Source organism: Homo sapiens, chromosome 4, assembly GCF_000001405.40.
Source record: "Homo sapiens chromosome 4, GRCh38.p14 Primary Assembly".
Classification (NCBI taxonomy): domain Eukaryota; kingdom Metazoa; phylum Chordata; class Mammalia; order Primates; family Hominidae; genus Homo; species Homo sapiens.
In genome coordinates this window covers 77305910-77377998 of record NC_000004.12, presented here as the reverse complement: position 1 = coordinate 77377998, position 72089 = coordinate 77305910, and the positions used below count along the sequence as shown (strand labels likewise).

Sequence of the window (72089 nt, the reverse complement as noted above, 5' to 3'; positions counted from 1 at the left end):
ATTAGACTTTATTGCAATCAAAATATCAGTGACATTTTTAGAGATGGAATATAAGCATTAAGTTACCTTGTTTTTTAATGTTAAGCCAATATCATTAACTATGCCTCTAATAGTTAACCAGAAGTAAAATTATGAGTAGGTTTGTTAGACTACGCTAAATGTTTTTATGGGGAGAGAAGTAGCCTAGAATAATACCCATAATTTTAGTTATATTACCTTGACTTGGGCCTATAAGCTTTACAAGTAAAAGTTAGGCTTTGGAAATACAGACAAAATCGCCATGCTTCTCAAATTAGCTCAGCTCTACTAGCCCTGCCTAGGCCCAGAGGGTGTTGCAGGAAATAGTAAGTCCCTATCATTCTTGACTGCTTGCCTAATGAAGAGCTCCGGCCCCCACCATCATCTCATCTCAGAGGCTATGCCTCCTTTACCACTGGGACTCGGGCAGATCACCAACACCGTTAGGAATGAGAGCCGGCTTTTCCAGCAGCTGCTTGGAGGGGACAAGCAAACACCTCGAAGTGCAGGGGGTTTGATGCACACAGGAAAAGAAGGACAAGGACGCTGGCAGGTAGTTTATGTGGCTTCCCCATCCCTTAGATTGGCCACAGGGAGCCATCATACTCTGGAAGCAGAGCCACTGTGGTAGCCATGCAGGCGTTCCACCCACACCGTCCTCCAAGGAAGGGCTTGCTTCTCACTGTAGGAGTACTCAAGCAACCCCCAGGCCACAGCTGTTTGAGACTCAGTCTCAGCTGCAGAGAGCTGCTTTGCCCGAGATCCCCCCTCCCAGGGCAGCCTGCATCTGATGTGTAAGCAAGGTGGCCTGCAGAGGCCCGACCATCATGGCTCCATGTAGGATAGTGAGGCGCAATACTAGCTCTGGAACTCTATCAGGGTAGTGAAGGCTCTCTTGGGACTATGTCACAGTTGACCTCATCTCTGCCTAATCCTGCCTTCTTCCCCTCCCTTCACAGGCAGCCATTCCTTAGACAAACTCCATCTCAGCAAGGACTTCATGGAGCCTAAGCTGTGAGAGCGCCCCCATCTGATCAAAGAACACACCCAGTTTGGTAGCAGCGCTTCTGAGTTCCCTCTTTGTGACTCAGGATGAGCAGAGTTGAGGCATAAAAGCAGAATAAAGCAGAGAGACAGTAGGTTGACACTTGTGATTTCTAGTTAGAAAAACATTGCTGGGCTGGAATTTAGATGCTATTGAAACTTCTAATCCCTTAAGTGTGTCACTTTTAGAGTAAAAAGATAGCATAGACACTAGCAATATAACATAATTACAAAATCAAGATTACCTGAAAGTCATTATTGACGTTTAGTATCAGAAATAAGTTCCTACGAATCTAGTGACCTTAACATGTACCTGAAAGTTCAACTGCAAAGACATTCAGCAGTCCACACTGCCATGTTCTCCTCCAATTGTTTTTAAGTAGTGTTTCTTTGACCTGATGAAACAAGCAGCTTTAATATATGTGAAAGTATACAAGTATAAAGTTCAGCAGTCCATAAATACAACAGGAAGTTCTAAACACACCCCCTTTCACAAAATATTATGTTTTTGTTTTGTATAAGGCTAGCAGCTGCGTGTTTTCTAGTACAGCAATGAGTGGCTGAAGTCACCTAACTTTCTTGCTGCTTCTGCTTTTTATCCCCTCAGTCTTGCTGTTCTGGGGTTGGATACTTCTCCCCACAATAAACTAATACGCCCAAGTTTTCTCAGGATCTACTTTCTAAGAATCCCAAGTAAGTAATATCAAAAGCACCAAAGTTCTTCTCCTAAGCAATGACAAAAGTTGTACTTTCAGCAAAATTCCATGCAATTGACTGGCTGACAATTACATCCATGCAGTGTTAGGCAAGTATCCTAGGGCCAGAGGCTACTGCAGTAAATAGCAAGTTTCTACCCTTCTGCAGTTTGCATTCATATGCTGAGACAGTCAGGTAGGGAGTAGTACTGTGAAGGAAACAAAGCAGGATATGGAGTGGGTTTGTGATGAAGGAAGCAGTACTGTTTTCAATAACATTGCCAGTGAATACACTGGCACATCTTTGATGCACTCTCATCTGCCAATAACTAAGGTCATTACACAATCAACTCTCACATTTACTTCCATTTCACCTTGTTTTAGTTAGAACACTCAAGCTTTTGTGCACACATCTGACATTGTAGTCTGCATGTGTGGGTTATACTTCATATTAAAAAAGTCTCATACCACTAGTTTCAGTACAGAATGGCAGTTACGTAGAATACACATCAGTGTGTGTGACTGGACGCTAATGTTTTAGAGCCATTAAACAGTCAAAGAGCAAATTCTCCCAGATCCTGAGACAAAAAGTTAGGTTCCTAGGCTATCATAGTAGCATCTTTCCAGTATGTAATGAGGCCCTGTCTCACTTTGAGATTGTTTTCTACATATACAGGGCCAAGAGACTAACCCATGAGTTGAGGGAAGCCAGCATGTTTTGATCCACGAAAGTAAAGCTTCTCTGGCATTCTTCCTTCAAAAGCATATGGACTTTTGCAAAGAAGATACACTTGATCATATTCCAAGTGCTTTGTCCTACCATCCTCTTGCTCCTATCTTGAAGATGAGATTGGATGCCTGACAGATCAAAACACAGGTTCAAAGAAACCAACCCCCTGAAAGCAACAGGGCAGTTAACTAGAAGTGGAACTGGAACTCATTTACAGTCTAAGTCCAAATATTCACATCTGTGGTTTTAAACTGGTGTGACCAGTATAGAAGATTTGTTACTTCCTATAGCATTAGTTTATAATAGCAATACTGTTCTTACATAAAGAAACTCCAAGATTTCTATAAACTCCAAACACATCATTTGTATTATGTTACCTTATTTGGATAATTGCTTACCCAAGCTGTAACCTATTTGTGTGTATATGATAGGATTGCAAAGCTGGCAGTGTAAGTCTTTTGGACTTCAGGAAGATGCCCAAACAAGTCCTTAACTTCAAAGACATGTGAGCGAGTTTGTTTAAATAGAGCACCTGATTAACTAAAGGTTTTAATCTGGGCAGGTGCAACCAAGATTGACTCCTATAGAAGTCACTGACCCAGTGGGCTGTACTCATGTGACAGTGCTAATGCAAGAAGGGAAAACCTCCAGTTATACCAAGTATTTTTGTACAAACATGTGAGCTATAGCCAACAGGCTAGATATTCATGTAGACAAATGAGTGACAGGGCTTATCATTTTGTATCGCACACTAACACCAACCACAAAGATTCCACCATGAGAAACTTAATCAACCTCTAGGCTCAGGCTCTGCCTTGAGAGAATCCAAACTATCACAGGTAGTTCTGTGTGTAGTGAGAGAAAATATCTATGATATACTAAAAAATGTTTTCATTTGGTCTTAACGTGGTAAGTTAAGCATAACCATAGAGTCTTGAACCAGAGAGTTTCCTAAAAAAAAAGGGGGTTTGCTAGGAAAATGCATGCCTGAGCCTTTTTTCAGTAATTCATCAACAGGATGTACATTCAAAGATATAAGGGATATGTACAAATTAAGAGTTCCAGGAAAGCTGGTGAAGAAAAACGTAGTCAGAGTGAGTTCTCATTCTGTGTTCATAAACTTCCTGTCAATAAAATACTTAGAAGGCCAGCATGGGAACTTTATGAAAAACACAGTAGCCATGAACCATATAAACTTGAGCTCAACACATAAGAATTGTGAGAAAATAAGTATGCTCCCTCATGTTTCAACTTCAAGGATGGCAAGGATTGAACAATGCTACCTAGTATGTGCTAGGATCAATATGGTTGCAAGTTGTGATAGAAAGTGATTGGCACACAGGGTGAGAAGCAAGGCATGAAGTAGGGGCACTTAGGTTGAGGCAGCATGTGAAGCTGCCATCTAAGGGGTAAGGACAGCCTTCTTTGGGCAAGGTGGGGTAAGGAAATACCTGAATGGTCTAAGTGCCCAAGCTGGCCAACAGCAATGCAAGGAGTATAGAAACAGGGGTAGACAGAGGAAGTTAGGCAAAGCCCAGGAGCCTGGTAGGCATTAGGCAAAGGATGCCTCAGGAAGTACAGAATGTCTGTGAGAGGTCAAATGGAACAAGGCCGGTCGTCTTTCCTCGCCTGTGAGTTTTCCAATACACAGAGTTCTCCCCATCTCCCCAAATAAGATGGTAGTGAAGACTGGTGTATACCACAGGGATCCAAAATCTGAGATCCGGACTGAATAAACAAAGGGTATCGAGGAACCCCCCACCTCCAAACACACACACAGACACACAGTCCACATCCAGTTCTGTCCTTCATCCAGGTAGACTCTTGTCTCCCTCACAGTTGGGTCTAGGCCCCAGAGAAGACATTCAGACAGTCCTAAGCCTCACTGGCAGAGAGCACTAGGGAACACTCAGGGGCTAGGACTTGAAGCACTTCCTCCTCCTGCTGCCCTGGGACTACGCCATCCTGACATGATGCTACAAGGTCCAGCTGCCTTTAACAGAAGGAGCAAAAAACCCTGCTGTTGTCATGAGCTCTAGAGCAGCCAAAGCCAAAGTAGAATGTCACAGTCAAATGGGATTCAGGGTAAAAACTTCGGCTTCCAGGAGGTTCCCAATGCAGTCACCTCATATCTGTAGCTCACACCTGCCACAGAGGGAGGGAAGGAGGCACATGGATCAGTTACACTCTAGGACACAGTCATGGGCTTTGAGCTCTAGACTGGGACTCCTGACCTACATTCAATGCCAAAACCAGTTCTGAGGAAGTCTACATCCTTCAAGAAAAAGACCTCCCTGGATATGATCTGCACACACCCTGCCTGAGGTAGACGGGCACTTCATCATGGCAAGCATCAACCCTCATCCTCCACAGGCTGCCCAGCTTAAGTCTTCCCCTCAGAGAGGTGGACAGTCAAACTTGCCCTCCTTACTCTGGGGATTGAGTGCCCCCATGTCCATGACGGCTGCCCCAGTTCTGGCTGGGGTCCCTATTCTGACACCAGCTGCTGCCCCACCTCTGGAACACCCTGGAGAGACTTGTTCCCCCCACCAGGTGGTGTAAGAATCCGCAACTGTCCATTCTCCATCCTAGAAACAACTGTACCTTATAAGAGCCAAAAAAGTTAAGCCACATCAACTCCTGCACTTAGTTCATTTTGCCTTTACCATTTACCAGTTTCCCTAAGAACTGGAAGGCTTGAGGACAGCATGGATAGTTAATCCTCCAATGTCCAGCAAACCTACAGAGCAGATCCCTTACCAGTAGGAGGGGAATTACTATCTGGACTAGAAGATTATAAGGATCAGAGCTACAACTCACAAGTGGGAATAGTTGAGACTTGAACATACATTTAACCCAGCCCAAGAGCTTTAAGGGTGATCTCACCTGGTTCTTAGTTAGCAAAACATGGCTACTAGCCTGGTTAAAATATGTGGATCACGTGACTTCTATGTGACAGCACTGACCCCAGGCTACAAGTAGGTCATTCCCTATACTGAGAGGGAATCCAGGTCTCCGGATGGTCTCTAGGGTGATTCTAAGAGGGGCCATCTCAGAAGGTGGATCCTCACAAGGCCGTGGCATGCCTATCCCTGTTAACTCTTCATTGTGGTCTGAGCCTGGTAGGATCTCCAGTACTATTCCCACTCCCTTCCCCTACCTCCGATTTTCAGAAGACCATGTCAATGGTTCTTAACCAATTCAGGTCCCCATTGTATTTTGACCCAGGTACCTTCTCTCTCATCCTGTTAATAGGCTGAAAGGAGAGTAAGGTAAAAGTAGAAGATAGTGGAAAGAGATCCAGGATACCACTTTAGTTTCATTTACAGAGGAACCATAAAGCCTTCATGTTATCAAGCTAACCACGGTAGGAAGAAAAGGAATTAATGCAATAAAAATGCTGCATGGGTCAAACTAAACTTGCCTGAAGACTAGACTAAGCCTACCAGCACTGTATGACTTCTGTTTTACAACTCACATTTACATGGATTATCAGATGTCTGGCTTTTTAATTAAGCTATTTATCGGCCGAACAACTTACCATAAAAATGCCAACATAAGATAGACATTCACATCCCAGTTTACAGATAAGGATTGCTGGCAAAGCTTAGCTAGATGACGCTGTTTGGAAGTCTCATGACTCCAAGTCAACCTGAGGGCTGGGATGTATTCTTTAAGGCTCAACTAAGCAAGAAGAGATCTGTTCCCAAGGAGACTCATGTCACACCTTCAATGTCCACTTCCAAGCTCACTTCTTGTTGGTGAGCTTCAGCTCCTCAGCCTGTGAAACTGAAGGCTTCTCCCTTTTGCCATACAAGGCTGCTCCAAGGGGCAGTTTGTAACATTGCAGCCGGTTTCTCTTAAAACAACTTCTAAGACAAAGGTAAAGAATATGAGAAGCTGGTCATTACATCCAACCTCAAAGGGAAGGGGCTTACTACAGGCAGCAAGACCAGGAAGTGAGGAAGAGCTCAGAATTAGGGACCTCTGCTATTGAGGGCATGGAAGTATTCATCTCTGAGAAGATCAGAGTGCAAGAGAGGTCCTGTTTGGGACAGAGGGGTTGGACATGAGTCGGGGTATGGACCAAGAGTTGTTTCAACATTGCCTTAACATGCAGTTTCCCAAAACTCCAGTGCATTGCAGTGACAAACTGAAGAATGATTTTCATTGTTTGACAGGCTAGTTAGTACTACTAGGAATAGTATTTGTCATAGACAAGATCCCCCTGGATCATTCTGGTACCTACGTAGCTCACATTGCCCATCTGGCCTCGATGCTTATTCGAGTGCCTGTTCCAGGCAGTAGGTGCCCTTTTAGGTTTTTCCTCCTATTTTCTGCTGAAGGCTCAGGGTCAGAGCTGAGGACATTGGCACTGGACACATTCTGGCTGGGCTGTGCTTCCCTGGATAGGTTTTCAAAGAGGCAAAATACTGAGGGAAAAGATGGAGTGTGGCTTTATTACAACAGGTCCTAGAACCTGAACCTACCTATGACCAAGGCAAAGAAAGTCTTCCTAGTGGTCCAAACCATGTGGAGCATGGAAATGACCAACTACTGGGTCAATTTTGCAAACTCTTGAAGTGACATGTAGGAGGCATACGAGACCACCCCTGTTACATGGGCCATAAAATGGTTCTGAAAATTTAGATCCTACAAACAGGAACTTCCTTTGGTCTAGAGAATGGAAACTGATCATGTAGTGGTCTCATAACAGAAAACAGTAACCTCATGGCTTCTGTGTCAAATCGGTCATCTCGTACCTAAAGAGCTGATTCCATCTGAGACTTATTAGGAAAGGTAGGGCCCGAGCAAGAAAGCCATGATGAATATACACATATGTGAATTCAGGCCAACGACTTGAAAGGGTTGACATCACCAGATCACTGGATTTAGAGGGCATGAGAATACAGCAACTAGATCCCCCTTCAACAAGGACTCATTGCCCCAGCTGCCAGAAGCACTGCCAGCGGCTTCCAGCTATCACCTTCTACAGGGTTTGTTTCAGCTCCAAGGGCATGCTCTTCCCTTAACAGCCCTCATCCAATTACTGACCATAGTAGATGTCTGAAGGCCAGTGATCTCAGGCCACCGTGGAACAACTGATGGGCCACATGCATGTTGACACTTGCCAGGGCATTGCTGGGCCTGCAGTGCAGTTAAGTGCTCCTGCCACCCAATCATGCTTCCTTTCCCATTCCTTAGAAAAGATTTGATCTCTAAATGCCATATTTCATGTCAAACTCCATATCAACCTCTTTTCTGACAATCCAACCTGCAACACTAGTCAAAAGGGTCGCAAGGCATGCAATTCTTCTCTGTGCCTGGAATGCCTGCTCATCATATTAGCCAAGTCCTCCTCAACTCTCTGAACATTTGCAAGTAACACATTCTGCCCTGTGCTGGCAATTCTATGATCTGTCATGGTGTCTGGACTTTGGCAGTTTCTATAGTTACATCCAACAATTCCATGCATTATGACACTAGATTCCGGTGATTTTACCTCAACTATGGTTTCTTGCCTAGTGGATGGTTCCTCACCAAGAGCATTTCCCATGTGTCTGAATTACCCAACACATGTACATCCAACAAAATTGGTTGTACCTCCTGGAATTCATGGAAAGCACTGCCCACTATGGGCTCAATGGCCTAGGGTCCAAGAACGGGCTTTCCACATTTAAGTATGCCAGGGAGGACCCACACTCAGAGCTCCATCGGTTGTGGGCAATAATATACCAGATATTTGTCTTCCCCCATCAATAGTGTTTAGAGAGAAGTGATTGGAAAAAAAAAAAGCCAGTCCTACTGCATCTTCCATGAGACCTGAAAAGATGTAGATGGGTTTCATACTTAGTGTATTTAAACACACACTGGTCCAAGTCAGATCTCAGTGTTAAACCTAGGTGGAAGCCTGGGCTTTGTTAACTTGAAGTTGTTTGTATATAAGTTCCTCATTTGGTAACATTGCCCATAAACTCAAGGAAGTCATATCATACTGATCTCTAAGAACTACTTTGACCTGTATACAATACTACAGTTGTGTTGTTTCTTAAAGCACTCTTTCTTAAGAGCCAAAAGTCAACCAGGTTTATCATGAACCCAAGTTCCTTAGAGAAATTCTTTGCTATGTGAAGTCACCATCTGCACATTAGATATAATTGGCAAAAATTCTGCCCAGTCTGGGAAAAACCTAGGGAAAATCTTTTTATACTGGTCTTGGCAAGAATTTATGGCTAAGTCCTTAAAAGCAATTGCAACAAAAAATGGTAAGCGGGACCTAATTAAACCAAGTAGCTTCTGCAAAGCAAGAGAATTATCAAGCAAGAGAATAGACAGCCTACAGAAAGGTATCAAGTTTTGGGAAATGATGCATGCAATAGTCTGAGGAACTTAAATCAACAAGAACTCCATTAAATATTGGACAAAGGGCATCAATGGACACTTCACAAGAAGACGTAAGTGGCTCAACGGGAAGTCACTGATCAGAAATGCAGGTCAAAACCAAAATGAGATACTGTCTTGCACTAGTTGGAATAGCTTTTGTTAAGTAAAAACACATTAGCAAAGCTGCAGAGGAAAGGGGACACTGATACATTGTTGGTGGGAATGTTAACTAGTTCAGCCACTGGACAACAGTTTGGAGACTTCTAACATAACTAGGAGTTGAACTATCATTGGAAATAGCAAGCCCGTTACTGGATATATACTAAAGGAAAATAAGTTATTCTAACAAAAGGACACTTGCACCCTATGTTCATCACAGTACAATTCATAATAGCAAAAATATGGAATCAACCTAGGTACCCAAAAGTGGACTGAATCAAGATGTGGTACATATACACCATGGACTACTACACAGCCATTAAAGAAAATCATGTCCTTTGCAGCAACATGGATACAGCTGGAGACCATTATCCTAACCAAATAAGCAGCAAACCAAATGTCATGTGTTCTCACTTTTAAGTGGGAGCTAAACATGAAATACACAGTATCTGAAGACAGCAACAATACACACTGGGGACTACTAGAGGGAAGAGAGGGAGGGTGTAAGGGATGAAAAAGTACCTGTTAGGCACTATGCCCACTACCTGGGTGATGGGTTTAGTCCTACTCCAATCATGCAATATACCTTTGTAACAAAGCTGCACATGCACCCGATTCTAGAATAGGAGTTGAAGGAGAAAAAATTCTGCCCAAGAGACACTACACAGATGGAAAATAAACTGAGATGATTCTGGGCTCACCAGCAAATTCAGCTGCACACAAGTGCAGGGGAGATTGATGAACTGCCATGTGCTCTGCTGTGTCCCACAAGGCCCATGTCCCACACTCACATTGTTTACTGTGCTGTATCACCAATACTCCTCACATTAAGGGAAACACTAAATGAGCCTCAGAGGTCTAGGAAAACTTGTGTGCAGTAAAATACACACAAGTAAAACTTGTGTGCAGTAAAATACACGCATGGTGGAAATGTAACAGACACTAGGACATGAACTTACTCCTTCAAATGTAATGTTTTCTACACCCAAGAGAAAAAACAATGGACACGTTGCTTCTGGGAATGTACCATGCTGCTCCTGCACGGGTACATTCTGAAAGACATGACACCCGGACTACTGTGGCCCTCAGCCACTCAGGTGTTTGCCGTTGACACAGGAAGCAGCTGACTCTGGCACTTTGTTCTGCTCCAGCACTTCAGCATCTGTTCCCCACTGAGGTCCTCTAAGCACCTTCTACTTGGAGTCATCTGCTTTGAGACCATTCTTTGAGCTTAACCCATTATCTTCCCATACCCACATATCCCACCCACACCTCCATCCAGGGCTATATGCCCCACACAGCTGTTTTAAACAAAAAAGGTTCTTATCAATTGTATGTGACACGGGAGCCAGAGTGAAGGCCCAAAGGGAGAACTTGCTATTACCATTTTTCTGCTTAGATTTAATGAAGCATGGACAGCCGTGTCTAACTGTGATTGGACAAGGGCATGACCTAATGCCCCGACTGAGTGGGGAAACCCAGCAAGGCCTGTCTGTTTTATTTCCCTTGGTCTCTACAGCATTCCTTCTTTCTGGGTAGGGAGCAGGACCCCTCTGGAGTGAGCATTTGATGACCTGTTTATCAAGGCAAGTCAGAATTTCTTTACGGTCAGCTGTTACACAGAAAGGGAAGGGGAGAGTAATGTTCCTAGCTTTAGGGCTGGCTTGGGGAGGAGGGCTTCCAGTTTCTAAGAGCTGCCTTAAAGAGCAAGAAGGGCGGAGAACAGCAGCAGAAGACAGAGCTTGTTTCCGAGGCCCTCCAGTCTCCTATTTGGGAGTACTGGGCCCACCAAAGCCCCACTCCCTGCCAGTTCCTTCTCCACAGGACACCCTCTGGAGGCTGCCTGGCTGAGGCTCCAACCTCACCAAGGTTTCTCAGGACACAGAGCTCCACCTGTGATTCGGTGCTGCCCTCTCCTGGCCAACACTGCATTAGGTCCCAGAGCATCTGCCTCTGCAGTTCATTTTGGGGATTTGTCTTACTCCCTACACACCCACTGCACTGCCAGATACCAGGGGAGGGAAGCAAAGGAGGACCCACATCTCACAAGGCATGGAATTCAGGGTCAGTTACTAGCCATGTCCTCGGGCTCAGACACCTCATCCTGGACTCCAAAGGCTTCCCCCTCACAGGAAGATAAGCTCAAATGATCTAACCTACTTTGACCCATCAGATCAAATGAGTCACTGGGGGTCTACAGACTTCACATGGAATTCTCCTCTTTTTACCAATTGGGAGAATTTCAGGTTCTAATGCTTGGGAGGCACACCTCTGTTGGGCAAGTCCCTGATTCGAATGCAGAGATGACCTCTTAGTTCCCCATGGTTCCCCAAAAGACAAAGTATCAAGTGACAGGCAACCTTTACCAAGGCCACAGCTCTTTAACCCTTACATCTAGCCTGACCCACAATATAAAAGGTGACCAGTTTAAAAGGAAAATATAGAATATATAGCTATGCCACAGAAAAATACACCATTTCATAACCTGTACCATTACAAAAAACTCACCAGCCACTTACCTGGGAACATCTAGGTGACTACCATAGTTCGTGGGCCAGGCCCCCTCCACTCAATTATAGCCTGTATGCTAGGAATCTTGTGACAGTTCCCAACTTTGGATGCAAATTGACACACTGAGACAAGGGGCTAAAAGGCAGGACTCCTGTATGTCCTCAGAGCCCAGTTGTGTTTGGACACACTGCCTGCTGTTCTCTGCTATTCTTAGCCTGAGACCTCTTCCTTCTTGGGCAACTGAAGGATAAGCCATCATGCTCAGTCAATGTAAGGAGGCTTAGAAAACTAAGGTCTAAAGTCACTAGAGATTTCAATCCCATCCTAAAAACTAGAACAGTGTGATGTTAATATTGAGTGTTGGCCGGGCATGGTGGCTCACACCTGTAATCCCAGCACTTTGGGAGGCCAAGGCAGGTGGATCACCTGAGGTCAGGAATTCCAGACCAGCCTGACCAACGTGGAGAAACCCCATCTGTACTAAAAAAAAAAAAAAAAAAGTACAAAATTAGCCAGGCATTTTGGTGCATGCCTGTAATCCCAGCTACTCAGGAGGCTGAGTCAGAAGAATCGCTTGAACCCTGGAGGCAGAGGTTGTGGTTAGCGGAGATCACATCATTGCACTCTAGCCTGGACAACAAGAGCAAAACTCTGTCTCAAAAAAAAAAATTGATTGTCAACTTGATTGGATTGAAGGATGCAAAGTATTTTTCCTGGGTGGGTCTGTGAGGGTGTTGCCAAAGGAGATTAATGTTTGAGGCAGTGGACTGGAAGAAGCCGACCCACCCTCAATCTGGGTGGGCACCATCCAATCAGCTGCCAGCCCAGCTAGAATAAATTAGGCAGAAGACATGAAAGGACTTAATTTGCTGAGTCTTCCGATCTTCATCTTTCTCCCATGCTAGATGCTTCCCCATCCTTAAACATCAGACTCCAAGTTCTTCAGCTTTTGGAGTCTTGGACTTACACCAGTGGTTTGCCAGGGGCTCTTGGGCCTTCAGCCACAGACTGAAGGCTGAACTGTCAGCTTTCCTTCTTTTGAGATTTTGGGACTCAGACTGGCTTCTCTGCTTCTCAGCTTGCAGACAGCCTATCGTGGGACTTCACCTTGTGATTGTGTGAGTCAATTCTCCTTAATAAACTCCCCTTCATATATACATCTATCTTATTAGTTCTGTCCCTCTAGAGAACCCTGACTAATACAGATTTTGGTACCAGGAGTGGTTCTAGAGGAACAGAATTTTAAGGATGGATTTCTCTAGTTGGTTTTTGGGTTTCTGGAGTTGGCTGTTTAATCTTATTAGACCCCAAAATGCTAAGGACTCTATTTTTAATAGTATGGAGAACACTGATAGTCCTTGGAGAGAACTGTTTAGAGAGTTATGCAAAATAAATGCATTTGATACTCCTGATTCACAGCTCCTGAGGGACTAGGAGTTTAGCGACTCTGTACATGACACCTTTGACCATATGTGGAGAACCAAGGAATATAATGAAGTTGGTTGCTCCCAAGTTTGCTGGACAAAGTGAAGGAAAAAAAGGATGAGCTCAGGGATGCTAACTCTCTGCTCCAGAAGCACATACAGAGTCTCAAATCTTCTAAGATCACCCTGAATGAGAGTCTTATCTCCTCTAGACAAAAGGCTGAAAGTTGTGATAATTCAGACAAGCTCTTATGAGAGTTACTGACCTGCAACAAAAGGTGCAGGCTCAGTCCTGCCAGATGTCTATCTTTAAAGTTGGGGCATTGGAAAAGAATAGAACCCTGCAACATGGAATGGAGATGTGTGCAAGGACCTTTTTTGCCAGAGGAAGTAGCCTCCCCACCCCCCCAAGTGGTGGCAACATCCCCTCCTGCACCCACATTGCCATCAGCCTTTCCATTTTTGTCTGAGGAAATTAACTATGCACTTCCTGAGGCAACAGTGATGGCCTCCCCTGAGGCAGTTGCTAGGCAAGACAATGTTGATTCTCCCCAGGACCTACCCCCAACACCCCTGTTTGCTTCTAGACCTATGACTACACTCAAGTCTCAGCAGGCCTCTAGAGGTGAGGTTGAGTGTGACCCAAAAGGAGACACTACACTCAAAAATTGAGTTTTCTAATGTATATAAGCAGAAATCTGGAGAACAGGCATGGGGATGGATATTAAGGGTGTAGGATAATGGTAGAAGGAACATAAAGCTGGATCAGGCTGAATTTATTGATTTGGGCCTACTAAACAGGGAGTCTGCACTTAATGTTGCAGCTCAGGCAGTTAAAAAAGGTTCTAATAATTTGCTTGGTTAGCTGAAATAAAAAAGATGACCCACTGTGAGTGAGCTGGTAATGCCTGATCTCCTTAGTTTAATATAGGGGAAGGGATCCAAAGGCTAAGGGAGATTGGAATGGTGGAGTGGATTAGTCTCACTTTAGACCTACTCATCCCAGCTGGGAGGGTGCAGAAGATATACCCTTGACCAAAGCCTTGCAAAATAGATGTGTGAGGGCAGCACCTGCATTTCTGAAGAGCTGTGATTGCTGTTTTCTGTATGCCAGATCTAACAGTGGGAACCACGGTCACTCAACTACAAAATTTAAATACAATAGGAATAATTGGATCCTGAGGTGGCAGGGGCCAAGTGGCAGCACTCAACCATCAAAGGCAAGGTGGACATAGCTACCGTAATGAACAGCAGAGGCAAAGTGGCAATCAGAATAGTCTGACTCATGTAGAGCTCTGGCATTAGCTAATTAATCATGGTGTTCCCAAAAGTGAAATTGATAGGAAGCCTACTGCATTCTTAATTTATATAAGCATAAAACTTCCAGGTCAGTATACAAAAGACTAATTTGAATTATAAAAACAGTCACAGCCCCTCAATTTCCAGACTTGAGCCAGTTTACAGACTCAAAGCCCCTTGAATGAAGGGGAGGACAGGTCCCCTTGAGAAAGGACCCCACTATACTACCAATGATTTATGCCATTAATCTTTCTCCCGTCCTTCTCCAAGGAGACCTCTGGCCTTTCACTAGGGTAACTGCACTGGGGAAAGGGAAATGATCAGACATTTTAGGGACTACTGGACACTGGCTCTGAGCTAACATTGATTCCAGGGGACCCAAAACATCATTGTGGCCCTCCAGTTAAAGTAGGGGCTTATGGAAGTCATGTAATTCATGAAGTTTTAGCTCAGGTGTGACTTATAGCGGGTCCAGTGGGTCCCAACACTCATCCTGTGGTCATTTTCCCAGTGCCAGAAGGCATAATTGGCATAGACATACTTAGCACTGGCAGAACCCCCACATTGGCTCCCTGACTGATAGGATGAGGGCTATTACGGTGGGAAAGGCCAAATAAAAGCCATTACAGCTACCTCAACCTAGAAAAATAGTAAGTCAAAAACAATATTGCATCCCTGGAGGGACCGCAGAGATTAGTGCCACCATCAAGGACTTGAAAGATGCAGGGGTGGTGATTCCCACCACATTCTCATTCAACTTTATTTGCCCTGTGCAGAAGACAGATGGATCTTGGAGAATGACCGTGGCCATTCCTTAGACACCAAACTCCATCTCAGCAAAGACTTCATGGAGCCCAAGCTGTGATCACATGAGGAGCCCACACGAGGAGCCCAAGCTTTCCTCTACATGAGGAAAGGCAACATGCCTTTAGTAGCACCCCTTTCTGCTTTCCCTCTTTCTGCAGCTCAGAGAAAGCAGAGTTGAAGCACACACACAAAACAAAGCACAGCAGAAGATGGTAGATGGCCACTTGTGATTTCTAATTTCTAGTTGGAGAACACTGCTCGGCTGGATTTAAGATGCTATTTAAGTTTCTAATCCCTTCAGTTAAGTGTCACTTTTAGAGTTATGAGGGAATAGATACTAGCAATAAACCAGCTAATTTAGTTAAAAATCAAGCCCAGGTGACTACTGGAAATAAAGTAGCTACTCAATTTTAACAAGTTTCAGTTCACCAGAAGTAACCTTCTGTGAGTCTAATAGCCTTACATACTTGCAAGTTTGAGATTCAGCAGTCCACCACTACAATGGTAAGTTGTGAATACACTCTCCTGTATAAAATGTTTTCAGTGTTTTCCTTTTGCCTGTGTGATAAAGCAAGCAGCTGTGGGTTTTCTGGTAAAGCTGCGAGACACTGAAATCATCTCTTTCTGCCTCACTTTTTATCCCTTCAATCTTGCTGTTCAATATACCCAAGTCTTGTTGTAGGCTCTATTTTCTGGGAATCCCAAGTAATCTGAGGCACAAAAGTCCTTTTCCTAAGCAATGACAAAGGATTTTGCTCTTAGCAGTAATATCGTATTAATTAGACTGCCTAACAACTACATCCAGAGTGATAGGCAAGTACCATTTTAAGGAACCTAGGGACAGGGGTAAATAGTTCCCTACCCTCCCAGAGTTTGCATTCAAATGCAGCAATTAACAGGTAGGGATAAGCACTATGAAGGAAACAAAGCAAGATACAGAGTGAGCTTGTGATGGGGCAGGAAACAGTTTTATTTTCAATAATGTTGCCAAGGAAGAGGACACATCTTTGATTCACCCTCGGCTGCCATTAACAGACGCTGCATGATCACACTGCAATTTTACTTCCACTTCCTTGCTTGGCATCTCAGAGCTTGTGCACACACATCTGATATTGTAGTGTCCACGTGTGGGTTAAGCTTTAAATGCAAAGAGTCTTTCACTATTTCAGTATAGAGTATCAGTGATATAGAATACATCATACTGTAGCATGAGAATGCAGGTGCTTTGAGACGAATGTATTAGAGCTATTCGACAATCAAAAAGCAAACTCTCTCATATCTTGGAACAAAAGCTTAGCATCTTAGGCTATTAATTACAGTTGCTTCCTTCCAACATGTAACAGGGTCTTATGTTGATATTTCTTGTTCAAACACGCTGTGGTCAAGGGACTGCCAATTGAAAGCCAGAAAGTTTTGGTATATGGGGGTCTAGTTTTTCTGTCATTCTGTCAAGAGCAGCATACCTTTGGGAAGTAGTAGTTCATTGCATTCAGAGTACTTTCTCCTACATTCTCTTGCTCTCAGCTAGTACCTTAGATATGCCCAAGTCAAAGAAACAATCTCCCTTAGAAGTAACATGACAGTTAAGTGGAAGTAGGACCTGAATATCTATTGTAAGTCCAAATATGCACCATATTCATGTTTTTTGTTTTTTGTTTTTAAGATGGAGTCTCGCTCTGTCACCCAGGCTGGAGTGCAGTGGCACGATCTCGACTCACTGCAAGCTCCGCCTCCTGGGTTCACGCCATTCTCCTGCCTCAGCCTCCTGAGTAGCTGGGACTACAGGCGCTCGCCACCACGCCTGGCTAATTTTTTGTATTTTTAGTAGAGATGGGATTTCACTGTGTTAGCCAGGATGGTCTTGATCTCCTGACCTCGTGATCCACGCACCTCGGCCTCCCCAAGTGCTGGGATGATAGGCGTGAGCCACTGCACCCGTCCCATATTCATGGTTTTAGACTGAAGTGACTAGTATATTAGATTTGTTACTTTCACTCGCTTTAGTTGGTTTACAATAGCAGTATATGTTTTCATAAAACAGAATTCTAAGAATCTTCCTGGCTCCAAAACCAGTCACTTGTACTGTTATTTGGGTAAGTCCTCATGCAAGGTATATAACTGTATACGACAGGATTATAAGAGCCAACAGTCCAAGTTTTTGACTTCAAAGAAATGTGAGTGAGCTTGATTAAACATTAGAGCACAAGATTAACTGAAGGATTAGAGCAGAGCAGGTGCAACGAAGCTTGACTCCTATAGAAGCAGCTAAGCCGGTAGGCTGCACTGTCACAGTGCTTACCCCAAGGGCAAACCTCCAATTACACCAGTATTTCCGCAGAGACATTTGGGCTACAGCCAACAGGCTAGGTACTTGTTTTGACAAATGAACAGAGGACCCTACCATTCTGTATCATACATTAACACCAACTGGAAAGCCTCCACCATGGGAAAGGTAACAAACCTATAGTCTCAGACTCTGCCTTGCTCTGTATGCACTGATAGGAAATATCTAAGATAAATTGAAAACATTCACTGTTTTAAAGGGGTAAGGTATGTAAGTATTAATACGGATTCTGCTTGGAGAAAAATTAAGTATAAGCAGAGTCTCTGGACAGTAACAAGAGAGTTTCCTTTAGAGAAGGGGTTTGGGTTGCTAGGGGAAAGAATGAGGAAGGAGACTACTTTCTTTCAGTGAATAATTCACCATGATGCATGTAGTGTAACATTCAAAGGGACACTGTAAGGGATGCAGTAACAATTAACAGTTCCAGGCAAGCTGGTGAAGAAAAAGTTTGAGGTCTTATATTCCCAATACTCAATAAACCTCACAAATGAAATACCTAGAAGGTAAGGAGTAAAAGCCGCCATGCATATTTTATGAACAAGATAGAAGCCATTAAGCATATAAACTTAAGCTCAATTGAGTGATCAAGTAAGTACACTCCCTCATGTTTCAACTTTAAGGATGGCAAAGATTGAATGATGCTACCTAGTACCTGCTAGGATAAATAGTCACCAATTGCGGTAGAAAGTGGATGGCATGTAGGGTGTGAAGCAAGGCATGAAAGTAGGGGCATTTAGGCCGGGCAGCACATGCAGCTGCCATCCAAGGGAGACTCACAGCCTTCTTTGGGCAAGGTGGGGTAAAGAGACACTTGAAGATGTAAGTGCCTGAGCTGGTGAACAGCAGTGCAAGCAGCATGGTGACAGCGATAGAGAGGAGGATTCTAGCAAAGCCCAGGGGCCTGGCAGGCGTTAGGCAAAGGATGCCTCAGGAAGGACAGGATGGCTGTGGGTGGTCAAGTGGAATAAGGCCACAGTTATCTTTCCTGGCCTGTGGATTTTCCAGTACAGAATTCCCCCCAGAGACTATAAAGGAGACATCAGAATTGGACTACTATCCAAGGATCCAAAAGTCTGAGAGCCAGACTATTTTAGAGGAAATTGAAAGGATACCTTGAAAAAAAAAAAGCCACAACCAGCACGAGTCCACATCCAGCTCTGTCCTTCATTCAGGTAGACTCTTGTCTCTCACAGTTGGCTCTAGGACTCAGAGAAGACATTATCCAATAGTCCCAAGGTTCACAGGCAGAGAGCACCAGGGAATGGTTAGGGGATAGGACTTGAAGTGTTTCTTCCTACTGCTCCCCTGGGACCACACCAACCTGGCCTGATGCTATAGGGTCTAGCTGCCTCTAACACAAGGAGCAAAAAGCCCTCCTGCTGGCATGAGCTCTACAGCAGCTAAAGACCAAGTAGAATATTACAGTCAAATGGGATCCAGAGTAACACAAGAACCTCAGCTTCTAGAACTGTTGCATCGGTGTCCAAAGGCAGACCTTTCATTTCCCTAGCTCACATCTGCCATGGAGGGAGGGAAGAAGGTACTTGGGTTGTGGGTCAGGTCTGCTCTAGGACACTGTTATGAGCTTTAAGCTTGGGATTGTACCTCCCAATCCAGACTCCAACAGGAGGTAGAAAAGTTTTCCTCTGGGTCATCAGCATTTTTACACATCAAACACAGACCTACATTCTACACCAAAGCCAAATACTTCTGAGTAATTCCATACCCAAAATAAATAAGACTTTCCTGGATGTACCCTGCACAGACCCCAACCATGGTTGACTGGCACTTTCTTCATGGCAGGCATCTCAAACCTCATCTTCTGTCAGCGGGCAATCTTGGCTCTTCCCTGAAAGAGGTAGACAGTGGACAATCTCCTCTTTTCAGGGTCCTTCCTACTGAGGACTGAGTACCCCCTCCCCACCCCCCCCCCCACCATCTGTGACAGCTGCCCTAGTTCTGGCTGGGGTCCCTATTCTGATTCTGGCTGCTGCCACAGCTGATCTAGCCCCTGCCACCACCTCTAGAACACTGTGGAGAGATTAGTTTCTTCCACTAGGTGGCAGAAGAATCCAGTTGTCCACCCTGCCAATTTAAAGACAATAGTCACATTTAGGAGCCAGAAAACCTCTAAGCTATTCAAACTTGTGCACTTATAGTTTGTTTTGATTTAGAACATTTACCCATTTCCCTGAAAACTGGAAGGTTTAGTGAAAGCATTGAGATTTTACCATCTGATGCCCAGCGAGCCTACAAGGCAGAGTTCCCCTACATTAGGCAGGAAATTATTGTCAAGACCAGAAGACTAAGTTAGGAGCAGAGTGCAACTGACAAGGGGCAACACAAGTCTAATTCAACCCAAGAATCTTAATGTTAGTTTCACCTGATTATTTTAGTTTTTAAAAAACCTGTGATGAGGGGGATTAACACGCGACTTCCATAATACTTCTACCTGACGGAACTGCCTACAGGCTATTACGCAGCTCTGTGCTGATGGTGGGGAATCACCAAGTCTCAGGAAGATGGTCTCCAAGGTGGTTCTAAGAGAGGCCATCTCAGGTAGTAGATACTCAAGGTCATGGCATGCCTGTCCCTAATTCTTTATTCTGGAATGAGAAAAATCATATTTCTGGCTTTTTAACAAAGCTATTTATAGGCCGAACAATTGACCCCAAAGATTAGCAACATGAGAGAACATTTAAATCTCACTGTTTGTAAAAATAAGGGCTTCAGGTAAAGCTTAGCTAAATGCTCTTGCTTGAAAGTCCCTCCTGGCATTGTCAACCTGTGAGCTGGAAACATGCTCTCATTTTAAGCCTCAACTAGTGAGAACGGATCTACTCCAAAGTGGATCACACCCCAGAATGCCTACTTCTAAGCTCACTCATAGTTGGTGTTGAACATTAGCTGCTAACAGCCTGTTGGACAGGTGACTTCTGTTCCTAGCCATGACAAATGGGCTACTCTAAGGGTCACTTTGCCTTATGGCTCAATTACTCTAAGGCCACACCTGTGAGACCTCAGAGAATAGGGACTATGCTATTATAGAAGGTCATGAAAGTATTCATTCCCAGGAAGGTCAGGGTGCAATGGAGGTCCTGCTTGAGACAGGAATCTCACATGAATCAGGATATGGGCCAGGAGTGATCACCATGCTCACATGCAGCTTCCCAGAAATACAGTCCATTACAATGACATTATAAACTGGATGGATTTCACTGTCTGCAAGGCAGCCACTACTAGGCATCATGGGCTTCACATAAAAAATCCCTACCCTTAGATCACGCTGGTATCTACACAGCCCACATTGCCCATCTGGCCTCCATGCTTATATAAGTGCCTGTTTCAACAGTAGGTACCCTTCTAGGCTTTTCCTCCTATCTGCCCAAGGCTCAGGGTCTGAGTTAAAGACCTTCATATGAGGCAAGCAAAGGGTTAAAGTGCTGCCCTGTCTTGGGTAGAGCACTCTGGATTCTCTCCCCTCTGTGCCTGTGAGAAGGCTGGGACAGGACAGTTCCTTCCTGGACATGTACCCCCCACACCTGAGGAACCTCAGACAAGGGGCCTAGAATATCTGTGCTGCAGCCACTGGACCCATTCTGCCTGGGTTGTGCTTCCCTGCAAGGGTTTTCTGAGAGGCAAAATACAGAGGATAAAGATAGAGGGTAGCTTTTTAAGTTTTAAACCCTGGACCTATCTATTATCAAAGCAAAGAAAGTCTGCCTAGTGGTCCAAACCATCTGGGGCATGGATATAGCATGCCAAGCTAATTTGGTCAATTTTGCAAGCTATAGACATGACATGTGAGAGGCATACAGACCACCCCCGCTAGACGTACCATAAAGCGGTTCAGAACACTTAGACCCTATAAACAGTAACTTCTTACATTAATCCTAGGTAGGTTAAAAGAATGGAAGTGATCGTGTAGTGGTCTCAGAATAGAACACAGTCTTGTCACTTCATGGCTTCTGTCTTGTCAAGCATCTAGTGCTGAAAGAGCTCAGATTCATCTGGGGCTCAGTAGGAAAGGTAGGGCCTGAGCAAGAAAGCCACACTGAGCATATCCACACATGAACTCAGGCAAGAGACTAAAGAGGGTAGACAGCTCCACCAGATCACTGGATTGAGGGCATGGGAATGTACCACCAGATCCCCTTCAACAAGGGCTTGTTACCGCAACTGCTTGGAGCACAGCCAGCAGCCTCCAGCCATCACCTCTACAGAGTTTGCCTCAGTTCCAAGGGCATGCCCCTTCCCCTAGCAGCCCTCATCCACTTGCTGACTACAGACATATGCAGGCCAGCAATCTCAGGCCACCATGATACAACCATGATAGGCCACCATGGAACAACCATGATGGGTCACATGCATGCCGACACTGGCCAAGGCACTTCTGGGCCCCACACTACAGTTAGCCCTATCCTGCTTTCCCATCTCTTAGACACAATTTGATCTCTAAATACCATACTTCATGCCAAATTCCACTTCAACCTGTTTCTAAACAGCCCAACCTGCAACACAGGCAAAATGGCTTTGAAGAGTATGAGTCTTCTCTCCTATGCCTGGGATGCCTAAACATGTAGTCTTCTTCAACTCTGGAACATTCAAGTGGCATGTTCTGCCCTATGCTGGCACCCCTGACACGTCATGGTTATGAATTCCTCTTGTTTCTGTAGTTACACCCTAACTCTCCCGCCTATTATAGCACTAGATTCCAGTGATCTTACCTCTAGATGGTTTCTTGCCTAGTGTATGGCTCTTTTCCAAGAACATTTCCTGCCTGGTTCATTTATCCAACCTAATACATACACATCTGAGAAACCAGAGTTTGTTTTACCTCCTTGAATTATAAAGTACCATTCACTATGGGCTCAATGGCCTATATAGAGTCCAAGAACTGGCTTTGTACATGCAGTGATGCCAAGGAGGATCCACACTGAGCCACTCAACTAGTAGTGGGAAGTGGAGGATGAGATATTCATCTCTACACCAGTGGAGTCCTCAAAGAAGAGTGCTAGAAAGTGATGCTGCATAATCCATGAGACCTTAAAAAACAATGTTAAATTTACGTAAGCAGAATATGTACCTGTAAGATAAAAAAAAAAAACACACTTTGCCAAGTCAGAACTCACTTTTAAACCTAGACCAAAACTTGAGCTTAATTACCTTATGTAGTTGTTTGCCTGTAAGTTCAACATATGGTAACAGGGACCATAACCCCAAGGAAGTCTTAGACAAAACTCTGAGAACTGCCTTGACTAGTATAATACACTGTTTAAATGCTCCAGACAGCATTTTCCAGTTGATGTAATGTCCCGTGTAATGAACCCAAGTGCCATAGACTTCCTTTGCTATCTGAAGTTACCATCTGCTCATTCATTATCTTCGGCAAGATTTTTTAGATCTGACACTACACAAATAGAAAATACACCGAGATGACCCTTTGGGTGTTTACCAGCAGATTCAGCTGCACACAAGTGCAGGGAAGAAAATCAGTGAGCTGCCGTGTGCTCTGCTGTGTCCCCACATCTCATATTCATTGTTTACTATGCTGTATAACCAATATTCTTCACATTAAGAGAAACACTAAGTGAGCCTGAGAGGCCTAGGAAGGCTCACTTGCATAGAACTTGTGTGCAGTAAAACACATGCATGGTGAAAACAGACTCTAGGACATGAACTTATTCTTTCACACAAAGTATTTTCTACACCCAGGAGATAAGTGTGGACACATTGGTTCTGGGAATGTACCATGCTGCTCCAGCATGGGTCCTTCTGAAAGACATGCCACCCTCCACTACTGTGGCCCTCAGCCACTTGGGTGTTTGCCGTTGACACAGGAAGCAGCTGACTCTGGCACTTTGTTCTGCTCCAGCACTTCAGCATCTGTTCCCCACTGAGGTCCTCTAAGCACCTTCTACTTGGAGTCATTTGCTTTGAGACCATTCTTTGAGCTTAACCCATTATCTCCCCAAACCTGCCTCCATCTACAGCTGTATGTTCCACACAGCTGTTTTAAGCAAAAAAGATTCCTATCAATTGTATGTGACACGGGAGCCAGAGTGAAGGCCCAAAGGGAGAACTTGCTATTACCATTTTTCTGCTTAGGTTTAATGAAGCATGGACAGCTGTGTCCAACTGTGATTGGACAAGGGCATGACCTAATGCCCACAGACTGAGTGGGGAAACCCAGCAAGGCCGGTCTGTTTTATTTCCCTTGGTCTCTACAGCATTCCTTCTTTCTGGGTAGGGAGCAGGACCCCTCTGGAGTGAGCATTTGATGACCTGTTTATCAAGGCAAGTCAGAATTTCTTTACGGTCAGCTGTTACACAGAAAGGGACGGGGAGAGTAATGTTCCTAGCTTTAGGGCTGGCTTGGGGAGGAGGGCTTCCAGTTTCTAAGAGCTGCCTTAAAGAGCAAGAAGGGCGGAGAACAGCAGCAGAAGACAGAGCTTGTTTCTGAGGCCCTCCAGTCTCCTATTTGGGAGTACTGGGCCCACCAAAGCCCCACTCCCTGCCAGTTCCTTCTCCACAGGACACCCTCTGGAGGCTGCCTGGCTGAGGCTCCAACCTCACCAAGGTTTCTCAGGACACAGAGCTCCACCTGTGATTCGGTGCTGCCCTCTCCTGGCCAACACTGCATTAGGTCCCAGAGCATCTGCCTCTGCAGTTCATTTTGGGGATTTGTCTTACTCCCTACACACCCACTGCACTGCCAGATACCAGGGGAGGGAAGCACAAGAGGACCCACGTCTTATAAGGCATGGAAGTCAGTGTCAGTTACTAGCCATGTCCTCAGACTCAGACACCTCATCCTGAACTCCAAAGATTTCTCTTACAGGAAGATAAGCTCAAATGATCCGATCTGCTTTGACCGATCAAATGATCCACTGATGGGTCTACAGAAGTACAATTTAACATTTCAGTACAAGTTTTCCTTCACCTGGAATCCCAGGCTTTGACTCTTCCTACCAGTTGGAATTATTCTTGGTTCCAATGCTTGGGAGTCAGACCAGTTGGGTGACACCTTGTAAATAATAAAGCAGTCCCTGATTGATCCCCAAAAAGACAGTGATCAGTCGCAAGCAAGCTTTACTGAGGCCAAGTCTCTGTAATACTTATGTTCTAGCTTGACCTACAATGTAACAGTTGACCAGTTGAACGAAAATATAAAATGTACAGTTGTGCTGTATGCTATTGTCCAGAACCTGCAACACCAGACATGGCCCTCTGGCCACTCCCCTGGGAACATCCAGGTGACCGCTGTATTTGGTAGACCAGCACCCTCCATCACTAGCAATCACACCAGCCTATATTCTGGGAATCATGTGATGTAGCAGTTTGGATACAGGTTGGCACACTCAGACAGGGGCTTAGAGTGCAGGACTTTTGTACATCCTCCAAGCCCAACTGTGTTCAGGCACACCTTCTGTAGAGCTCTTTTTAGCCTGGGAACTCTGCCTTCCTGGGAAACTGGGAAGATGGTTCTTCATGTTCTCTCAGTACAGAAAGTCTTGTAAAAGAATCAGAGGTCTAAGTCACTACAGATTTCAATCCCATTCTACAGACAGGAATAATGACAGCAAGTTTCACTTAGTACAAAAGGAAGAGGGCTTGAAGTCAGGGAATACCACCTAAGCAAGACATCCATTTTTCCACCACCCACAGCCCAACAATAGTGACCTCATTATTTCCTCATTAACTCTTAGCTTATGGCTTTGCAAACAAGCCTAGGCATTACTGACCGCAACCAGGAATACCAGAGCCAGCCTACTTTCAACATTTGTAGTAGATGAGAATCAGTGTACTTCATAAGCGTCCTCATTATCACCCCTTTATCAGAAGGGCCAAGACACCAAAAGCAGATATGTTCCTGAATATGATATCATTTGAGAATTTATAAGCCTCTGTCAGCAAAACCAAGATGTTTGTGGATTAGTAAGAGACCAACTTATGCTCTAAATGCTAACTGAGAACACTATTTCCAACACTCCAGAGCTTCTTGGCTATGCTTAGAGCACCAAGAAAAATACATCTCCCAAGGCCCCACCTTTAGGGAAAATAAATGACAGCTCAAGCTAGCTCATTATGAATCTACTTTAACAGGGATGACATGAGGCCTAAGATGAGAACATACCCTGATCTGAGGCCAGTGGTCTTGTTTCTGGTCAGTACACTGAATAGAAACTGACTACATAGCCAAAGAAAAGGAAGTCTATGAGAAGTACATGCAGAGACATGGAGGTTTCATGTCACGTATTATGACCCACTGCAAAGCAACTAAAGAAGACTCACTGGATGACCCAGATGGAATAGCTCTGCTAGTTTTTAATCAGTAAGCCACCAAGTGAACACAGGCCATGGTGGCAGAGATGGAAGCTACACAGTTGCCCAACAGCATCAAAATACTAGTTTCTAGGGCAATCTAGCTACTGCTGCTTCCACAGCCTTTCAGAGACAAACATTGAATCCAAATATAGAACTCTGATAAGGAGACCAACACAACACTTGGTATCAAGTTGACTACAACAAGTCCCTTCAATTCTAGAAAAGCCAGCCAAACTCACAGGAATAGCTACCTTGCAATGTACCTGAAGAGCCTCAAATAGTTCCACTATCTGGAGGCATTTACTTCACAGGATTTCCTCCCCATCCCTGGAACTTATCAACACCTAATCCCAACTTGCCAGCTGCATGTAAGATGACATATGCTGGCAGTAGAGGAGTTTAGTTTCCATTAAAACTGAAGCACTGTAATAGATTCAGCCATAAATGCAAGCATGTATACCCATGTAGACATTCAAGTCTACAGGGAGAGAACCATCCAAGTCAGGAAGATAACTAGGCCCATTCCTGCATTACTCTAGCACTATGGGTATTAACTTTATTCCATATTGATGTGTTCTGAGGTTTATTAATCATATTCCAGAAGATAGTCCCCACTACCCTTCCGAACCAACTATTTCAACATTTATCAAGTTACCACTTCCCATTTGCTCTGGGCCTGTTACTTTGTGTTCCTATTTCTGGTCTTATGTTCCACTACAAGGAGTATCTTTCTCTTGATCCAAGTGAACTCATGTCGTGGGTGTAGCCCTCTACCCATGGCTCTCATTGATGCCTCAAGAAGCAGCTCAATGAGCACCCAAAACTGAAGTGTCCAGAGAAAGCCATACTGACCAATGAGGCCAGAATTCACATTTGATTGGAGGCTCATTGAGTCCAGACTTACTGGGATCTCAGTAACTCTAAGTCTCCTACAAGTGTTCATGTTATTAACCTTGACCTTTTGGTAAATTCTCCAGTTTGCATGCTATTGCCATTTCATTTAAGCTTCTACCAAACATTGCTGACTTCTGTTTTTTCCCCAAACGTGTCAGACTCAAATTACAATAGCATCGAGAACCGAGAAAAGTGATTTTCACATTGCATCCATATAAAGAGAAACTAGAGAAAACAAAACCAAGTGTTTCAACTGCAGATTTCAAAGTGATGCAGCTTAGAAATTATAAAATTTGTATTCCTCACATAAATGACCAACTCCAACCTTGCCCAAAACCGGGTTGTAACATACTAGTCCTTCCTTTGCCAAATATTTTGCCTCCAATTAATAAGGTGGGTTGCCAAGATGCACCAGGATACTTTGCAGAATTGGCACCAACAATTTTGTCTGACCAATAGACAACTTGTTTATGAGACTCCAGAAGTATGCTTACCCAGAACAAACATGAGTGAAGAACAAGGTAAAAGCATCAAGGATATTCCTGCAACACCATGAGGGGCCAGCTCTAGTCATATATGACTGCCCACGACCAGGACAGCAAGGCTTCAAAAAAGTCTGGTGAGCAAGAGAGGAAGAGACTGATACTTGAAGAGCTGGGAGGCCATGTTGGCACCACAGGCAATAATTGCTGCAAGACTCATTGACGCCAAAACTATAAAGGCTCATTTTATTCCTTCACATATTCAAGGCTTTTTGCTGCAAGTTTCTGGCTCAAGTGTTGGTGTATAGTTTGTGGGAAACTTCACTACAGACACAAAGGGTTGGGTTCACCTATAGTTCCATGCAGGTTGACTTGGGTGCCCAACACTCCCTGGAGAAGGGCTTTTCCCTTCTTGTTACCAGCCTGCCCTTTCCCACTCCCAAACCTAGAAGATTATGTTATGCCCTGAATTTGCTAAGAGAAATGAAGATGAAAGGGAAGGAAAAGCAACCTGGTTTGAACACAATGTAGAAGACCACAGTATGCCACCCCAGAAAGTCCTTCAGCTAAAGTACATGATTGTGAGTGGAAGGCAATAAAGCAGATACAAGGAAAGCTCACATAGTCAAGAGCTCAGAAGCTGATCATTTGTGCTACAGAGAAAGTGGCAGGGTCAATTGTACTTGAACTGTTTACCAATCATTACAAATTGTCCATGCCACTCCCCCTGCTACAGAGGGGCATGTGCCTGCAATTGTTGATCCCATATAACAATCTGAGGAGACAGCTTTCACCACTGACTATGTACATAAATATGGTATGCAGTGTCATACCCTCATTTTGGAAGCATTTTCCTGTGCCAATTCATGAGTAAACCTGATGGCACTGTTACTTGGCTCCCTACAGGCTATGGAACTGAGTCCTGCAGAATTGCAGTCACTGATGATTCAACTCACCGACTTGGTCTTTACCATCCTGCAATTAGTATTTTCATTGCTCTTTTGTGATTCAAGAGACAACTCAGCTTCTGAGGACTGGTTCAATCCACTCAAGTCTGCTGCAGAAATCAGTGATATGTATATTAATTACCCACATCTTGATGTGGCTACACATATGTCTAAGATAGCAGTGTATAACTGGTGCCATAGAACCCTGATCAGAATACTCTCGACTAAGGACAGATGTTGGGCAACCATTCATAGTCCAAAATTATCTTGTTGCAAGTGAAACACAAGTGACAACACTGGTCACAATTAAGAACTTCCTTAGAGACTGACGCCATGCAAATTCTTATCCCTGAAGTAACTGATGAAATACTTAAGTTTAGAAATGCATGAGAGTCTCTTGAAGACTGTAGGATCTGAATGGTTTCCTTATGCCAAAGTAACTCGACATCTGGATGCTTCAAAATTAAATAGCATTCCTACATCTTGCTTCTGCAGCATTTTATCATGTAGAGACCAGCTCAACCATGCTGAATCACAGATAGGGGAATCCAATACCAGGTGATATTCTAGAAACATGACTGAAGGATGCATACAAAAAGCATCAGGAAAGATCAGGTCAATCAACATTCACTCAACAATGAGATTCTCAATTCAGGCAGAATAACTCACGAGATGGTTCAGCACTGGGATCCAAAGGAGAAGGAACAAATCCCCACCTCTATGACAGGAGAGTTTCTAATCAGCCATAAGAATAAAGGAGCTTGTAAAATAGACTTTACTAACTAGACTTTGTCTATCACATGTTTACCTTCCCACCACTTGCCATCCCCAGAGACTTATGGTCTGGTTCACTTGTCTGCCTCTTGAATTTTACCACTCTTTGTTCTAGATGCTACATACTGTCTAGCAAGGCCTTTATACTTCCTTATGGCTTCCACAGTGTAGACTCCTCTCAGGCTTACACTAAGTTATAGGTGATTCAGTGTGTCCTGAAGAGGGACTGGCAGATCTACACTGAAAGCCACCCCCACCCCCAACACACTGCAGTGGTCTTCATTACCAAGAAATGGAAACCCCTGGACACCAGTGATTTTTAAACACAGGCCTTTACCCAAAAAATAGTCATCTGGATGCAAGCTGCACTAAATGCCTAGGCAAAGCTGAAGGAGCCAAACATACTGCAAGTTTCAAAGTGTCCTGAGAACAGTACACTAGGTAGCACAAAAGCACCCTGGAGCCCCCTGAATTGTGCTGCCCATTTCAGCTCCTCTAATATGGGAGATGATTTATTCTAATTTTTCACAATTTCTTCTGGTATTCTCACCCTGGGTACTAGTTATTTTACCATCTGGTCTGGTTTCCTGCCTAGTGTTGGCTCATCTAGGGAGTTCTTTGTCTTACCTATCTAGCCTAAACACGTGTCTAAAAAAAAAAAAACAAAAAAAACAAAGTTGGCCCTTCCTCCTGAGTTCAGGAGAAACAGTTCCCACTGGGGGTTATCAATTGTCTAGAGTCTATGCATCTACTATGGAATATATATACTATGGAGTATATATAGTTTTATCTATTCAGAGAGACCAGGGAGGATCCCAACACAGCCCCCTCAACTGGTCAAGGGAGAGGAGATACCAGATATCCATCTTCCTACCACTGAGATGCTTGGAATGGTACTTTTCTTTCTACTGGTCCATCTTTCTTTATACCTGGGGAATATGTAGATGCATTTTCTGTATAAATTTAATGGTTTAATGGTGTTTATCAACAACCATGGAGAATAATCAGGGTAACTGTTCTTAGTGTAACACCAGATTGGTGCAAAAGTAATTGTTGTTTTTTGTCATTACTTTTAATGGCCTAATAAGTTATCTAGGGGAAGTTGTCTGCCTATCAACTACATGTTACTGTATCTGGAAACCTTAAAACCCCAGGAAGGAGAAAGCATACAGGGTCCTATAAGAACTGCCTGGACTAGTAGAAGGTGCAAGCTAGTGTTCCTTAATGTTTTCCAGCATCTTTGAAAGAGCTAAAGATTCAAATTTGTCATTAGTCATTCTGTTCAGTAGTGATTTTATTTCTTGCTGAAGTCACCATCTGCATATTTGTTGTGCATTTAGCGAGGTTTTTTTTTTTTAAAGAAAAGCCACTACATAAATTAAAAGTGCCCTAGACTGAACCTGTGGGTGTACACCAGCAAATTCCACTGCACTCTTGTGCAGCAGAGACTGCCAATGAGCTGCTATCTTCTCTGCTGTGTCCCTGTGAGGAGAAGAGCCATTTCTTACTGTCTCCTGTCTCCCAAGAGGAGGAGGAAGTAAAAGCTGAAAAGCAACAGGGATGAAGTCAGTGGCAAGACTGACTGGCACCACTGGCCAGACCTGGGGTTAAAAATTAACCTCTGCTCTAACCACATGCGTTATCTATAGATTTCAGACATAGTATAGAGAAACATTCTCCTAGAAGCATTGATCCTGCTCACCGCCCCCCCACCCCAACAAGTCACGTACCCCTTGCTTGCTCAATCCCTTTCACGTGGACCCCTTAGAGTTGTAAGCCCTTAAAAAGGGCCAGGAACTGCTTGGTGAGGAGCTCAGTTCTGGAGACACAAGTCTGCTGATACTTCCAGCCAAATAAAGCCTCTTCCTTCTTTAACCCGGTATCTGAGGGATTTTGTCTGCACTTATCCTGCTACACTCTGGCAATACCTTCATATTGTGTAATTTGCTGTGCTTTAATCACTTATCCTCAACATTAAGATAAGAATTGGAGGAGTGTAAGAGGCCTAAAAATGCTTCTATGTTACAGTAGAAGTTGTATGTGTTAAGACGTACTGACAGGGAAGTCAAAGACATGCTAAGCCTCCTACTTTTTTTAAACTGATGTATTTTTTCATGCATAAGAAAAAATGAATATAGTGTTGGTTGTGAAAACCATACTTAGAAAACATCCTCTACTGTGGCCCTCAAGCCACCCTCTAAGGTATTTAACATTGACATAGAAGCTGACTCTCTGCATCTTTGCTCTGTGTCAGCCTTCAGCATCTGTTCCCCAACACTCAGGTCTTCCCGCTCCTGAACACTTTCTGCTGTTCATCTGCTTCTAGGCCTATTTTCCCTTTAGCTTAACCCATTCTTCCCAAAAACTGCTTCCGTCCCGGACTTGTACCCTATATATTCCTTTAGGACTCTTCTAGTCTATCACCACTGGTTCTCTCTCCAACATGAAACCCAGATGTTTTTCTCTACTTGCTTCCTTCATAAACATTTCATCCTCCTTTGCCCTGCTCTATGCCCAGATGTGCCAATTGTTTATGAACTGCATCACATGTGGTCCTTTGTCCTCTTGTTTCCAGTGGGGTTGGACAACAGGAGGCATTTAAGAGGTTGGTGGGTAAATAGTCCCCCATTCCCTCATAGCCATAGCACCTCACTTCTTCCAGCAGCTGTATCCTAGGTGGTGAAGTCCTTCCCACAACACACACTTTACCTGGCACTATTTACCCTATGCCTTCCCACTGTACTCACATCTAATAAGGGCTTCTATCTATACTAGCCTCTCAGTCTTTTCACATCCTTCTGACTTGGGTAACCTACTCCCACCTTTAAAACTTCTTCCTGAAGCCTCTGCAGAATGTTCTTCCTTCTTGGGCCCAACCATCATGGCCTGATTCAGGAAAACGGGGAATACTAGCTCTTGAACTCCCCACCAGCTTAGTGAATACTTGGTCCAGCCCATATCAGTTGACTTTTCTCCCTAATCTTGCCTTCCCCTCCATTTCACAGGCAGTCAATTCTTATAGACACCTGACACCCCAAACGTCATCTCAATAACTTCGAGAGCCAAAGCTGTGAGAAGTCCTACATCAAAAAGAATATGATCCCATTTGGTAGCAGCTCTTCTGCTTTCCCTCTTTTTATAAACTCAGGGAAAGCAGAGTTGAAGCACAAAAGCAGAACAGAGAGCATAAGTAAGATGGTAGGGTTTACACTTGTGACTTGTAGTATTTCTAGAGAAATAACATTGTCAACCTGGATTTTTATAGTACTATTCAAACTTATCCCTTCCATTTTAAGTATATCATTTTTAGCATAAATTCATGGGATACTGGAAATCAATGAGAGTTAGTGTAGTTGAAAGTCAAGACAAGATTACCTGAGAATGTCATTACCAATTTTATCGTTTCAATTCAGAAATAAGCTTCTATTAATCTAGTAGCCTTAATATACATCAAGGCATCAAGTCTAAGAAGTTTAGCTGTATACTACTAGAATGGAAGATTTGATCTACCCCCCTTCACAAAGTGTTTTAATAGTGTTTCATTTTGCCTGCCACGATAAACAGTTGTGTTTTTTTCTGGTAAAGCTGTGAGCAGCTGAAGTCACCTAACTTCTTTTCCTGTCTCACTTTATCCCCTCACCCTTGCTGTCCCGTTTACCCCTTTCCCCAATACACAGAAGCACAGAAGTAGTTTCAGGATCAACTTTCTAGGGAATCCGGGTCAGTAATCAAAAGCACTGAAATCCCTTTTTTAAGCAATGACAAATGTGGTACTTTTAGTGGTAACACACCCGACTGCCTGACTGCTACATCCCAACAATACACAACCTCTACAGAGTGCTGGGCAAGCATGATCCTGGGCACCTAGGATACAGCACTGAACAGTAAGTCCCTGGCCTCCCACAATTTGCATTCAAATAGAGACAGGTGAGTATTATGAAGAAAACAAAGCAGGATATGGAGTAGGCTTGTGATGAAGGAAGGAAGCAGTCCCATTTTCAATAAGGTTGCCAAGGAAGAAGCATCTTTGATTTTCTCTCAACTGCCATTAACCAAGATTGCTGCATGACCATGTGTCACACATTTACTTCCCTTTGTTTTACCTGACCCACTCAGAGCTTTCATGCATGCCTCTGGTATTTGTGGAGTCTGCATGTGTGGTTTAAATTTGACCATAAGAAACTTAGTGCCTTTTACCACTAATTTCATTAGAGTGTCAATTATGTAGACTACCACATACTGTAGTATGAGAAAGGTGGTTTGAGACCAAAGTGTAAGCTAGAGCTGTTACACAGAGGACTTAGGAGAATTTGCTTTTTGAAACGAAAGCTCAGGTTCTTAGGCTTTTATAGTGGTTTCCTTCCAGCATGTAATAGGGTCTTGTCTCATGTTGGTACCTAATTGTTTAACCACAGGGTCAACAGAATGTCCAACCCATTGAGGAAAGCCAGAAAACTGCTCCAGGTAATTTTCTGTTATTCTATAAAAAGCATGTGTACCTTTGAGAAGCAGCTTATTGTATTCAAAGTACTTTCTCATATGTTCTCTTGCTGCTATTTTATAGATTAGGTTACTGAGGGATTAAAAAAAGTCTCAAAAATGGACTCTCTGCAAGTAACTAGGCAGTTAAGTAAAAGGGGGACCTGACCCAAACCAAATGTTCTTTAAGTCCAAATATTCACACTTGCAGTTTTAAGTTGAAGTGACATATATAGAAGACTTCTTGAGGGTTCTGTCTCTCAGCTTTGGAGCCTCCTCCCTCTGTCTCTGTACAGGGGAGCTTCTTCCTTACCCCTTCTTTCTTGCCTATTAAACTCCCTGCACCTTAAAACTACTCCATGTGTGTCCATGTCATTTTTTCTAATTCAACTCAAGATGAAGAACCTGGTGTTCTCCACTCATAGGAACTGTACCATTTTGGTGCATTGGCTGAGACTTGCCCAGACATATCCAAACATGCCTTGTGCTGAGAAACACAATGTGCTTACCAGAGAAGTGGTAGCAACTAACCTCACTGCGGGAGGGAAAGGGGAAAACTCTGCTTCTAGACTGTAAAAATCTTGCACATTTCATGCAGAGAAAGAGTAAGAGGCTGCAGATAGAGAGAGAAGAGTTGTGCACCAGGATAGTTGAGGTTCTCTGCCAACACCCAGAATTGGTTGTCAGAGGCTACATCCGGTCCGGAGACCTTTGAATCACACCTGGGCATGCCCTGGCCAGAAATTCTCAGTTGCCTCAGGACTTTTCCCAGCCTTGCGTGATGGCAAGATCCCCCATGAAAATAAGCTAGTTCAAACATGGCCAACATTCCCAATACCCCATGGGTAAAGGGGGTTCTCCGTGTTCTCCCCAGCAAGCCTCACATCCATGACTTGAGTACAGCAGCCAAGGCTAAGCATATGTACTAGGCTAACAGACGCCCATTGATTTATTTGATTTAATATAGAGGTGAAGAGCATCTTGGAATGATAGAACAGATTTTGAGCTTGCTCCCATACTCACCACTCTGACAAATGCCCTGGAGTATATGTTGAAGCACTGGGACTCCTTCAACCTTGAAACTCTGAAGAAAAAGTGGCTTATTTTCTTTTGTGGCCATATCGGGCAGGCTCGGGGAAAATAGTTCCCAAAATTAAAGTAACTTTCAGGGAAGTCATCTAAGGGTCTCCCTTATTTGGCGCTCCTTAAAGTTCCCTTCTCATTGCAGGACCTTAGGCAAGTAAAGAGAAACTAAGGCTGATCTTTTGATGAACCTGTTAGATACATGGAAGCTTTCCAAAATTTAACTCAGGTATTTGATCTCACATGGAGGGAAGGTTATGTTGCTGCAAAGTCAAACCCTCATTTTAGCTAAAATAGGCAGTTCCGCAAGCAGAAGAAAATTTTGGAGATAAGCAATATGTCTCCTATAGTAGGCCAGAAGGGAAAAGAGAAAATAGGGAAGGCAAAGAAATAGGGGAAACACCATTCCCAACAGGAAGAGAGGTATTACCTCTTAACCCTTAGTAGAACTCCTTTCTATGGTGTTTTTCCTTCTCTTGTGGTTTAAAATTGCATCTTTTCTTTGTGTACTTTCAACTTGGGAAAAGTTAATTCTCCAAACCTTAAAATGTTTGGCTTAAAGTTGAACTAAGGGGAAGGGAACCCAGAAGCCTAATATGCTGGCAGCAAAAGGGTAAAAATTTCTTACTACTCAGCTGGATTTTGGATTCTCTCCCTGCACATACCAGTAAAAGTGATAATAAGGATCACTGTTTATGTTTTCTGTAAATGTATAATTAATGATAAAGGATTTATAAGGTTGGTCTTAAGCTGTAGACAATCTGGTGTGCTTTGCATGTCTTTCTGCATGGTCCTGTCAAAGAAAGGGTATCTTAGTCAGGGTGCAGGCCCATGCCAGAGATGGTGAATTCTTCTTCAATGGGTTTAATTGTGTGATGTCCTTGTCCTTGGTTCAGAGGCCCCACCTCCTTGTACTATGTTTCTAGCCTGCAAGCAGCCCTCCCACTCTTGTTATGCTCTGAACTTGCCCAGACATGTCCAAACATGCCTTGTGCTGTAGCAGAGGGACCACTCCCACCCCCTCCCTCCCTTATGAATTGCACATTTACCTTTTTTGGAAAAGTTTAAGTCTTAGCCAACTGGGATGACTTTAGATTGTGCAGTCCAACCCTAGCTAATAGGGGAAGGACACAGGGATAGGGACTGCATTAGGGATAAAAACTCCTCTCCTTTGTTCAGTGTGCTCTTGCAATCATGGCTGAGACAAGCAGCACCCTTCTGCAGAAGTAAATTGCCTTGCTGAGAAAACCTTTTGCCTGAGTGCTAGTTTCACTTTGCGACACTGAGCATTTGTTTCTAACAAATCTAGGGGCTTTTGTGGGATTCCCATTCTCCTCCAGGGAAAGGGTCTCTGGTCACCTCTCATGAGGAGATGCATGCCACTGCCTCATTGTGGTGGCCTCAGGGTGAGGAATCGGGACCTACCTGGTGTGACGAATAAACCTGGACTCTCAGCTAGGAAGAAACTGCATCAACTAACGAGCAAAATAATCAGCTAACATCATGAAAGGGTCAAATTCACACATAACAATATTAACCTTAAATGTAAATGGGCTAAATGCTCCAATTAAAAGACACAGACTGGCAAATTGGATAAAGAGTCAAGACCCATCAGTGTGCTGTATTCAGGAAACCCATCTTGTGCAGAGACGCACATAGGCTCAAACTAAAGGGATGGAGGAAGATCTACCAAGGAAATGGAAAACAAAAAATGGCAGGGGTTGCAATCCTAGTCTCTGATAAAACAGACTTTAAACAAAGATCAAAAGAGATGAAGAAGGTCATTACATAATGGTAAAGAGATCAATTCAACAAGAAGAACTAACTATCCTAAATATATATGCACCCAATACAGGAGCACCCAGATTCATAAAGCAAGTCCTTAGTGACCTACAAGAGACTTAGACTCCCACACAATAATAATGGGAGATTTTAACACCCCACTGTCAACATTAGACAGATCAACGAGACAGAAAGTTAAAAAGGATATACAGGAATTGAACTCAGCTCTGCACCCAGCAGACCTAATAGACATCTACAGAACTCCCACCCCAAATCAACAGAATATACATTCTTTTCAGCACCACACCACACCTATTCCAAAATTGACCACATAGTTGGAAGTAAAGCATTCCTCAGCAAGTGTAAAAGAACAGAAATTATAACAAACTGTCTCTCAGACCACAGTGCAATCAAACTAGAACTCAGGATTTAGAAACTCACTCAAAACTGCTCAACTACCTGGAAACTGAACAACCTGCTCCTGAGTGACTACTGGGTACATAACAAAATGAAGGCAGTAATAAAGATGTTCTTTGAAACCAACGAGAACAAAGACACAACATACCAGAATCTCTGGGACACATTTAAAGCAATGTGTAGAGGCAAATTTATAGCGCTAAATGCCCACAAGAGAAAGCAGGAAAGATCTAAAATTGACACCCTAACATCACAATTAAAAGAACTAGAGAAGCAAGAGCAAACACATTCAAAAGCTAGCAGAAGGCAAGAAATAACTAAAATCAGAACAGAACTGAAGGAAATAGAGACACAAAAAACCCTTCAAAAAATCAATGAATCCAGGAGCTGGTTTTTCGAAAAGATCAACAAAATTGATAGACCGCTAGCAAGACTAATAAAGAAGAAAACAGAGAAGAATCAAATAGACACAATAAAAAATGATAAAGGGGATATCACCACTGATCCCACAGAAATACAAACTACCATCAGAGAATACTATAAACACCTCTACGCAAATAAACTAGAAAATCTAGAAGAAATGGATAAATTCCTCGACACCTACACTCTCCCAAGACTAAACCACGAAGAAGTTGAATCTCTGAATAGATCAATAACAGGCTCTGAAATTGAAGCAATAATTAATAGCTTACCAACCAAAAAAAGTCCAGGACCAGATGGATTCACAGCCAAATTCTACCAGAATTACAAGGAGGAGCTGATTCCATTCCTTCTGAAACTATTCCAATCAATAGAGAAAGAGGGAATCCTCCCTAACTCATTTTATGAGGCCAGCATCATCCTGATACCAAAGCCTGGCAGAAACACGACAAAAAGAGAGAATTTTAGACCAATATCCTTGAGGAACATTGATGCAAAAATCCTCAACAAAATACTGGCAAACCGAATCCAGCAACACATAAAAAGCGTATCCACCATGATCAAGTGGGATTCATCCCTGGGATGCAAGGCTGATTCAACATATGCAAATGAATAAACATAATCCAGCATATAAACAGAACCAAAGACAAAAACCACATGATTATCTCAACAGATGCAGAAAAGGCCTTTGACAAAATTCAACAACCTTCATGCTAAAAACTCTCAATAAATTAGGTGTTGATGGGACGTATCTCAAAATAATAAGAGCTATCTATGACAAACCCACAGCCAGTATCATACTGAATGGGCAAAAACTGGAAGCATTCCCTTTGAAAACGGGCAAAAGACAGGGATGCCCTCTCTCACCACTCCTATTCAACATAGTGTTGGAAGTTCTGGCCAGGGCAATCAGGCAGGAGAAGGAAGTAAAGGGCATTCAGTTAGGAAAAGAGGAAGTCAAATTGTCCCTGTTTGCAGATGACACGATTGTATATCTAGAAAACCCCATTGTCTCAGCCCAAAATCTCAAGCTGATAAGCAACTTCAGCAAAGTCTCAGGATACAAAATCAATGTGCAAAAATCACAAGCATTCTTATACACCAATAACAGACAAACAGAGAGCCAAATCGTGAGTGAACCCCCATTCATAATTGCTTCAAAGAGAATAAAATACCTAGGAATCCAACTTACAAGGGATGTGAAGGACCTCTTCAAGGAGAACTACAACCACGGCTCAATGAAATAAAAAAGGAAACAAATAGAACATTCCATGCTCATTGATATGAAGAATCAATATCATGAAAATGTCCACATTGCCCAAGGTAATTTATATATTCAATGCCATCCCCATCAACCTACCAATGACTTTCTTCTCAGAATTGGAAAAAACTACTATAAGTTCATATGGAACCAAAAAAGAGCCCGCATTGCCAAGTCAATCCTAAACCAAAAGAACAAAGCTGGAGGCATCACACTACCTGACTTCTAACTACACTACAAGGCTACAGTAACCAAAACAGCAGGGTACTGGTACCAAAACAGAGATATAGACCAATGGAACAGAACAGAGCCCTCAGAAATAATGCCACATATCTACAACTATCTGATCTTTGACAAATCTGACAAAAACAAGCAATGGGAAAAGGATTCACTATTTAATAAACAGTGCTGGGAAAACTGGCTAGCCATATGTAGAAAGCTGAAACTGGATCACTTCCTTACATCTTATACAAAAATTAATTCAAGATGGATTAAAGATTTACATGCTACACGTAAAACCATAAAAACCCTAGAAGAAAACCTAGGCAATACCATTCAGGACATAGGCATGGGCAAGGACTTCAAGTCTAAAACACTAAGAACAATGGCAACAAAAGCCAAAATTGACAAATGGGATCTAATTAAACTAAAGAGCTTCTGCACAGCAAAAGAAACCACCATCAGAGTAAACAGACAACCTACAGAATGGGAGAACATTTTTGCAACCTACTCATCTGACAAATGGCTAATATCCTGAATCTACAATGAACTCAAATTTACAAGAAAAAAACAAACAACCCCATCAAAAAGTGGGCAAAGGATATGAACAGATACTTCTCAAAAGAAAACATTTATGCAGGCAAAAAACACACGAAAAAATGTTCATCATCCCTGGCCATCAGAGAAATGCAAATCAAAGCCACAATAAGATACCATCTCACACCAGTTGCAATGGCGATCATTAAAAAGTCAGGAAACAACAGGTGCTGGAGAGGATATGGAGAAATAGGAACACTTTTACACTGTTGGTGGGACTGTAAACTAGTTCAACCATTGTGGAAGTCATTGTGGCGATTCCTCAGGGATCTAGAACTAGAGATACTGTTTGACCCAGCCATCCATTACTGGATATATACCCAAAGGATTATAAATCATGCTGCTATAAAGACACATGCACATGTATGTTTATTACATCACTATTCACAATAGCAAAGACTTGGAACCAACCCAAATGTCCAACAATGATAGACTGGATTAAGAAAATGTGGCACATATACACCATGGAATACTATGCAGCCATAAAGAAAGGATGAGTTCATGTCCTTTATAGGGACATGGAAGAAGCTGGAAACCATCATTCTCAGCAAACTATCTCAAGGACAAAAAACCAAACACCACATGTTCTCACTTATAGGTGGGAATTGAACAATGAGAACACATGGACACAGGAAGGGGAACATCACACACCGGGGACTGTTGTGGGGTGGGGGGAGGGGAAGGGGGAGGGATAGCCTTAGGAGATATACCTAATGCTAAATGATGAGTTAATGGGTGCAGCACACCAACATGGCACATGTATACATAAGTAACAAACCTGCATGTTGTGCACATGTACCCTAAAACTTAAAGTAAAATAATAATAATAAAGAAAAAAAGAAAGAAAGCAGAATAGGCCTAAAACCTATAATTGAAAGCCTCATCAAGGATGGGTTCCTTGAACCCTGTATGTCCCCTTATAATACCGCAATACTGCCTGTGAAGAAATCAGATGGCTCATATCAAGTGGTGCAAGACCTCCAGGACATCAACCAGATAGTCCAGGCTACCCACCCTGTTGTTCCTAATGCTTACACCATTCTCAGTAAAATTCCATATGAACATCAGTGGTTCACAGATTTGAAGGATGCCTTTTGGTTACGCCCCTTGCCCAAGGACAGCTGAGACATTTTTGCTTTCAAATGGGAAGATCCCCATTCTGGATGAAAGCAACAGTATTGGTTGACAGTTCGACCTGAAGGGTTCAGATTCCCCTAACCTCTTTGGTCAAATTCTAGAATAAGTGTTACAACAAGTTTCTACCCCAAAATGTATATGCCTGCTCCAGTACATGGATGACTTCTAGTATCTGGTAAGGCTGTAGAGGTGGTAACTGCCTTCTCCATCCATCTCTTTAACCATTTGCAAGGAGGGGGTATGGGTTTCAAAGGGAAAGCTTCAATTCATAAAGCCTGAAGTTAAATACCTGGGACACTTAATAATCAAGGGCAAATGAAGGGTAGGGCCTGAACGAGTTGAAGGGATTGTGTCCTTACTTTTGTCTAAAACTAAACAAGAACTCAGGAAAAATCCTAGGATTAGTTGGATATTGCCACTTATGGATTGACTCATATGCCCTAAAAACAAAAACTTTATACCTAAAACTTATCCAGGAAAAGTCTGACCGTCTCCTGTGGATTTCTGAAGAAATCCACCAGGTTGAGGAACTAAAACATCTGCTCATAACTGCCCCTGTTTTAGCTCTGCCTTCCCTAGAGAAGCCATTTCACTTTTTTGTTAGCATAGATAGGGAGGTAGCTTTAGGGGTACTTAACCAAGAAGATAGGGTCACCAGAAACTCATAGTTTTCCTATTGAGAGTTTTAGATCCAGTAGCCTGTGGATGGCCTGAATGTATTCAATCCATCACAGCTACCACCTTGTTAACTAAAGTAAGCAGAAAGCTTGCCTTTGGGGGAAACTTAGTTGTAAGCATGCCCCATCAGGTTAGAACTATCTTGAATCAGAAGGCAGGAAGATGGCTCACTGACCAAGAATTTTAAAGTATGAAGCTATCCTGTTAGAAAGACACGATTTAACCCTAACAACTGATAATTCATTTAACCCAGCAAGTTTCCTGACTGGGAATCAAATCTAAAGAGACCTGAGCATGAATGTTTAGATTTAATTATCATACAAAAGTTAGGCCTGATTTAAGAGAGACCCCTTTCAAAATGGGGCAGCACTTATAGATGGCTCTTCCTGAGTAATTGAAGAAAAGAGACATAATGGGTACCCAGTAGTCATGGGGAAGCCCTTGAAATAGTCAGAAAGACTGCCCATTAATTGGTCTGCCCAAACATGTGAATTGTTTGCATTAAATCAAGCCTTAAGGCACTTGCAGAACAAGAAGAGACTATTTACACTGATTCCAAGTACGCCTTCGGGGTAGCTCACACCTTTGGAAAAATTTGGACTGAATGAGGTCTTATTAACAAAGGCCAAGACCTGGTCCACAAAGAATTAATCACTCAGGTATTAGATAACTTCCAGTTACCAGAAGAAATAGCTATTGTCCATGTTCCAAGACATCAGAAAGGTATCGCTTTTGAAGGCCAAGGGAATAACCTTGCATATCAAATAGCCAAACAAACTGCCACTTCCTCTGAAATGCCTGTTTTTCACTTAGCCCCTTGTCTTCCTCCCCCAACTGCAATCCCCATTTCTTCTCCCGCTGAAAAAGATAAAAATAGGGAACAAAGAAAATTCATAAGGGAAATGGGTGTTACCAGATCAAAGAGAAATGTTATCCAAACTCCTCATGAGAGAAGTTCTCTCTCGTCTGCATTAAGGGACTCATTTGGGGACCTCAAGCTACATATGTTGCAGGCCTCCGGGTTTATAGGAATGTATAAGAATTTATACTTTAGCAAGACAGGTTACAGATAGTTGCCTAGTATGTAAGAAAATTAATAAGCAGACCCTCAGAAAACCACCTCTTGGGAGAAATCCAGGATTAAGACCATTCCAAAGTGTCCAAGTTGATTACACCAAAATGCCCCCAATCGGTCACTTAAAATATTAGTGATAGTAGATCACCTTACTCATTGGGTAGAAGCTATTCACCCTTTTCAAGTCCAACTGCTAACAATGCAGTCAAGACATTTGTTGAAAATACTATACCCAGGTTCAGATTAATAGAAAATGTTGATTCAGATAATAGGACTCATTTCACTACAAATGTCATTAAGAAACTAGCCCAAGTACTGGATATAACATGGGACTACCATATCCCCTGGCACCCACCTTCATCAGGAAGAGAAGAATGAACTAGACTCTGAAGAAACACCTAACCAAATTAGTCCTAGAGATTCAATTACCGTGGATTAAATGCCTTTCCATTGTCTTGTTGAGAATCTGAACTGCCCCTCCAAAAGATGTTGGCTTACCCCTTATGAAATGCTGTTTGGGTTGCTTTGTTTACACTCCACTGCTGACATTCCTACATTTGAAACAAAAGATCTATTCCCCAAAAACTATATACTTGGTCCATCCTCCACTTTCTCTTCCCTTAGAACCAAAGGCCTCCTAGCACAGAGGCCACCCCTCGAATTTCCAGTTCACCACCACCAGCCTGGAGACAACGTCCTCATCAAGGGTTGGAAAGAAGGGAAGCTCGAGCCCACCTGGGAGGGATCCTATCTAGTGCTTCTAAGGACCAAGAACAGCTGTCTGCACCACCAAAAAGGGATGGCTCATCACACTCAGGTCAAAGGAAGACCACCTCCTCCACAATCATGGACAGCTATTCCAGGGCCAGCTCCAACCAAGTTAAAGCTAAAACAGGTTTGATCCTCTTATGTTTTATTTCTTTTTCCCTTCTATTGCTAGTCACACTTTAGTATCAATGTAACCAGATCTAGCTCTCCTCAAACCATTACCTTTGATGCTTGTCTTGTCATGCCCTGTGGACATCTCCAAAGCCAAAGAAAGCTTGCCTCTTCAGAAAGGTACCCTTGCCATTCCAGGATAAATAAGACTGCCTACAAAACTGACTCTTGCACCAAGCAAGCACAAAGCAGTTATTGGAAGTTCTGTCCTAGTTGGGAAGATTTGGTCTGGACCACCAAGTATCAAGGCTGGACCTCCCCGGGAGGAGATTGCACTGACCTAAAGCCTTACATCCACTTTACCAGAGAGAGAGAACTCCCTCCAATTTTCAACTCCAACAATGTAACCCTGTGCAAATCTCTGTCACTGTCCCCAAGTCTACCGACACTAACCCCATTCTAGATCTCTATGGCCTAGGAGCTGATGCTCCTGGAATAGACCCTACAGGATCCTTTGAGATGTGCTTCATTACTCCTTCACCTCTCTCTCCTTCTAAATCCTAATCAAATGGCTGTTCTTCCCATACCCCATGATGAAACCATAGTAGACATTGTAGAAGTAAAAGATCTAAGACAAACCCTGCAATTGAAACAGGATACCGAGATGCAAATATCTGCTGGGAATGGATTAAATATTCTGTTCGCACACTAAACAAAAGCAACTGTTACACTTGTGCAGCAGGTAGGCCAGAGGCCCAAATAGTACCCTTCCCACTTGGAGGGTCTTCTGACCAATCAGGTATAAGCTGCATGGTGAGTCTCTTTCAAAACCCCACAGCCTGGGACAATGAGGCATGGAAGACTCTCTCACTGCTGTTCTCTGAAGTTAAAGGCCCCACAGCTCAGCCCCCATGGGCCATCCAGCCTCCAGCTCCTAATGTTGATTTTACCTCATGTCTCTCATGGCAAAGGGAAGGATTAATGTCCCTCAGAAACCTAAAAGGGTGTAGTGAAATCAAGCCTTTCCAAGAGCTTACCAGTCAAGCTGCCTTTGTCTATTCTCAAGCAGATGTATGGTGGTACTGTGGTGGACTACAATTGGGTACTCTGCCTAGTAACTGGAGTGGCACTTGCACTCTAGTCTGATTGGCCATCCCTTTCACTCTGGCATTCCATCAACGTAACAGGAAAGGATGTTGGGGAAAAAAGGGTTGCTCCTCACAGGTCTTTTGACCCTCACATTTATATAGATGCTATTGGAATCCCACGAGGGGTACCAGATTAATTTAAAGCCTGAAACCAAATAGCTACAGGATTCAAATCAGCACTGTCCTGGTGGTCAACTATAAACAAAAATGTAGATTGGATAAATTACATTTACTATAATCAACAGCAGCTTGTCAATTACACAAGAGATGCCATTAAAGGGGTCACTGAACAATTAGGCCCCACCAGCTGGATGGCCTGGGAGAATATGATAGCCCTTGACATGTTAGCAGAAAATGGCAGAGTCTGTGTTATTATTGGAGTCCAATTCTGTACTTTCATCCCTAGTTAGCCAAAAATTCCGGAATAACCCCTTCACAAGTCTCATGGAAAAGTGGTTTGGTAAATGGAAAGGGCTTTTGACTTCAATATTAACCTCTCTTGCAACTGTTACAGGTGCACTCATTGTATGATGCTGCATCATACCCCGTATCCATGGGTTAATGCAAAGACTTATTATAGAAACAGTTCTCACAAAAACCACCCCTACCTCTCCTCCTCCATACTCAGATAGGATTTTGTTCCTAGGTGAACAAGTTGAACAACAGAGCTGAATTATGTTAGAAAAATTTGCAGAGGAAAAAGTATCAAAAGACAAAGGGGGAAATTGCCAGAGATGGTGAATTCCTCTTCTAAGGGTTTAATTGTGTAATGTCCTTGTCCTTGACTCAGAGGCCCTACCTCCTTGTACTTTGTTTCTAGCCTGTGAGCAGCCCTCCCACTCTTGTGTCCTGACTTGCCTAGACATGTCTGAACATGCCTTGCACTGCAGCAAAGGGACGACTCCCACACCTTCCCTCCCTTACAAATCATGCATTTACCCTATTTGGACAAGTTTAAGTCTTAGCCAATCAGCATCAGGTTACATTGTGCAGTCCAACCCTAGCCAATAGGGGAAGGACACAGGGATAGAGACTGTGTTAGGGATAAAAACTCTTCTTTGTTCAGTGTGCTCTTGTGATCTGGCTGATGCAGGCAGCACCCTTCTGCAGAAGTAAATTGCCTTGCTGAGAAAACTTTTTGCCTGAGTGCTGGTTTCACTTTGCAACCCCGAGCATTTGTTTCTAAAAAATCTGGGGGCTTGTCAGATTCCTATTCTCCTCAAGGGAAAGGGTTTCTGACATCCAGAATCCCATAAAGCCTGCTGTTGAAGCCAGCCCAACAAAATTATCAGTAATAAACTTGGCTAAGGCCTCCATCTTGTTTCATGGCCTTGGGAACATGACCTGTAACTGTGTGGCAATACTTTTAGTCTCTGCCATTTTACAATGGTGGCTATCTTCTTGTGCTAAATCATATAAGCCAGTTTGTCAATCTGGGTGGTGCCAGCTGGTCCATCAAAGGCAGAGTTTACAAAATCTTAAGCACTGATCTTAAGAGCTATTTAGCAAGGGCCAAAGTCTTGTAGCCTCCAGCTGCATGGCTCCTGGGCCATAGTTTCTAATCTTGTGGCTATTTACTGGGTCTGGTCCCCAGGCAAGAGGAAGTATATCTTGGGAAGCAGTTGTTATCTTTGTTTTAAACTATAGACTGTAAACCAGGCTCCTCCCAAAGTTGGTTCAGCCTACTCCCAGGGATGGGCAAGGACAGCTTGGGGGCTGGAAACAAAATGAAGTTGTTTGGGTCAGGTCTCTTTCACTGTCTCAGTCACAATTTTGAAATAATAGTTTCAAAAGCTGCCTATCACCCCTTTAAAAATACCTTGTACACTTGCCATTAAGTAATAATCTAATTAAATCTCATCGGTTTCACCTGTAAGATTACTTTTTGTAAAGTTCAAAAGCCAAAAATCTTAACTGCTTGGTATGGCTAAAGTCAAGTAACAAGGGATTTAAAAGGATTTTCTTAAAGAGTGTTCAGCTTAATTAAGGGTGTATATTCAAGTTATAGGTATATTTAAAAGGCTTTTATGTTTTTCTCTTCTTGGATCTTGTTTTTCTGGAGAAAGGCTCTTTTCTTCTCAGTCAACGGAATTATTTTTCTCCATTTTTTGTCTTACACCACTCTTAATCATGCATGAGAGGTCCTAAAATAACTTCTGGTAGCATAGAGCTCCTTGGGAAAACAGGAGGTGCCACATACCACATTTTGAAAAAAAAAAAAAAAAACTATTTTATTCATGAAACCCCAAGAATTAAAAGCAATTGTGTCAACAGGACACAATTGGAAAAACTGGTTATTTTACCAAGGCTTTGACTGAAAGGGTGTGTTTCCTTTAAGGAATCAAGCTTGACACGCAAAACCAATAAAAGCCCCTTGGGGGAGAACTGACTTAATATCTTATGTACTACGCAGTCCCCGCACAGGATTCGTAACCTGTGGTCAGTAAAGAATGTCACTTTCTAACAGGTCTGGAAACTCTGAGTTTATCTTAGGACCTCAAGATGAGAGACTCACCCAACTCACAGGTATTGGAGGATACAAACCCATGGCTGGGCTCAGCCTTAAAGTCTTATCTGAAATTAGAAATAACCATTCTTGCTGTACTTTATGCAAACAATCAGGCCAAGTATAAGACTAAAGTTTATTCTATAAACAACACACACAGCCCTATACTTTGTTTTTCCCAAAAATGAGGACTGGACAGAAACTGTGCTGCAAAGCTTATCATACATTTGTCATTAAATCCTAGTCTGTTTTTAAGCTTTTTGCCAAAATTTTAGACTAACTCTGCTTATTCCTGTAAATCAAGTGTTGATCTTCTGCAGCTTGGAAAAAAGAAAAAGGGATGGGTAATGTAAAAATCTGAATCAATATACTGGTTCTGGGCAATTATCCTGCAAATTCTGCAGGTAATAAAAGTGAGTAGGATGCCCATAAATTGAAGTTCCTTTGTTTGGGAAAATAAAACTAAGGAACTTCATAAACCCCCAAAGGGAAATTGTATATCTTGGCAAATAAAATTTTAGATGGAAATTACTACACCACATTTGTAGAAATTGCTATGCTCACTCTACTATTTGCAATAGGGTTATACAGAGTAGCAGCTTCTAATTGAAATATTGGACAGTTTCCATTGCTGTCATATTTTGCTTAATTATCCTTATTAGCAGGAATAATGGTTACTAACAAAAAAAGCATAAGAGTTTTACTGTCGCTGAGTATGCTAAGACTTTTTATTGAGTTCAGTAATGCACTTTTAAATGAAACATACCCCTTCTGGATTAACACCTCTACTTAAATAGAGGAAAACCTGCAAGTACTTAAAAATCAAATCAGAATTAACAGGCTCAGGGAAAATGCCAGCTTCAGCCCTGAGTAGCTACAATCCCTCTTTAATAAATTAAAGTCTTCTTTATGGAATTGGTTAACCCCCTTATTAAGCCCTCTCTTGCTTATATGGCTTATGTTGACATTTGGACCCTGTGTACTCAATACTATAACTTGAATTGTTTCTTCTTGCCTAAAAGCAATCAAACTCCAAATGGTGCTGCAAACAATGTGTGAACCACACATTGACACATCATTCTTCTGAGGACCCTTAGGTCAACCCCAGGTTGAGCCGTAGCTGCTGTTCCCCATTTGATGCCCCTTTTTAACAGGAAGTAGCCAGAAAGAGTCATCGCCCAAAACCCCCTAACAGCAGTTAGTGTGATATTGCCACAGGGAGGAATGTGGTAGGAGTTAAGAAATTATTTTAGGCAGGTAGAAAGGAAAGGGGTCCTTGAGAAGTTTTCAATTTTTAAAGCATCTCCGCTAAAGTTTCTTTTAAAGCCCCAGCTCGTACAGCCAGGCAGGCAACCTTTGATATGCAAATGTCAGCTGTTAAAAACTGGGTCCACCCAAACATGGCAATTCCCGTGGCCTTCTTGACCTTTCCCCATATGTTCCTGGCAACCTGGCTGCCCCCACATATCCCTATGTATGTAGAACATCATGGCACCCTGGATTTGCGTATTAAAAAGTTAGGGTAGGAGGGCCCTGAGCCCTATGCAAATCAGATGCCACCTTCTCCAGCCTCTGCATATACACCTGGCTGGTGTCCACTGCACTTGGGGTTTCATCTCTTGGCTTTGGAGCCCCCCTCCCTGTCTCTGTACAGGGGAGTGTCTTTCTTCCCCCTTCTTTCTTGCCTATTAAACTCCCTGCTCCTTAAAACAAAACAAAAAGACTTCTTACTTTTGCTAGCTTTATCTACAATAGCAATGTATGTCTTACATACAGTAATAGAATTCTAAGACTTCTATAAACTCCCAAACCAGTCATTTGTGTTATGCTACTTTTAGATGGAGTCTTGCTTTGTCGCCCAAGCTGGAGCACAGTAACATGATCTCAGCTCACTCCAACCTCCGTCTCCCGGGTTCAGGTGACTCTTGCCTCAGCGTCCTGTGTAGCTGGGATTACAGGCATGCACCACCATGTCTGGTTGATTTTTAGTAGAGACGGGATTTCACTATGTTGGCTAAGGTGATCTCAAACTCCTGACTTCAAGTGATCTGCTCATCTCTGCCTCCCAAAGTGCTGGGATTACAGGCATGAGCCACCATGCCCAGCTACATTACCTTATTTGGATAATTGCTTACCCAAGGCTTAACTTGCATATACTATAGAATTACAAAAGCTGGCCGTCTAAGTCTTTTGGACTTGAGGCAGATGCCTAAAAAGTCTAACTTCAAGGAACTGTGACTGAGCTTGGTTAAACAAAGCAGCTGATTAACTGAAGGGTTCAATCTGGGCAGGTGCAAGCAAGATTGACTACTGTAGAAGTTGCTGGGCCAGTGTGCTGTATTCCTCATGTTGTGACAGTGCTCAGACAGGGAAACCTCCAATTATACCAAATATTTTTGTACTGACATGTGGGCTACTGCCAATAGACTAGATATTTGTTTTGGCAAATAAGGCAAACAGAGGACCTTACCGTTCTCTATCACACATCAACTAGAAAGATTCTACCTTGGGAAAGGAGGTCAACACCTGTGCTCAGATTCTGCCTTGGGAGAACTCCAATTTAGGTAGCTCCGTATGTACTGAATAGAAGTATCTAAGATACACTGAAAAGATTTTTGTTTTTGAAGTGGTAAGGTACATAGTAGGGTTCATACTGATTACACTTTGAGGGAAATTAAGTATAAGCATAGTCTCCGGAAAGAATCAAGAGCAAGGATTTTCTTTAGAAAGGAAGATTGGAGTGCTAGCAGGAAGTGTAGGGAAGTTACTAAAAGGAATGCAATAAAAGTTAGCAGTTCCAGGCAAGCTGGTGAACAAAATTTTGTTGCCGACTGGAGTTCTTATGTTCACAGAATATAAGGAGTAAAATGCAGGCATGTGTATTGATATGGTTTGGCTGTGTTCTCACATATATCTCATCCTGAATTGTAACTCCCACAACTCCCATGCATCATGGGAGGAACCCAGCAGGAGGTGATTGAATTATGGAGGCAGGTCTTTCCTGCACTGTTCTTGTGATAGTGAATGAATCTCATGAGACTTGGTTTCAAGAAGGGGAGTTTATCTGCACAGCCTCTCTTCTCTTGTCTGTTGCCATGTGAGATGTGCCTTTTACCTTCTGCCATGATTGTGAAACCTCCCCAGCCACGTGGGACAGTGAGTCAAATATACCTCTTTCTCTTGTAAATTGCTCAGTCTCAGGTATATCTCTATCAACAGCATGAAAACGGACCAATACACTAAATTGGTACCAGTAGAGTGGGGTGTTGCTGAAAACATACCTGAAAATATGGAAGCAATTTTGGACCTGAGAACAGACAGACGTTGGTACAGTCTGGGGGGCTCAGAAGACAAGAAAATGGGAAAGTTTGGAACTTCCTGGAGACCTATTGAATGGCATTGACAAAAAAGCTGACAGTTATATAAACAATAAGGTCCAGGCTGAGGTGGTCTCAGATGGAGATGAGGAACTTGTTGGGAGCTGGAGCAAAAGTGACTCTTGTTATGTTTCAGCAAAGAGACTGGTGGCATTTTGTCCCTGCCCTAGAGATTTGTGGAACTTTGAACTTGAGAGATGATTTAGGGTATCTGGCAGAAGTTTCTAAGCAGCAAAGCATTCAAGAGGTGACTTGGGTGCTGTTAAAGGAATTCAGTTTTACAAGGGAAGGAGAGCATGAAAGTTCAGAAAATTTGCAGTCAGGCAATATGAAAGAAGAGAAAGTCCCATTTGGTCTGGTTCTAAGATGGCCGAATAGGAACAGCTCCAGTCTATAGCTCCCAGCGTGAACACAGAAGACTGGTGATTTCTCTATTTCCAACTGAGGTACCGGGTTCATCTCACTGGGGCTTGTCAGACAGTGGGTGCAGTCCACGGAGTGTGAGCCAAAGCAGGGTGGGGCATCACCTCACCTGGGAAGTGCAAGGGGTTGGGGAATTCCCTTTCCTAGAAGACGGAAGCTGTGACAGATGGTACTTGGAAAATTGGGACACTCCCACCCTACTACTGAGCTTTTCCAATGGTCTTAGCAAAAGGCACACCAGGAGACTATATCAGACGCCTGGCTTGGAGGGCCCCACGTTCATGGAGCCTCGCTCACCGCTAGCACAGCTGTCTGAGATTGAACTACAAGGCAGCAATGAGGCTGGGGGAGGGGAGTCCGCCATTGCTGAGGGTTGAGTAGGTAAACAAAGTGGCCAGGAAGCTCAAACTGGGTGGAGCCAACCACAGCTCAAGGAGGCCTGCCTGCCTCTGAAGTCTCCAACTTTGGGGGCAGGACATAGATGAACAAAAGGCAGCAGAAGCTTCTGCAGACTTAAATGTCCCTGTCTGACAGCTTTGAAGAGAGTAGTGGTTCTCCCAGCATGGAGTTTGAGATCTGACAATGGACAGCCTGCCTCCTCAAGTGGGTCCCTGATCCCCAAGTAGCCTAACTGGGAGACACCTCCCAGTAGGGGCCCACTGACACCTCACACCATCGGATGCCCCTCTGAGACAAAGCTTTCAGAGGAAGGATCAGGCAGCAACATTTGCCATTCCGCAATAGTTGCTGTTCTGCAGCCTCCGCAGCCTCCCAGGCAAACAGGGTCTGGAGGGGACCTCCGGCAAACTCCAACAGACCTGCAGCTGAGGGTCCTGACTGTTAGAAGGAAAACTAACAAACAGAAAGGATATCAACACCAAAACCCTATCTGTATGTCACCATCAAAGACCAAAGGTAGATAAAAACTACAAAGATGAGAAGAAACCAGACCAGAAAAGCTGAAAATTCTAAAAATCAGAGCACCATTTCTCCTCCAAAGGAAGGCAGCTCCTTGCCAGCAATGGAACAAAGCTGGAAGGAGAATGACTTTGATGAATTGAGAGAAGAAGGCTTCAGAAAATCAGTAATAACAAACTTCTCCAAGCTGAAGGGGGATGTTCGAACCCATCACAAAGAAGCTAAAACACTTAAAAAAAGATTAGGTGAATGGCTAACTAGAACAAACAGCATAGAGAAGACCTTAAATGACCTGATGGAGCTGAAAACCATGGCAAGAGAACTACTTGGACGCATGCACAAGCTTCAGTAACCAATTTGATCAAGTGGAAGAAAGGGTATCAGTGATTGAAGATCAAATGAATGAAATTAAGTGAGAAGAGAAGTTTAGAGAAAAAAGAGTAAAAAGAAATGAACAAAGCCTCCAAGAAATATGGGACTATGTGAAAAGACCAAGTCTATGTCTGATTGGTGTATGTGAAAGTGACAGGGAGAATGAACCAAGTTGGAAAACACTCTTCAGGATATTATCCAGGAGAACTTCCCCAACCTAGCAAGGCATGCCAACATTCAAATTAAGGAAATGCAGAGAACACCCACGAAGATACTCCTTGAAAAGAGCAACACCAAGACACATAATTGTCAGATTCACCAAAGTTAAAATGAAGGAAAAATATTAAGGGCAGCCAGAGAGGAAGGTCAGATTACCCACAAAGGGAAGCCCATCAGACTAACAGCCAATCTCTCGGCAGAAATTCTACAAGCCAGAAGAGAGTGGGGGACAATATTCAACATTCTTAAAGAAAAGAATTTACAATCCAGAATTTCATATCCAGCCAAACTAAACTTCATAAGTGAAGGAGAAATAAAATCCTTTACAGACAAGCAAATGCTGAGAGATTCTCTCACCAGCAGAACTACCTTACAAGAGCTCCTGAAGGAAGGACTAAACATGGAAAGGAACAACCAGTACCAGCCACTGCAAAAACATGCCAAATTGAAAAGACCATCAATGCTAGGAAGAAACTGCATCAAGTAATGGGCAAAATAACTAGCTAATATCATAATGACAGGATCAAATTCACACATAACAATATTAACCTTAAATGTAAATGGGCTAAATGCTCCAACTAAAAGTCACAGTCTGGCAGATTGGATAAAGAGTCAAGACCCATCAGTGTGCCATATTCAGGAAACCCATCTCATGTGCAGAGACACACATAGTCTCAAAATAAAGGGATGGAGGAGGAGCTACCAAGCAAATGGAAAACAAAAATAGCAGGGGTTGTAATCCCAGTCTGTGATAAAGGACTTTAAACCAACAAAGAGCAAAAGAGACAAAGAAGAACATTACATAATGGTAAAGGGATCAATTCAACAAGAAGAGCTAACTATTCTAAATACATATGTACCAAATACAGGAGCACCCAGATTCATAAAGCAAGTCCTGAGAGACCACAAAGACACTTAGACTCCCACACAATAATAATGGGAGACTTTAACACCGCACTGTCAACATTAGACAGATCAACAAGACAAAGTTAAAAAGGACATCCAGAATTTGAACTCAGCTCTGCACCAAGCAGAACTAATAGACATCTACAGAACTCTCCACCCCAAATCAACAGAATATACATACATTCTTCTCAGCACCACATCGTACTTCTTCCAAAATTGATCACATAGTTGGAAGTAAAGCATTCCTCAGCAAATGTAAAAGAACAGATATTATAACAAACTGTCTCTCAGACCACAGGGCAATCAAATTAGAACTCAGGATTAAGAAACTCACTCAAAAGCACTCAACTGCATGGAAACTGAAAAACCTGCTCCTGAATGACAACTGGGTACATAACAAAAGGAAGGCAGAAGTAAAGATGTTCTTTGAAGCCTATGAGAACAAAGATACAACACACCAGAATCTCTGGGACACATTTAAAGCAGTGAGTAGAGGGAAATTTATAGCACTAAATGCCCACAAGAGAAAGCAGGAAAGATCTAAAATTGACACCCTAACATCACAATTAAAAGAACTAGAGAAGCAAGAGCAAACACATTCAAAAGCTAGCAGAAGGCAAGAAACAACTAAGATCAGAGCAGAACTGAAGGAGATAGAGACACAAAAAACCCTTCAAAAAAAAGCAATGAATCCAGGAGGTGGTTTTTTGAAAAGATCAACAAAATTGATAGACTGCTGACAAGACTAAGAAAAGGGAAGAATCAAATAGACACAATAAAAAATGTTAAAGGAGATTATTACCACCAATCCCATAGAGATACAAACTTCCAACAATACTGTAAACACCTCTACACAAATGAACTAGAAAATCTAGAAGAAATGGATAAATTCGTGGACACATACACCCTCCGAAGACTAAACCAGGAAGAAGTTGAATCCCTGAATAGAACAATAACAGGCTCTGAAATTGAGGCAATAATTAATAGCCTACCAGGTCCCAAAGTCCAGGACCAGAGGGATTCACAGCCAAATTCTACCAGAGGTACAAGGAGGAGCTGGTACCATTCCTTCTGAAACTATTCCAATCAATATGAAAAGAGGGAATCCTCCCTAACTCATTTTATGAGGCCAGCATCATCCTGATACCAAAGCCTGGCAGAGACACAACAAAAAAAGAATTTTAGACCAATATTCCTGATGAACATTGATGTAAAAATCTTCAATAAAATACCGGCAAACTGAATCCAGCAGCACATCAAAAGTCTTATCCACCATGATCAAGTTGGCTTCATCCCTGGGATGCAAGGCTGGTGCAACATATGCAAATCAATGAACGGAATCCATCATATAAACAGAACCAAAGACAAAAACCACGTCATTATCTCAATAGATGCAGAAAAGGCCTTTGACAACATTTATCAGTGCTTCATGCTAAAAACTCAATAAAGTAGGTATTGAAGGGATGTATCTCAAAATAGTAAGAGCTATTTATGGCAAACCCACAGCCAATATCACACTGAATGGGCAAAAACTGGAAGCATTCCCTTTGAAAACTGGCACAAGACAGGGATGCTCTCTCTCAACACTCCTACTCAACATAGTGTTGGAAGTTCTGGCCAGGGCAATCAGGCAGGAGAAAGAAATAAAACGTATTCAATTAGGAAAAAAGGAAGTCAAATTGTCCCTGTTTGCAGATGACGTGATTGTCTATTTAGAAAACCCCATTGTCTCAGCCCAAAATCTTAAGCTGATAAGCAACTTCAGCAAAGTCTCAGGATATAAAACCAATATGCAAAAATCACAAGCATTCCTATACACCAATAACAGACAGCCAAATCATGAGTGAACTCCCATTCACAATTCCTTCAAAGAGAATAAAATACCTAGGAATCCAACTTACGAGGGATGTGAAGGACCTCTTCAAGAACTACAAACCACTGATCAACAAAATAAAAGAGGAAACAAATAGAAGAACATTCCATGCTCATGGATATGAAAAATTAATATCATTAAAATGACCATACTGTCCAAGATAATTTATAGATTCAATGCCATCCCCATCAAGCTACAAATGACTTCACAGTATTGGAAAAAACTACTTTAAAGTTCATATGGAACCAAAAAAGAGCCTGCATTGCCAAGACAATCCTAAGCCAAAAGAACAAAGCTAGAGGCATCACCCTACCTGACTTCAAACTACTCTACAAGGCTACAGTAATGAAAACAGCATGGTACTGGTACCAAAACAGTGTTATAGACCAATGGAACAGAACAGAGCCCTCAGAAATAACACCACACATCTACAACCATCTGACATTTGACAAACCTAACAAAAACAAGAAATGGGGAAATGATTCCCTATTTAATAAACGGTGCTGGGAAAACTGGCTAGCCATATGTAAAAGCTGAAACTGTATCCCTTCCTTACACCTTATACAAAAATTAATTCAAGATGGATTAAAGACTTAAACGTTAGACCTAAAACCATAAAAACCCTTGAAGAAAACCTAGGCAATACCATTCAGGACATAGGCATAGGCAAGGACTTCGTGTCTAAAACACCAAAAACAATGGCAACAGAAGCCAAAATTGACAAATGGGATCTAGTTAAACTAAAGAGCTTCCGCACAGCAAAAGAAACCACCATCAGAGTGAACAGGCAACCTACAGAATGGGAGAATATTTTTACAATCTACCCATCTGACAAAGGGCTAATATCCAGAATCTACAAGGAACTTAAACTTACCAGAAAAAAAATCAAACAACCCCATCAAAAAGTGGGCAAAGGATATGGACAGACACTTCTCAAAAGACGACATTTATGCAGCCAAAAGACACATGAAAAAATGCTCATCATCACTGGCCATCAGAGAAATGCAAATCAAAACCACAATGAGATACCATCTCACACCAGTTAGAATGAGAATCATTAAAAAGTCAGGAAACAACAGGTGCTGGAGAGGATATGGAGAAATAGGAACACTTTTACACTCTTGGTGGGACTGTAAACTAGTTCAACCATTGTGGAAGACAGTGTGGAGATTCCTCAAGGATCTAGAACTAGAAATACCATTTGACCCAGCCATCCCATTACTGGGTATATACCCAAAGGCTTATAAATCATGCTGTTATAAAGACACATGCACACGTATGTTTATTGAGGCACTATTCACAATAGCAAAGACTTGGAACCAACCCAAATGTCCATCATTGATAGACTGGATTAAGACATTGTGGCATATATATACCATGGAAGACTACGCAGACATAAAAAAGCATGAGTTCATATCCTTTGTAGGGACATGGATGAAGCTGGAAACCATCATTCTGAGCAAACTATCACAAGGACGGAAAACAAACCACCACATGTTCTCACTCATAGGTGGGAATTGAACAATGAGAACTCTTGGACACAGGAAGGGGAACATCACACATTGGGGCCTGTTGTGGGGTGGGGGGAGGTGGGAAAGATAGCGTTCGGAGATATACCTAATGTAAATGATGAGTTAATGGGTGCAGAACACCAACATGGCACATGTATATATATGTAACAAACCTGTACGTTGTGCACATGTACCCTAGAACTTAAAGTGTAATTAAAAAAAAAGAAAAGAAAATCCCATTTTCTGAATAATTCAAGCTGGCTACAGAAATTTTCATAAGTAACAAGGAGAAAAAATTTAATACCCAAGACAATGGGGAATATGTCTCCAGGAAATGTCAGAGGTCTTCACAGCAGGCCCTCCCATCACAGGCCTGGAGGCCTAGGAAGAGAAAATGGTTTCATGGGCCTGGGCCAGGCCCAGGGTCCCTGTGCTGTGTGCAGTATAGGGACTTAGTGCCCTGTGTTCCAGCCACTCCAGCCATGACTAAAAGAGGCCAAGGTACAGCTTGGGCCATGGCTTCAGAGGGAGCAAACAAAACCTTGGCAGCTTCCATATGGTGTTAAGCTTGCAGGTGCACAGAAGTCAAGAATTGAGGTTTGGGAACCTCTGCCTATGTTTCTGAGGATATACGGAAATGCCTGGATGTCCAGGCAGAAGTTTGCTGCAGGGGCAGTTGTCTCATGGAGAAACTCTGCTAAGGTAATACAAAAGGGAAATGTGGGGCTGGAGCAACCTGACAGAGTCCCTACTGGGGCAGCACCCTAGTGGAGCTGTGAGAAGAGGGCCACCATACTCCAGACCCCAGAATGGTAGATCCACTGACAGCTTGCATCATGTGCCTGGAAAACCAGACACTCAATGCCAGCCTGTGAAAGCAGCTGGGAGGGAGGCTGCACTGTTGTTGGAAGTCAGGGACCCCAAACTGAGGGACTGGCTGGAGCCACAGCAGAGGTCATAAATTGTGAAGATTTCATGAACATTTATCACTTCCCTAATAATACTCTTATAATTTCTTACACCTGTCTTACTTTAATCTCTTAATCCTGTTATCTTCATAAGCTGAGGATGTACATCACCTCAGGACCCTGTGATGATTACATTAACTGTACAAATTGATTGTAAAACATGTGTGTTTGAGCAATATGAAATCACTGCACCTTGAAAATGAACAGAATAATGGCAATTTTAGGGAACAAGGGAAGACAACCATAAGGTCTGTCTGCCTGTGGGGTTTGGCAAAAAGAACCATATTTTTCTTCTTGCAGAGAGCCTATAAATGGATGTGCAAAAGTAGGAGAGATATTGCTAAATTCTTTTCCTAGCAAGGAATATAATATTAAGACCCTAGGAAAAGAATTGCATTCCTGGGGGGAGGTCTATAATTGACCACTCTGGGAGTGTCTGTCCTATGCAGTTGAGATAAGGACTGAGACACGCCCTGGTCTCCTGCAGTACCCTCAGGCTTACTGGGATTGGGAAACCCCAGCCCTGGTAAATTTGAGGTCAGACCAGTTCTCTGCTCTCAAACTCCGTTTTCTGTTAAGATGTTTATCAAGACAATACGTGCACTGCTGAACATAGACCCTTATCAGGAGTTTCTGATTTTGCCCTGGTCCTGTTTCCTCAGAAACATGTGATCCTTGCTCTGCCTTTTGCCCTTTGAAACATGTGATCTTTGTGACCTACTCCCTGTCTGTGCAACCCCCTCCCTTTTTGAAAACCCTAATAAAAACTTGCTGGTTTTGCAGCTCAGGTGGGCATCACAGACCTACCGATATGTGATGTCACCCCTGGTGGCCCAGCTGTAAAATTCCTCTCTTTGTACTCTTTCTCAGACCAGATGACACTTGGGGAAAATAGAAAGAACCTATGTTGAAATATTGGAAGCTGCTTCCCTGATATGGTACCCTACAAAGCCACAGGGGTTGAGCTGCCCAAGAGCATGGGCAGAGAGCACCAGGGAACAGTTAGGGGCTAGGACTTAAGCACAGCCTCCTCCTCCTCCCCGGGACTATGCCATCCTGAGCTGATGCTACAGGTCCAGCTGCCTTATAATAGAAGGGGAAAAAGACCTTCTTGCTGGCATGAGCTCTGAAGCAGCCAAAGCCCAAGTAGAATGTCACAATCAAAATGGATTCAGAGTAACAAGAACCTCAGCTTCCAGATGTTCCCAATGCAGTCCCCTCATATGCATACTTCACACCTGCCATGGAAAGAGGGAAGGAGGTACATGGGTTATAGGATCAGTTTTACTCCAGGACACTATAATGGGTTTTGAGCTACCTTCAATGCCAAGGCCAATTGTTCTGAAGAATTCTACAACCAGGAAGAATGAGCAAGACCTCCTTGGATATGTTCTGCACAGACCCTGCCTGCAGTAGATGGGCACTTCATCAGGCCAAGCATCACAACCCTAATCCTCTGCAGGCTGTCCAGCTTCCACCTTCCCCTCAGAGATGGAAAGTCCAACCTGCCCTCCCCAGGTCCCTCCTATTCTGGGGATTGAGTGGTCCCACAGCTGCAACAGCTGCTCCAGTTCCAGCTGGGGTCCCTATTCTGACACCAGCTGCTGATACAGCTCATTCTCCCCATGCCCCACCCCTGTAACACCCTGGAGACTTGTTCCCCACAGGTGGTGCAAGAATCCACAACTGTCCACTCCCTGCCAGTCTGAAGTTACTGTACCTTATAGGAGCCAACAACCTAAATCACTTCAACTCCTGCATTTAGATTATTTTGCCTTGTCAAACATTTACCAGTTTCCCTAGGAGCTGGAAGGATTGAGGACAGCATGGATAGTTTGCCCTCTGATGCCCAGCAAGCCTACAGGACATGTCCCTTACCAGTAGGAGAGGAATTACTTCTGGACCACAAGATTTTAAGTTAGGATTAGCGCTACAACTCACAGGTGGGAATAGTTGAGACTTAAATATACATCTAACCCAGCCCAAGAGCTTTAAGAGTAGTCTCACCTAGTTCTTAGTAAAGTGTGTCTACTAGCCTGGTTAATATGTGCATCACATGACTTCTATGTGACTGTGAGTAGCTAAGCTCCCTGTACTGAGGGGTGAATCCAGATCTCAGGAAGATGGTCTCCAGGGTAGTCCTAAGAGGGACCATCTCAGACAATGGATCCTCAAGGGTGTAGCATCCCTGTCCTTAGCCTGGTAGGATCTCTAGTACTACACCCACTCCTATCCCCCCCTTTTTCCATTTTCAGAAGATAGCACCTATAGTTCTTAGGTGATTCAGGGCCCCACTGTATTTTCATCCAAATACCTTTAACCTGTTGACAGGCTAAAGGTAGAGTCAGGTAATTGCATGTAAAAGGACAGTGGAGAAAGATGCAGGCTCCCATTTTAGTAGTCTCACTTACTGAGGAACTAGAGCATTCATGTTGTCACTAGGCTGACTGTGGTGAAAGAATAAGAACATGGATTTACTTTGATCCATTTTTGACCCATTTTTGACCCATTGAACAAAACATGTCTGAAGATCAGACTGAATCTACTAGCAGCATTTCATTTCTGTTTTACAATTCACCATTTAACATAAGTTTTTGAATGTTTTTATGGACTGAACTTACCTGAAAAATTAGCAACATGGCATAGCAAACATTTGTCTTTGACCACTGCCCCAGTTTAGGGACTGAGGGAAAGAAGCTAGAGGCACCTACGTGAATGTCACATGAGACAGTTGATCTCAGCTGGGGATGTACTCTCGTTTCAAGGCTCAACTAGTAAGGGGATCTGCTGCAAGGTGGACTCATGGCAGTTCCCACACCTCACAATGTCTACTTCTCAGCTCAAAGTTGGTGGTGAGCTTCAGTTCCTCACAGTCTGTCAAACAGGTTTCTCGTTTTGGCCACAGTAAGTGGGCCGCCCCAAGGGTTGGTTAACACAGCTCATTTCTCCTAGGAAACATATTCAAAGACCAATAAAGAGTAAGGACTCCTGAGAGAAGCCACAGTCTTTATAGACTCATAACAGATGACACGCCATCACTTCTTCCATTATCTGTTTGTCAAGCAACAAGTCACTACATCCACATTCGAGTGAAGGCTCTTACCATAGGAAGGATACCAGAAGCAAATATTAATGGGGGCCATGTCACAGGCTTCCCACCCTGCACGGACTGCCTTCTGTGCCCTGGGTTCTATCACTAATATCTTACACTTTGCCTTGTGGCTCAGTTACTCCCTGTGCCACAGCTTTGGAGACCTCAGTTAGGGACCTCTGCTATTGAGGACATTGTATTCATTGCTGAGAAGGTCAGGGTATAATAGAGGTCTGGCTTGAGACAGGGGACTTACATGTGTCAGGATACAGACCAGCAGTTATTTTTAACACTGTGTTAATATGCCACTTCCTAAAACTCCAGTCCCTTACAGTGACAAGCTGAAGGGTTGTTCTGTTTGGAAGGCTGCTACTCAAGGAATGATAGGCTTCACATAGGAGTTGCCTTGCCTCAGGATCAACTCTAGTACCTGTACAGCCCATATTGCCTATCTGGCCTCCATGCTTATACAAGCACCAATTCCAGGCAGTAAGAGACCTTTTAGGCTTTTCCTCCTATTCTCATCTGCTGATGGCTCAGGGTCTAAGTGGGAGACATTCACTTTGTCATGAGGCAAGCAAAGGGTTGGAGTACACTTCCCTGTCCTGAATATTTTCTATTCTATTTATTTCTGTAAGAGAACTTATACATGATTCTCTTGCCTAGACATCATCTTCAACCTGAAAAGCCTGGGACAAGAAGCCTATAATTGGTCAGCTCCAGCCAGTGACAAAGTTCTGGCTGGATTGTGCCTCCTTGGATACATTTCCATGCAAGTGGCAAAATACAGAGGGTCAAGATAAAGGGTAGCTTTAAAAGGTCCTAAATCCTGAACCTACACATGACCAAGACAAAGAAAATCCTCCCTGCAGTCCAAACCATCTGGGACAAGGAAATTGCAAAGTTGACCAAAGTAGTATGGCATGCTAACAATGCAAGTGACATTAAGCATCGTGACAACCACCTGCACCACCCCTCTTGCCATATATGCTACGCGATGGTTCTGAAAGTTTAGACCCTGCAAAACATAAGCCTCCTATACTAACCCTAGTTAAAAAGAATCTAAGTTGACTACAGTTGTCTCCTAACAAACTAGTCATAGTCATGGCTTCTGACTTCAGTCATAGTATCTGAAGCTCAGATTTCACTTGGAACTCAGTAGGAAAGGTAGGGCCTAGGCAAGAAAGCTGTGCTGGGCCTATCCATATGTGTGAACAAAAGCCAGAGCCAAGAAAGGGTAGACAATTCCACTGGATTTGGAGGCCATGGGAATATATTTCCAGATCTCTCTTCAATAAGGACTTATTGCCTCAGGTGCTGGGAGCACAGCCAGCAGCCTCCAGCCACCACCTCCTACAGGGTTTGCCTCAGCTCCAAGGGCCTGCCCTTCCCCTAGCATCCCTCATCCAATCATTGAGTACAGCAGGTCAGTGAAGGCCAGTGATCCCAGGCCACCATTAAACAACTGTGATGGGCCACACACTTGACCATACTGGCCAAGGAATTTCTGGGTCCACACTGTAGTTAAGTGTTCCTGCCACCCAATCCTGCTTCCTTTCTCATCCTTAGATAGGATTTGATTTCTACATACCTACTCCATGTCAAATTCCACTTCAACCTGTTTCTAAATAGGTCCTTGAATGCAAATCCTCTCTGTGCCTGGAATGCCAGAATATAGCAGTCTTCCTCAACTCCCAAGTGACATGTTCTGCCCTATGCTGGCAACCCTGACCTGTCATGGTTATGGATTCCTCTCATTTCTGTAACTACACCCTAACTCTCCCACTTGTTATGGCACTAGATTCCAGTGATCTTACCTCTAGCATGGCTTCTTGCCTAGTGTGTGGCTCCTCACCAAGAGCACTTTCCACATGGCTTATTTATCCAACCCAACACACCTAATCCAGAGTTGGTTCTACCTTCTAAAATTAGAAAGCACCATCCACTATGGGTTCAAAAGCCTAGAGTGCAAGAACTGGCTTTATACATGCAGTGTGATGCCAGGGAGGATCCACACTCAACCACTCTACTGGTAGTGGGAAATGAAGAGTTGAATATTCATCTCCAGGCCAGTACAGTCCTCAGAGGAAAGTGATTTACAAAATGATCAGTCCTACTGCATCTTCTGTGAGACCTGAAAAGATGTAGATGGGTCTTAAGCTTGTAGAATGTAGAGCTGTGCCACAGAAGTAACACCAATGATATACTATTCCCAAACCAGGAACGTCACGTGTGGCTCAGTGGCCGCTCCCCTGCAACATCCAGGTGACTGCCATAGTGGATGGGCCAGGCCCCACCACTCAGACTTTCCCGTCCTCTAGGAATCTTGTGGAATAGAATTGACTTTGGATACATATTGGCACACTCAGACAGGGGGCTAGAAGGCAGGACTTGTGTACACCCAAGCCCAACTGTGTTTACACACACTTCTTTTTTTTTTTTTTTTTTTATTATACTTTAAGTTTTAGGGTACATGTGCACATTGTGCAGGTTAGTTACATATGTATACATGTGCCATGCTGGTGCGCTGCACCCACCAACGTGTCATCCAGCATTAGGTATATCTCCCAATGCCATCCCTCCCCCCACCCCCGACCCCACCACAGTCCCCAGAGTGTGATATTCCCCTTCCTGTGTCCATGTGATCTCATTGTTCAATTCCCACCTATGAGTGAGAATATGCGTACACACACTTCTTATAGAGCTCCTTTTAACCTGGGAACTCTGCCTTCTTAGGAAACGCAAACTAGGCCTTCACACTCGCTCAGTACAGGGAGTCTTACAAAAACCAATAGCATCACAGGTCTAAAGACACTACGGATTTCAACTCCATCCTAAAAGTAAGGAGAGCAAGTTTCACTTTGTCCAAAAGAAAGGGCTTGAAGTCAGAAAACACCTCGTGAGCAAGAGATCCATTTCTGCCACTAACCTCAGCCAAAAACTGACATGTATTCCTTCATTTTAAGTTTTGGCTCATGGTTTTGTCATCAGGCCTAGGCATTACTGACTAGTACTATGAATACCCCAGGGCCAGTCTGCTTTCAAGTTTGGCTACTAAATGAGAATCCTATTGTACTTTAAAGACTTTATTTTTAATCAAGTGAAAGATCCTCATCTCTATCAAAAGAGCCAAAGACAAGTAAATTCCTAAATCACAAATTTTTGTTCAGGAGTTTATAAGCCTCTGTCAGTAAACCTAATACCATTTTGGGGTAAGGAAACAAACTTCTGTTCCAAATGCTGAGGACACTATTTCCAATTCTAAAGCATCCTGACTATGCTCTATGGTTATAGCACCAAGGAAAATATGCCTCTAGGCTACATCTTTGGAGACTTGAAAATGTAACCTATTATACCATGAATCTCTATGTTAAGGTGATTGACACACAGTCCAAGATGAGAATATATCCTCATCTCTGCAGAGGCCAATGTCCTGGCTACGTGGTCAGTAGACTAGACGGAAGGGGATTAGGAATTTTGAGACAACAAGTCTATGAAAAGGCACGTGCCTGTAGAAAACAGGTAGATTTTATGTTCTATGTTAAGCCCCACTACAAAGCATCAACCACAGAAGACTGGGTGAACAAGACCCAATGGCTGTGCCAGTTTTCAGTAGCCCACTTGGATCAGCTAATGGGAGAATAAGTGGCCCTAGTGACAAAGATGAAGACTACACAGGTACCCAACAGCATGGAATGCCAGTTTCTAGGGACAATCTAGCTACTGCTGCCTCTGAATGTCCAGCCTGCTGGAGATAAAACATTGGATCTAAATATGGCATTCTGACACCAACATACTACTTGGTAGCAGGTTAACTACATTGAACCCCTTCCCTTCTAGAAAAGCCTACAATATAGACTCACAGGAATAGATAGCTATCTTGCCATGGGTTTGTCTTTCTTGGTTGGAGACCCTTCACTACCACCACTATTTGCAATGTCCCCTCTACAGGCATGGAATTATACCCAGAAGGACATCTCACCAATGGACTGAGGTCACATATAAGGTACAGTGGACCTCAATCATGGGATAAACTGGTGTCACTGCATCTTTCAGAAGCAAGTAGCTTCAATGTTCAGACAGCTTCACACAGCATAGAAGCACTCAGTTAAACTACTGAAAATTTGGTGCCCTCCATGATGCACATTATAGAAACATCTATGTGATACTCTACACTCTATCCCAAGTAGAAAGACTACATAGGTGCTAAAAATGAGGAAGGAGCCCAAGTGGTGCCATTTTCCATCACTCCAAATGAGATATCACATCGCCTTGTGCATCAAACATGTTGCAGGGAAAAGAAAACAGTCAGCAGGAAGAGCTTTGGGCTGTTCTACACACAGGGAGAAGTTAATATAAGTTGAATTCAGGTTTGACTTGTGTCATCATACTTCTTTGACCCATTGTAGCTCACATTCAAAACTGAAAAGCATATGATCACTAGGGATTCAGACCCATTAATATTAACATTTGTTTCATACCAGTAGGTAAGCACTAACCACCTGAGATGGCGGCTCAGGGCAAATGGAATTTAGAGTGGCTAGTGCAGGAGGAAGAGGATTAGTATCAGTTGTTGGGGTAGCAGGAGCTGTATCTCATCCCACTAGCATCCTCCAAGTTTCCTCCTGTAAACCAGGAGTCACTGCTCTGTGAACCTCCATAGAGAAGATCTGAAGCACAGGAGTCAACTGTGCTGGTCATTAGAACACACTTCCCTTGGCTCTTTCCAACTGACGCTTGTGTTGGGATGCTAAGGCAGGCCCATTTAAGGCACTTGGAACTCTAGATGGCAAGTACCAGAGCCCAAATCACCCATCAAACCTTGCCAAAACACTATGGCACCTCAGTCTAAGCCACTTCCTACATAACACTTCTTTCCTTCACAAGGTCAATCCTGCTTTGTGGTCTAATCTTCTTCCAAATTCCTCTAACTCCCTCCTCTATTTCCCTCACAAGACTTTCTTCCCACTCCCATTACTCTTGTACACCTAATTCCATCTTGGCATCTGTATGTAAGAGGGCACAAGTCAGCAGCAGAAAAGTTTAGTTTCAACTAAAACTGAAGTACTAGAATTCAGATGTGAAGACAAGCATGCATATCCCCTGAAGACACTTCTAAGGCTACTTCATGAGGAGGAGGTTGACTATCTTATGTCAGATGATTTGGTCCATTTCTCTATTATCTTAACACTATGGATATTAACTTTATTCCATTTGATATTGTTATCTAGTATATATGGATCTTCTCTTCCAAAGTTTGTCCTCATCTTTCCAATCCTAATTTTACAGTTTGCCAGGTTACCTCCTGCCATTTGCTCTGGGCCAATTACTTTGCATTCTTCTGCTCTGGTCTTTTCATTTTCTGCTCTAAACAATATCTTTCTACTTTTGGCTTTCCTGAGCATAGCTATCTACCTACTTTTGGCTCTAATCAATGCCTCAACAGGTAGCTTATCACCAACCATCCAAAACTTAAGTGGCCAGAGGAGTGAACACAGACTGACCAGCAGGACCAGAATTCACATTTGTTTTGATTGGAGGTTCACTGGGTCTGAACTGACTAGGACTCAGGTAACTCTGCCACCAACTCTTGCTTTGCCTTCCCCTGCATGTTCCTGCAAACAGAGTCAAGTTAGAATGGTATTTAGTTGGGAATTCAGCAAGGAAAATGTGATTCTCACATTTCCATTAGGGAGTAGCTTAGTAAAATGAAACCAAGTGTTTCTTCAATGGTAGATGTCAATTTCAGGAACTCTGTTAAAAGTAGTTTATCATCCTGAAACTCACGAACAGGTCAAAGCTTGCCCAAAACCTAGTTCTAAAATAGCAATTCTTCCCTTGCTAACCATTTTGTGTCTGATTAATGAGGTAGATTAATAAAATGTATTGTGACATTTCACAGAACTAGTGCTAACATTTGAGTACCAATGGCCAGAAAACAAGTTTGGAGCTCTAGAAACATGCTTACCCTGAACAAAGGCATGTGTGAAACATAGTAGAGGTGTGAAGAAGATTCCTGAAATCTCACAGGTGAAATTTCAGTCATTTGATTGGCAATGACCAAGAGGACAAGGCTTCGGAAGAGGACTAAGATGAGAAGGATTAAGATGGTAACTTCCACTCAGAAGGCTATGTTGGCTTCATGGGCAAGAAGTGCTGCAAGAGCCATTTCACCCACAGCTGTGAATTTGTGTTCCAGTCTACCTCTGTTGAAACCTTTCTGTGGCAAGCCTCTGACATCAGGCAATGTGGGGTCCATGGCAGGCTTCTCTGTAAAGGGTTAGGCTCACCAGTAGATCTATGCACGTCAGACCTGGGTGCACAACACTTAAACAAGAGCATTTCTTTTACCAGTCTGCACTTTTCCATCCCCAGACTTGGAGGGTAACATTGTTCCCTAAATATACTTACAGGAATAACAAAGTGAGACTATGGTAATGGGTAAGAAAAACAACCTAGTTTGAACACACTGCAGATGGTCAATATGCCACCCCAGAACATGCCACTTTAGCATAAGAATTATTTTCCACTGAAGGCAATTAAGCAGATATAGGCAAAACTCTCTGACCCCCATTTGGAGACAAGCAGAGTACACTTGCCAAAGTGTCTTTCCCCTCCCTCTACTGCAACTGACTGCAGTAGACTCTGAACATGACTAATTTAGCACGCTGTGTTATTTCAGGAATGCCCTTCACACACATTTTTCCTGGGTAAGCACATTTCTGGGGCCTCAGGAAAACCCGTGTTTTCCCAGCACAGGACAAGGATGCCCTTTCTCACCACTCCTATTCAACATAGCATTGAGAGTCCTGGGCAGAGCATTCAGGCAAGAGAAAGAAAGACCATCCAAATAAAAAGAAGTCGTCAAACTATCCCTGTTTGCAGATGACATGACCCTATACCTAGAAAACCTCAGTCTCAGCCTAAAAGCTCCTTCAACTGATAAACTTCAGTGAAGTCTCAAGACTCAAAAAAAAAAAAAAAAAAAAAAGAGTGTCATTAGCATTCCTGTACACCAACAGTCAAACCAAGAGCCAGTCAGGAATGCAATCCCATTTACAATTGCAAGAATAAAATATCTAGGAACACAAAAAGGAGAACTACAAAACACTATTCAAAACAAATCGGAGATAAATGGAAAAACATTCCATGCTCGTAGAGAGGCAGAATCAATATCATTGAAATGGCCATGCTTCCCAAAGCAATTTATAGATTCAGTGCTATTCCCATTAAACAACCATTGACATTTTTCACAGAACTAGAAGAAAATCTATTTTAAAATTCATATGGAATCAAGAAGAGCCCGAATAGCAAAGACAATCCTAAGCAAAAAGGAAGGTGAAGGCATCATGTTACCTCACTTCAAACCATGCTACAGGGCTAGAGTAACCAACACAGTATGGTACTGGTACAAAAACAGACCAGCAGAACAGAATAGAGCCCAAAAATAAGGCTAGACACCTACAACTGTCTGATCCGACAAAGCTGACCAAAACAAGCAATGGGGAAAGGACTCTGTAATTCAAATGTTGCTGGGGTAACTGGCAAGCCATATGCAGAAGCTTGAAACTGGACCCCCTTACACCATATACAAAAAACAAGATGGATTAAAAGACTTAAATGTAAAACCCAAAACTATAAAACCAGGAGGACAACCTAGACAACACCATCCTGGACATAGGTACAGCAAAGATTATGACAAAGACTCCAAAGGCAATTGCACCTAAAGCAAAAATTGACAAGTGAGATCTAATTAAACTAAAGAACTTCTGTACAGCTAGAAGAACTATTGGAGTAGACAACCTACAGAATGGGAGACAATATTTGCTCACTATGCATTTGACAAAGGTCTAATATCCAGCATTTATACAGAATTTAAAATTGACAAGGAAAGAAACCACCCCATCAGAAAGTGGGCAAAGGATATGGACACTTTCCAGAAAACATATGTGGCCAAGAAGCATACGAAAAAAAAGTTCAGTATCACTGATCATTAAAGAAATGCAAATAAAAACTTCAAAACAATGAGGTGCCATTGGCTATTAAGTTAAAAATTAACAGGTTCTGGCAAGGTTACAGAGAAAAAGGAACATTTACACACTGTTGGAGTGTAGATTAGTTCAACTGCAGAAAACTGGTGATTCATCAGAGCTACCATTCAACCCAGTAATCCCATTACTGGGTATATACCCAAGTGATTATAAATCATAAAGATACATGTACATATTTATTGCAGCACTATTCACGATAGTGAAGACATGGAATCAACCTAAATGCCCAATGGCAGACTTAAGAAAATGTGGTACATATATGCCATGGAATACTATGCAGCCATAAAAAGAATGAGATCATGTCCTTTGCAGAAACATGGATGGAGCTGGGGGCCATTTTCCTGAGCAAATTAACACAGTGACAGAGAACCAAATACTGCATATTCTCACTTATAAGTGGGAGCTATACATGGATTCAGATGGAAACACACTGGGGACCTATTGGAATGTGGAGAGTGGGAAGAGGGAGAAAATCAGGAAAACTAATGGGTACTGGGCTCAGTACCCGGGTGACTAAATCTGTACAACAAGCCACTGTTACATGAATTAACCTATATAACAAACCTGCACATTACCCCCTGAACTTTAGAGTTAAAAAGCATTAGGTAAAAATAAAAACACGTGGGTTTTCTGGTCACTGGTCCTCAAACTCAGTCATTGGCACCAGGAAGGACAAAGGCTAACCAAAGTTTGCTTTAGACCTTTATCAGCCTGTAGATGGCACCATAGCCATCTACATAACATAGCCTTTATATTTACCCTCCTTCATTTGCCACCCATAGTGACTCAAGGTCTTCTTTTGTCTTGTCACTTTTCTAAAATCATATTGCTCTTTGTTCAGGGTGCCATATATAAGCCAGCATTCTAAGCCACTTCTTTGAGCTCCCTCATTTTGTGGGACCTCACCATGTATGAGGTATTGCTGCAACCTAGAGTTTCTCTTGTTTAAAAAAGCTTATTCCTTCTTTAAATCCTGGATGGAAGTGCACAGGCAATGGCTACAGCTTTTTTTTTTTTTTTTTTTTTTTGAGACAGCGTCTCACTCTGTCGCGCCCAGGCTGGAGTGCAGTGGCGCAATCTCGGCTCACTGCAAGCTCCGCCTCCGGGGTTCACCCCATTCTCCTGCCTCAGCCTCCCAAGTATCTGGGACTACAGGCGCCCGCCACCGCGCCCAGCTAATTTTTCGTATTTTTAGAGACGGGGTTTCACCATCGTCTCCATCTCCTGACCTCGTGATCCGCCTGCCTCGGCATCCCAAAGTGCTGGGATTATAGGCGTGAGCCACCACGCCCGGCCTACAGCTTTTCTTAACTGGTGTCATACGTGACATCTTAAAGCAATACCTTGTCTATAAAAATGGCATCTATGCTGGTAAACTTTGTTATAAGCAGTTAGTCATGTGCCACACGACGTCTTGGCCAACAATGGACCACAAACACAGAATGGTGTTATCTTAAGATTGTAATACCTTTTTTGAGACAGTCTTGCTCTGTCACCCAGGCTGGAGTGCAGTGGCACGATCTCAGCTCACTGCAACCTCCACCTCCCAGGTTTAAGCAATTCTCATCCCTCAGCCTCCCAAATAGCTGGGAATGCAGGTGCACACCACTACGCCTAGCTGATTTTTTAAGTAGAGATGGGGTTTTGCCATGTTGGTCAGGCTCATTTCAAAAAGTAATCCACCCACCTCAGCCTCCCAAAGTGCTAGGATTACAAGCATGAGCCACTGCGCCTGGCCTGTAATACCTTATTTTTATTGTATATTTTCTATGTTTAGATACACAGATCACAATAGCTTACAGTATACAGTACAGTAACATGCTGTACAGGTTTGTATCCTGGGAGCAATAGACTTTGGCATGTAACTTAGGTATGTAGTAAGCTGTACCATCTCGATTTGTGTAACTATATTCTATGGCATGCACATAATGATAAAATTGTTTGATATCTCAGAACATATCCATATCTTTAATACACAACTGTATAAGCATATGGATGTGATAATGTAGGTGTTATGTTGGTCAAGGCATACCGTTTCCAACTCCCTTTGGGAGATATTCTACCTCCTCCCACTGCATTTTCAAGTTTAGTCTGGAAAGCATTAGTGTTACTTAGTTCTACCTAATGCCCCCTGTTTATTAGCTAAAGGTCAGTATTAGTCTTGCAAGCGATAAACCAATTTACTCTAATACACACATTCTTGGTGTTTCTTTGGGCTGTAACTGTTAGGATTCTTTGGATAACAGATGACCAACACCCAACTGCACTGGCTTAAAAAGGAAATTAATTGACTCAAGAATATAAATATAGTGCTGGCTCCAGCTGAGACTACTTCAATAGGCTCATTTTCACCAAGAACCAGATTTCCTTACATCTTCTGTATCCTTCATATCATATTCATGCTCGGAGTCTACAGAGCCCCACTACAACCCTCTGGATGGCAAGTTCCAGACTCTCCCATCATGATGGACTTGCTCTACACTTCAGGTATTTATTTCAAAGCTCTTCTTGAAACATTATCAATCAATTCCAGCAGTATCACCTTGGGTTTTAGTGGCATGCCCATCTTGATAGTATGCCCATCCCTTCACAATCTATGGTAGTCATGGGAATGTAGGCAGGGAAATGGGATGCCCTAATATGCTCAAGTCATCCAGACCTATGGCTGAGAATGACCAAGGATATAAACAGTATATGAAATAATCTCCAAAACAAAGTCAGCAGTCATTTGGCTGACAATAGGGAAACAAATGTTGAGACAGCATCGGAAAAGTGTCTGCTGTAGGACATAAACCTAGTGTAGGATCAGTGTGAGTTTATAATGCTTTTTTCACCCTTCTGTATCAACCTGGATTCAGATTTACCAGTCTACCCAGAACTCTTCTGTAACTTCACTGCCACATGAGGCTTCTATAGAGAACCTCTTTTTGTGGGATGAAGGCTCTCCTGCAGCTCCTGTTTTCTCACAGGCATCTATTGCAACAGAAAGAACAGACAGACTAACAGATACAGAATACCTTGGCCAGCTGCATGTATTCCCAAGCTTGAACCAAAGCCAGGGTCCTTGAATATTCTCAGGCACTGACGAACTTGTTTAGGCTGTTGCATCAAGCATGTTGATTAACACGTAAAGGCTAGCCCCATGCCTAGTCAAATTCTGAAGACTCAAAACACTAACCTGTCCCACTCATTGGGGACATACCCAAGATACCCTTTCACTATCCACAAGGATCCCTGCATTTTGTAAGCAAGCTTCCTGGTAGGTGTTTTAGATTTATCCCCCTGGCATTTAGTGCATTTGGATTCCCAGCTGGCCCCATCTTGGGATGGTGGGCAAGTCCCATGAGTGAACTCCCCAGCTGTTGCTTTTGGGGCAACTCCAGGTAGTGGGTTGGCTGACAGAACATGAAATAAGTTCTTGCAGCTTAGGTGGTACACTGGTAAGCATAGCTGCCTTCCAGTAAGTTCCTACATGTACAATCCTGCCTCAGTATGGGGTTCTCACAGGACCAACAACTCGTTAGTTTTCCCCCAACCCTGACTCAAGACCCCAGAACCCAGAAAGGCCCTTATACTTCGTTTAAAACTCCATGTTTAGGTACCTGCCTCTGATAGAGGCAGTCTTATGTTCAGTTCATTTCTAACCAAGTCTCTGCCTTATACTGAAATACAATCCAAGCAGACCTAGCCTGGAAACCCACACGTGGGTACAAGAAGAATCATCCAGATTATAAGAGTGAGGCTCGAATCAGTTTGTAGAGATCAAAGTGATGAGTATGTCAACAATTGCATTGTTGCATAATTACCAGGAGGTGGCAGAGAATGAGTTTCAATTCTGACCCAAGATCAACTCCAGCCA

At 43.0% G+C, this 72089-nt stretch overlaps 2 pseudogenes, besides 2 other annotated features; both read left to right on the top strand.

Moving 5' to 3' along the window:
• On the top strand, window positions 26821-27607 carry LOC100421142 (developmental pluripotency associated 2 pseudogene; annotated as a pseudogene).
• Window positions 34514-35713: an enhancer, noted in NCBI's record as "MED14-independent group 3 enhancer chr4:78263439-78264638 (GRCh37/hg19 assembly coordinates)". NCBI's record gives its function as "activates an origin of replication core promoter dependent on BRD2, BRD4, P300/CBP and CDK7 cofactors, and independent of MED14, by STARR-seq in HCT116 cells {active_cell/tissue: HCT116}" and the evidence as "EXISTENCE:reporter gene assay evidence [ECO:0000049][PMID:35650434]".
• Window positions 44001-45200: an enhancer, noted in NCBI's record as "MED14-independent group 3 enhancer chr4:78253952-78255151 (GRCh37/hg19 assembly coordinates)". NCBI's record gives its function as "activates an origin of replication core promoter dependent on BRD2, BRD4, P300/CBP and CDK7 cofactors, and independent of MED14, by STARR-seq in HCT116 cells {active_cell/tissue: HCT116}" and the evidence as "EXISTENCE:reporter gene assay evidence [ECO:0000049][PMID:35650434]".
• On the top strand, window positions 65882-66574 carry LOC100421141 (developmental pluripotency associated 2 pseudogene; annotated as a pseudogene).